The sequence below is a fragment of the Arachis stenosperma genome, chromosome 3 (assembly GCF_014773155.1).
Source record: "Arachis stenosperma cultivar V10309 chromosome 3, arast.V10309.gnm1.PFL2, whole genome shotgun sequence".
In the NCBI taxonomy this organism is placed as follows: domain Eukaryota; kingdom Viridiplantae; phylum Streptophyta; class Magnoliopsida; order Fabales; family Fabaceae; genus Arachis; species Arachis stenosperma.
Genome location: NC_080379.1, coordinates 48,709,256 through 48,781,344, shown reverse-complemented (window position 1 = coordinate 48,781,344; position 72,089 = coordinate 48,709,256). Strand labels below are relative to the sequence as shown.

At 34.7% G+C, this 72,089-nt stretch overlaps 4 protein-coding genes and 1 non-coding gene across 5 annotated transcripts; 4 read left to right on the top strand and 1 right to left on the bottom strand.

Annotated features, from left to right (window-relative positions):
• Positions 1–10,401: 10,401 nt before the first annotated feature.
• Positions 10,402–12,913, bottom strand: LOC130965289 (uncharacterized). The gene has a single exon (XM_057890039.1). It carries the CDS (start codon positions 12,727–12,729, stop codon positions 10,897–10,899), a length of 1,833 nt encoding a protein of 610 aa, XP_057746022.1. The 5' UTR covers positions 12,730–12,913; the 3' UTR covers positions 10,402–10,896.
• A 21,090-nt stretch (positions 12,914–34,003) lies between these two features.
• On the top strand, positions 34,004–34,900 carry LOC130966070 (uncharacterized). The gene is made up of 2 exons (XM_057890832.1): positions 34,004–34,071; positions 34,372–34,900. Exons 1-2 carry the CDS (start codon positions 34,004–34,006, stop codon positions 34,898–34,900), a joined length of 597 nt encoding a protein of 198 aa, XP_057746815.1.
• Positions 34,901–41,301: 6,401 nt separating this feature from the next.
• On the top strand, positions 41,302–42,555 carry LOC130966069 (uncharacterized). The gene has a single exon (XM_057890830.1). The coding sequence runs from the start codon at positions 41,302–41,304 to the stop codon at positions 42,553–42,555; it is 1,254 nt and encodes a 417-aa protein (XP_057746813.1).
• A 39-nt stretch (positions 42,556–42,594) lies between these two features.
• LOC130966068 (uncharacterized) lies at positions 42,595–43,143 on the top strand. The gene has a single exon (XM_057890829.1). It carries the CDS (start codon positions 42,595–42,597, stop codon positions 43,141–43,143), a length of 549 nt encoding a protein of 182 aa, XP_057746812.1.
• A 20,795-nt stretch (positions 43,144–63,938) lies between these two features.
• Positions 63,939–64,047, top strand: LOC130971704 (small nucleolar RNA R71). Its single transcript, XR_009082918.1, has one exon. It is a non-coding gene; the product is annotated as a small nucleolar RNA R71 (small nucleolar RNA).
• The last annotated feature ends 8,042 nt before the right edge of the window (positions 64,048–72,089 follow it).

The following is a 72,089-nucleotide window of genomic DNA, read 5'->3' as shown; positions in this document are numbered from 1 at the left end:
GTTTTGTTCACTAAGTTTACTTACACATCAATCAATGTCCACGCACTATCCAATTTCACAATTGCTTGATTAATTGCTTGAATGCTTTCATGCCTCTTCACTACTTGTTTGGTTGACTTAACCTATAAGTCTTTTGAAGTATTTCAACCACACTAGAGTGAGTGAAGTGCATCCTTCCTTTGTGTAATTGTGACATAGCATTCTATGATAATGTGTGTGTTCTAAATGGTGCCTAATTTAGAATTCACATACTTGTTTCATTAATGTCACACGAATTTACTCACTCAATTCTAGTGATTTACCTCATTCCAACAATTTACGCTTCCTTGCTTTTGCATTTACTTTTCTCACTATCCTCTTTTCTATTTCTCTTGGAGGAGTCATTATAAGCAAAAATGGAAGCGGGAAAAAGGACATGCAGCAACCAGTTGACCTACCAGCAGAAGGTAGTAACGCGAAGAGTTGCCGTACCCCCTTCCTCATCTTTGAGTGCACCGAGGACGGTGCCAACTTTTAAGTGTGGGGAGGTCATCCGACCACTCGGCGTTTTTGGGTAACAAATTTCTAATCCCAACACTTTTGCATTTTATTTTAGGATTTTTAGTTGCATTTTCTTGCATTGCATATGTATATCTTAAGCTTAGTCAAAATCATGATATTTTCCAAGGATTTTATCTGTAGGGCACCCCAATTGATTGAAAAAAAAAATTTAGAACTTGCTTGAATTATACAATTGTGTATCATGTTTTTGAGCTAAGAACACAAGCATGTGAGATTTGAACCTAATTGTGTGGTTACATCATATAATCACTTATTTTCATTCTTGTGTGCATTATTCTCTTTCTATAATTGTAATCTTTGATTTGTTTGATTCTATATGTCCATTATTCTATGTATATATGCAATTACATGATTAAGGCCATTGTTTCAAATAGCTCACTTACCCAAATAGGCTACCTTTTGTCTTCCATTGTAACCAATTTTGAGCCTATGCTTAACCCATTTATTCTTAATTTTAGCACATTACAAGCCTAAAGTGAAAAACAATATGTCCTTATTTGGATCTTTGATTGGCTTAGGCTAGTGAAAGTACTCATCATTTAAGTTTGGGAAAGTTGGGAACATTGGTTGGGATGAAAGTGTATTTTTTTATTTTTGTCAAAATTTTCGGAATTGGGTACATACTCATGTGTTAATTAAATATAAAGCCATATGCATTGATACTTTGGTATATACTTTATTGCAAAAAGAAAGAAAAAATAATAAATAATAAAAAATAAAAAATATATATATATATAAAAAATAAATAAATAAATAGAAAAAGAAAGAAAATAAAAGTAATAAGAAGGGGACAAAATTCCCCAAAGCAAAGCTCAATAAAAATCAATGCATATGTGTGGTGATCACAAAAGGGAATGCATGAGTGTGTGAAAAAGTGAAGAATGGGTAGTTAGGCTAGCTTTGAATTGTATAGGTTGTTATATAGGTTAGGTGGGAAGTTTAAGTTAATCAAAGATTCAAATTTAGAGCTCACTTGACCATATATAACCCTACCTTGACCCTAGCCCCGTTACAACCTATGGAAAAGACCTCATGATATTTGTAGGCATGCATGAAATAATTGTTGATTGTTAGATGAAAAACAAATCTTGGAAAGCATGATTAGGGGAGAATTGAGTGAATCAACCCCATACACTTGAGTGACTAGAGCGGATACACATCTGGTGAGGGTTCGATCGCTCAATTACATGTTTCCACCCATGATCATTTATTCTTGTAAGTTTGTAAAATCTTTCAATAATTCAATGCAATTGTGGGTTTGATTTGACTGCTATGACTTTAGCCCTTGTACTTATATATGTATTCTTGGAAGTTGACTTATTTTGGCCAAGTAGTTGCATTCATATAGATAGTTACATTTAGATAGTTTGCATTTAGGTAGTTTACATTAAATAAATGTTGATACCCCTTTGCTTCTTTCTTGAGTTTAGCATGAGGACATGCTTAGTATAAGTGTGGGGAGGTTTGATAAACTCCAATTTTGTAGCTTATCTTGTGCTTATTTTTGGGGATTTTATCAATTTTTCCTACATTTATTCAATGAAATAGCATGGTTTTATAACTCTCCCTGATTTTGTGCTTAAGTGTAAAAACATGCTTTTTAGGCCCTTAAATTGATGATTTTTATTCACCTTAATTCCATTCGATGCCTTGATATGTTTGTTAAGTGATTTCAGATTTAGAAGGCAAAGATTGGATTGAAGGAATGAAGGAAAAGCATGCAAAGTGGGAGAACTCATGAAGAAATGAAGGAATCGTAAAGCTGTCAACCCTGACCTCTTTGCACTCAATTGATAATAACTTGAGCTACAGAGGTCCAAATGAGGCGGTTTCAGTTGCGTTAGAAAGCTAACATTCGGGGCTTCAAAATGATATAAAATTTGCCAAAGTTGTTTGGCATCTAAGAATTCGTACGCGTCGGTTGCTGTACGTGACCCATTAAAAGCAACTCGTGGCCAGCGATTTCTAAAGCATTTTGGGCCCAATCCAACTCATTTCTGATGCTATTTCATGTAGAATTCAAGCTTGGGCAAAGGGGGAGCGATTGTTTGGAGTTTTTGCATCATGTAGCTTAGTTTCTAGAGAGAGAAGCTCACTCTTCTCTCTAGAATTAGGGTTCCTAGGTTAATTGCATCATAGATCCATGTTTAATTCTTTGCTTTCATCTTATTTCTTCTACATTTTCATGCTCTAGTGATGTAATTCTCTTGCTCTCTCTTGTTAATTTTCCTTTTTTTCTCTCTTTTGTGATGATGAACACTTGTTGAATTTGGATTTTCTATTAATGCAATTAATGTTTGATGTTCTTTTTATTGATGATTTGAGTTGTAAATTTTACTTCCCTTGCTATTGATAGTTGTTAGATTTTATTATTCTTGCATATTTACCATTCCATTTATACCCACCAAGTGTTTGACAAAATGCTTGGTTGGGCTTTAGAGTAGATTTTGAGCATTCTTGGCTTGGAAAGAGTAATTAGGTGCTCTTGAGTCATGAAAACCCAACTTATGTTGGTGACATAGAGTTGTTAGCTAATATTGTTTCCATTAACGCTAATCTCTTGCTAATTCAATTAGTAAATTGATTAGGACTTTTGGATTGAGATTAGCTAGTTTTATTAGACTTTATTCGAGTGTAAAGATAATATTATACCTTCTTCCATCGTCGGGGATGACGTAATAAGATAAATTCTTGTCCATTATTGTGATATGATTAACTAGTTTTGTTTGACGTTCTCCCTACGTGAAGATAACATGATACCTTCTTCCATTTGTCGGAGTTGACTAAATAAGATGAATTAATCATTGTATGACTAGGATAGAAAGCCTATATTCTCAACCCTTGCCATGAATGTCTCTCTTTATTACTTGCTTTCTTTAGCTACTTGCTTGATTTACCCTTCTTATCATTTAAATTCTTGCCCCTTTATCAATCAAACCCCATTTGTTCCTTCATAGCCAATAATCATTCACTTCATTACAATTCCTTGTGAGACGACCTGGAGTTTAAATACTTCGGTTAATTTTCATTGGGGTTTGTACTCGTGACAAAACCAAAGTTTATTTTGATGTGAGAGTTGTTTGTTGGTTTGGAGCTATGCTTACAACGAAGTTCTTATTTCTACAAGAGAAATTCTAGACCGACAACAATTCTTCCTATCAGTATCCTACTTAAAGCGAGATGACTACAGGATCATCGAGATTTTTATCCACTACTTTGAAGTCTGAAGGTTTGAATGTTATCTATGGAATTGTTAGTTTGGTGGTTGAGGTAAGCTCAGATTTAGTTATTGACATCATGGACCTATGTGACCTCTTCCTAGCAGATTTACTGTTGCCTCCACTTGCGAAACCACTAGAAATGCAATTAATATACCACGAGGTTGATTAGGGTTTTGGTTACCTTATTTCCTATATCTTTGTGATTGCTATTTGTGTTTAAGGGTTGGCCGAGTTTTGATGTGTTTCTCTGCTGTCCGTCAATGTATTTGTCCTAAAGGCTTTGACGAGTCAACTTTGCTATAACGCTGGTCATGGTAGGTTTTAGCCTTATTTGGAGGTTTGATCAATTTAAAGTGCAGGATGTCTTTGATGATGTCTTCCTTTTTGTGTTGAAGGGTGTGTACTGTAACACCCCAATTACCCTAAGCTTTACCTCTTGCCGTAAAGCAAAAATTAATCAGAGGTTATGACAGTTCTAAGGCTTATACATATTTATATAGAATGAAGTAATATATTCTAGAAGCATAATGAAGGATTAAGCTCAAAAATAGAATTTGAAAAGCGTATAACGTACTAGCGAGGCTATCAACTTAATGCACAGAAATATATACAGTATAACAAAATATCATAGCATAATATCATAAGAATCTAGTCACAGCTCGCGGAGTTTAAGCCGGCTAGCCATATGTCCAGACAACCAGAAGACTGTAGTTTAAAAGGGCTTATACAAATTTTGTTCTCTCAAATAAAAGCCTCTAGGAAAAACAAAATACAAAAGTGAGAGATGTTTAAAAAAATAAATCAAAAGGTCTCCAAAGGGAATCAGAGATCCTCTGCTTCTGCCACCATCCAAGCAACTCACTAAAGTGGATTTGTAGCCTGCATCTGAAAAATAACAACAAAGTATGGAATGAGAACTGGAGGTTCTCAGTATGATAACAGTGCCCAATGATGTAAGATGTAAGGCCCCGGGACGCCGAAGGCAATCCTAGAACTTCACATCACATACGAATATTCAAGCTTAGGACAGAATAAATAAATACATAAAGACTTAAACCATAAACCGGGTTATCTAAACTTAGGGACATTCTAACTAATACTAATCACACCGATGTACCCCACAGTTTTCGCCAACCTAACCTCCGTGCGATCCCATCGTCACCGTCTACATAACCTCCTCAGCACCAGACAATCACAATTAATGCAAACAAGTAAAACACATATAATATTCATTTACAACAAGTAATTCAAGAAGAAAGTAAGCATGTTATACAATTAGGCAAACTCAAGTAAACAAAGCAAGCAAGCATATAGAAGATGCATATGATGAATGTCTGTCCTATTGGCTATGATATCACATGTCGGTTATTGTGCCAAACCTGACAACAAATCCGGTCGACAACTCTCGGATTAGTCTCTCTATTGCGCATAAGGAGGAAAATTCCGAGGGAGCGTGCCATACCACCTTCCTCTGGTTGTCGCATGATTCCATGGGTTAGTGCCCTACCACCTTGAAATAAGAGAGAAACCCATTCTCAGGAGGAAAATTCCGAAGGAGAGTGCCCTACCACCTTCTCCTTTCAGAGGGAAATATTCCGAGGAATGCGTGCCCTACCACCTTCCTCTGGAGCAATCAAAATGAGTAAAAAGCTCAACGCCAAGCCTCACATCCGAATGTAGGTGGGATACTACCACAGCCCCTATGACGGAACACAATGCATATCATACTCACATATTCAATCTCAGAGGCTAGTGCTCATAGCACCCTTCCACTCATACTCATTCTATTAACCATAATCATTCCTTTCCAAGTTCTCAACTCATCACAACCATCACCAATATCATAAATATTCCATTCTGAACTCATTGGTTCCTCAGTTTCTTAATTCATTGCCAGAATCATCCGATTCACTACTCTTCCTTCTCCCTCAACCAAACTCATCGTCAATACACCAGAAACCTAAACCTCCGTTCTCTAACTTTTCAGAATAAAACCAAACCAAACCTCCTAGGACCTTTCTCATGTTTTAATGCCCAAAACTAAGCCCAAGAATCATAAAATGGTGTCACGGAAGCTTACAACCTTGTTGGGAAGGTGAAAAAGTTGAAAACAAAGTTTAAGTTGCAAAACAGGGCATGTGCGTCCGCATAGGGATGTGCTTGCGCACACCCAGGAAGATTTTGAAAGTGTGCGTACGCATAGGGGTGTATGTACGCACAGATACTAAAATTTATAAAGTCTGTTCACTCGCACAAGTTGTGTGAGCTCCCCTAACAGACGTCCCTTCCCGACTTGTGCGTGCGCACAGAGCTGTGCGTCCGCACAGGTCGTAATTCCTCATTGATGTGTGCGCGCACAACCTATGCTAGCGCTGCTACCAGAGCCCTTTCCCCTTCATGTGCGTATGCACAGGTCTGTGCATCCGCACAGAATAATATTTTTGCAGGGTTGTGCGTGCGCGCATATCAGAAATCCTGAAATTCTACAACTTTGCAGAATTTCAAATTTTTTAACACCAAATTTGAATGATCATAACTTCCTCTACAAAATGCCAAATTTCACAAACTTTATATCAATTTAAAGGATTTTCAAGGATCTTTAATTCTAGGCAAGTTTCATCAGATTTTGAAAACCGAGGCAAAAGTTATGATCAGACAAAGTTCATCAAAAACTAACTTTTACCCAAAAGCTCAGCTTTTAACCAAACCTCAATCCAATACCAATTCAATCACATTTCAACCATTTTCTCAATCACACAACTTTCTAAACCATTCAACAACTCTAAATCCTCCTTAATTCACATTTTACTATCCTCAATCACCAACATCCAATACATATAACATTAAAATCAATCCTCCACCAATACATTCACCAATCATCAATTTATTACTATCATTAATAAACCACATCAATCATTAACAACCCTCAAAATCCTTATTACCCAATTTCCACATCATACACCAACACCATCATTTACTAATCAACACAACTCATCAATAATCCTCAACTATATCAACAAATCCTCATCAATAACAATAAATTTCACATTCGTTATTAACCTTCATAATCCTTAGAATATCAACAATCATCATTAAATCATATACTCATTATCATTATTATTCTAATTCCTTCCACACAACACCACTACAACACCAATCTATCCACATCAACAACACCAATCATAAATACTCATTAACAACAACAATTCCCAATAACCATCCTCAACCACAATAATCCAATACTACCTACAATTAACATAAATTCATATATAATCATTCATACACCAACAACATTCAATCCTATCTTATGGTTAAATAGTCTAAGTGTCCATGAACATTACATATTACAAAAAAAAAACCAAAACCATACCTTGGCTGATTCCCAAACGCTCCAAACACCAAAACGAAACTACCAAACTTGATCCAAAGCCTTAACCAACTCCAACAAATACCAAGGCTCAAACTAACAACACATATATCACCAAAATGAAAACCTAAGATACATAAAATAACTAAACACAATGGTTTAGTGAAACCTTACCTTATCCAACGTGAGTAGGGGTAAAATTTATCAATTACCCGCTATTAGAGATCACCTAAACAAGCAAAACCACAAAATCTACTAAAAAACTAGACCAAAAAACGTGCAGAACTTAGGGCACAAAACTGGAGCGTGAAGAGAGAGAGATCTTACCATATTTCTTTATATAGAAAGGAAGAGCTCGTCAAGAGCTTTGCGTGGCCGCAAACGACTCATCAATCGGAGCTCCAGATCAAAAGTTATGGAGCTTTGAAGGAGTAGGTAAATAGTATTCTTCTTTCTCCTCTCCTCTCTCAACACCAGCGCCCCTCTCCTTGTGGGTGTGCTGAAATGAGCTCAAAGCTCATTAAAGGGTACTTTTATATGTTGGGTTTGGGCCCAACTTAGACTCGGTCCAATCCATTAGCGTTTTTAGCCCGTTTGGCTCAACTTTGGGCCAAACCTTTAACGCTAACGTCCGGTTTTCCATTTCTAATATGTTTCTAGAATTTTTTGCTGTTTTCACTTTTTTTTTTCCCACAGAACTGGGCAGACTTAAACCGGTTCGACCGGTTCAATTGCCGGTTTGCGATTTTTCACGATTTTTCGTAGAAAACACATTTTCTGATTCGAAAAGACCTACTGAGTCCAAAAATTATATTTAAATCCCCAAATCCTCATTTTAAGTTTTCAGAATCTAATTTGCGCATTTAAATGATTTTATTCATAAAAACCCCGGTTCTTACATGTACATGTCGAACTTAGGAGTTAATTTGAATGGCTTCATTTCATCATTATTGTTTTCATGTTTGTTTCATTTATCTTCTTTTCGGCTAGGGTTTGGTTTCTCTTCTCTCCATATTTGTCAGAGCTCTTCTATCTTTATTTGACTTGCTACTTTTTCACAGAATTTAGTTAGTATTTTTGGCTTTGTCACGGCTATAGTTTTCTAAAACTTTTCAAGGTGTAGTCCACTTTTTAGTGCATGAAAGTAGACCTCTGGGTTGAGGTTTGGCATCTCCATGGCCACCTTGGCGAACCTCAACATGTAGTCTTTAAGACTTTTATGTGTTGTCATTGCTTTATGATGCTGAGATAGTTCGAGTCATGCACATAGATTTTTGAAGCTGCAAAATTGTTGACGAATAGGTCTGCAAACTCATCAAAGCTAGATATAGACCTGCAAGTAAGCTAAAAGACCAAATCAAAGCAGCACCATCTAAAAAAGTAAAAAATGTACAATAAAGTATTAGATCAGATGCACCGTTCATGAACATCATTGAGTAAAATTTTGTGACATGGATATTAGGATCGACGATTCCTTCATAAGGCTTCAGCGTTGTTGGCAGAGTGAAGTTCTTAGGTATTTGGAAACTCATAATTTCTTTTGAAAAAGGACTGATTCTTTTTACTGATAACTTCGGAGTGACTATCACCGCGGCTTTGATTTCTGAGGTGTGATCGTCATCATCGTTGCCATTGTCAATATTCTTCTGTTCCTTCTCATTACTTCGGCCATTCTATTTCTAGTTTAGTAATTTCGGCCATCTGCTGAATTTCTGCTCATAATGACTCATTGATATCAGCAGCTCAACCTCAGTAGGGGGAGGAGGAGGTGGATTGCTTTATTCTTTCCTCATTGATTATAATATTAAAAAAAGGATAAAAGCAAGCAGAAAAGATAATGGTGGGATTAGGTAAACTCGGTCCCACTGTAAGTGTCAAATGTTCCTGCGTAATAAGCCTGACAGTAGGTATAACTTAGCAAATTAGTGTCAGCTATTTTTATTGTTTAGGGATTGAACTCTCCTTCGCTTGAAGTAAAAGATGTATACGCTGGCTTCTAGAAACACGACAACGATGCATACTTGTAAAGGCATTGCGACACTTAAATAAATAAGAGTGAGAGATAATTATAGTGTTATTCAAAATGAATAACGTACCTCTCTTTATTTTGAACTGCTGTTTATATAGAATGAATTAAATTTTAGTTATACCATGGTGTAATTAATTTATTTGACCTAATCTTTTGGTCACGTAGTATAGTGCGGATGTTACTGCTCTTTTGGTAGAATTCTGGTTTTTAGTTCTTATCGGATTTTTTGCTAATAGAATAATAAACACATTTATTATCAAAATAACCGATTTGTAGAGAGTGTGTAACCGTGTTCTACCTAATAGATGACCCCCTTTTTGCCTTTATTATGTCTTAATGAAATCAAACTAGTGAATAGATAACTTTCTCATCATCATCGTCAACACAAGCCAATACTTTTTCGTTCAGCTCCCATGTAAACCTTGCTTCCTCTTACATCTGCTTACCAAAATAAAGAACTTGAACGACATCGGAGGAAGAAAGGCATCATCTACGAATATGTCGTGGATTTTATAGAAAGCAACAGAAAGAGAGTGTACTTGGCGTGTGCGTTTAGCTTTTACATGCTTTTACCGGAGGTTTTGAATTGTAGTAATGTAGTTGACTCAAATTTACTTACAAGTCTAATTGGCCTTTATTTGCTTCGAAACTTAGTTGGGCACTTGAGCTTAAATTAGTTACTACTATGAACAGTTCTATTCACCTATACTCGATTAGTGTAGTGGCTGTGCTCATTCATTCAGCTACATAAATAAACAGATTTATGGTTTGATAAATTAGAATATCCCCCTTATACTACGATGATTAGTTCTTTGTTGCCTTTGAGAATCGCAACTGGTAAGATAGTTGGCTCAGAATTTTAAAAGTTTTCAATATCCAAAACAAGAACCAAACCTCAAAACCTGATCAAAGAAAATAAACCTCTTCCACCCAACCACAAGCCAGAATATGGTTAGGTTAATTTAAATAAAGCTTTTCTTTCTTTCTTTCTTTCTTATAATGTGTTTGTGATTTGGGTTTTGTTTGCATGAATTGGGATATTGACAGTTCTTATTATGGTACCACCACACTGAAAATTAAAACCACTTTTCTTACCTTTGTGATCCTTTATTATTCTTTATGTAAACGTCACAAAGAAAGAAAGGTCCCCTGAAAATATCTACAAAGCAAAACAGATAAGTCTTTGTAGTATGTAGATAAATCCATCCAGCTCAGTTTCAATGTAATAAAAATATAAAAACATATACTATTCACTAAAAAACCATACTTTATTATATTCAGCAAAAATACAATACTTTTACTCCCAAGACCAAAACAATGGGAGACAATGACAAAAATAGACCAAAAAAGGTATTTGAAAGAAAAAAAATATTACAATCAGCGGTTGGGTGCATAATATCACATCATAGAAACGTACAAACTTCTACCAGTGGCTCCAATAGGACGTCAAAAAAAATACAATCAGAGCCCAGTTCATCTGATCTTCTTCCTATACAAATCTGTTATGCAAACACTAATGCATTTTCAGTACCATAATAACGAAAATGTTATCTCAATCAACCATAGCAGTCTCTCCCATATGAAAGCAGCAAGCTAGTGAAACAGTGCAAACAGCCAAACAGCCAAACATTCTTCTTTTTTATAGGCTCTAATAACTGAACTAAAAATACCATAAATAGAGCCTAATTTAATTTCATTTATTTATCTTTTTACAAGTTTTAACCTCTAAAAGGCAATGAGCCATTGCCTTTCTCCTTCAAGGAATTGAGCTTCTCAAGCTTCCATTCTCCTCTTAGCCTAGCAATGAACGTTGAAGCCTTTACGTTAACGTCGGGGCTGGGACAGAAAACGGACCCACTCACCTCGCCGTTACGATCTGTAACGGGGTTAGTAACGGAATCAGTTGTTTCAATCGTTTCTGATTCTTCGACCCCGTACCGTTCCGGCGAGCTACACCTTGAGCTGGATCTCGAGCTCTGGTTGCTACGTATTTTAACAAAATCGCCACGGACCAGGAACTTCATTGCCGGCATTTTGAACGGAGGAAGCGGTGGCGGAACCGGAATCAGCGGCGACTGGTTCCCGGCGTTTACTGCCTCGTCGTTATAGGTGCTGGCTCTGTTCGGCAATGGCGGCCTCCCAGCGTTTCTGCGCCGAAGAGATTCTTCCGGTGGATCTGCCGCACTAGGCGGAGGTGGCGGAGGAGGGATCGGTTTCTTCCATTTTGACCATCTCCGTGAAGATGTCAACGGAGGAGGAGGTGGTGGCGGCGGTGGCGCAGATACTGAATGGATTTTCTTGCTCTTGCCGAGTCCTTTTCGGAATAAACTCTGGAAAACCGAAGATGGCGGCGGAGGCGGGGGTGGGGGTGGCGGAGGCGCAGGTGCAGGCGACAGTGGTGGTCTCATATTGCTATTTGTTAACTCATTAATAACGTTATCGTAATTGTGATTGAAATTTTGATTGTGTTCGTTCTTGGTTTTCTGCTTTGTCTTCCTCTTTCTCTGGTTGGAGAGTACCGAAGCCCAAACTGTTGCTATGTCTCTCTTCACGGTGCTCTTCCTTTGTTCGCTCTTACCGCGCTTGTGATCCGATCGCGTCTTCACCGGAGCCAGCGGTGGAGGAGGGGCCGGCGTCGAAGGAGCTAGCTGCGGAGACCGTACACTCGTGAACTTGCGATCATTGTCGAGCTCGGTTATCTCGGTAGCACTGTCTTCTTTCTCATATGTTCGTGTTCGTCTTGGCTTCCGACGAGTATCCGCCGGCGGAGGAGGAGGTGGTGGTGGCGGCGGCGGCGGCGGGGGAGGAGGAGGCGCCGGGGGCGCGGATGATCTCGGTGGCGGTTCCGGAGGTGGAGGAGATGAGCTAGCCAGGAAGGTATCAACTGGAATTTCTTTAATGTGAAGTTCGTGAACTTCTCCATCTTCTGGTCCCGGCCACCGCGTGCGTCGGTCCACGGTGGCAAACTGATGCCTGGCGGGGGAGCGAAACTGCTTGTCGATTTCAAAGTCGTCATAGAATCGAAACCTGAACCGGTCATCGCTGGTTTCCCAGCTCCTTAGATCTGGATATGAGCTGCTGTTCCTTCTCAACCGTGTAACGCCGGTTGCCGGTGACTGAACCTGGATCGGAGGGGTCTCATAACCCTTCCTCTCCCCAGCAAACCCAAACCACTGCTGCGAAACATAACCACTTCCTTCTCCCTCTCCCTCTCCCTCTCTTTCTCTTTCTCCCGAAGAAGGCATTTTACGAAATGCAGCGTTTTGATCCGAAACGACGTGGTCGTATGGAGGTGGCGATTCGTCGTCGTTTCGCCTGGCGAAAACGCCGCAGAGGATAGCGAACACAACGAGGAGGATGTTGAGTGAGTCCCAGCTCTTTTTGACGACGGAAGATGGCCGGAGAACGTTGGTGGTGGCGGAGAGGAGTGGCGGCACGACTAGAAAGAGCAGAGCTATGGCGATTATAGGCACAAGAATGATTAGAAGTGGAGGGCTCATGAAGGGCGGTGAGGAGTTCCACGGGCGACGGTGGTAGTGATTGTAAGGCATGGTGGTGGCGGCGACGGTGGAGGTGGTGATGCCACTGGCAGAGGTGAGAAAAGGTTATTGCTGTGTGTGTTTTTTTGTGTGGTGGTGGTGGTTGTGGCTATGTTTTGTGTTTATTTGTTCTGATTTATTTTTGGTTGTTTGATAGGTACAGGGGCATAAGGTGAAGTTTATGTGGCAATTTAAAAATTGTATGGCTGTGACAACCAGCTTTATACGACGGGACAGGTAATTAAGTGATATCATATGATTTATACTTAGAGTGACAATTATACATGCCCTTTTTATTAAACTTTCCTAAACTCGAATCCTTGCATCTAGAATTTCTCTAAGTATTTATCTTTTCTAACTCTTTGAGAAAATAGGTTTGAACATTTTTTTGGCAGGGAAAATTGATTATTTTTATTCCTAGAGTCCAATTACAAAATTCACAAAAGTTAAATTCTTACCAGTATTTGTGCTATAATTTTTAGTATTTTTTAAATTATTTAGATTCTTAGTTCAAGTAGTTTAGTAAAAGAGTAACAATTTAAAGTTTTTTTTATGAATTAAATCTAATTAATTTAAATAATAAGACTTGAAATAATATTAGTCATAACTAATTTTTATTATGTTAAACTAATTTAATTGAACTTAGTTAATAAAAAGATTTAATTTAAATGTGTAGCAATATTCTTAATAAAATTTTGACTTTATAAAAATCATTTATTAGAGCTAACTTTATGAAGATAGTTATTTACAAATTATAATATGTAACATCCTAATATTCAAATCCTTACGTTCGAGTCATAAGTCAATAAATTACGGTGGTATGATTTTCAGGTGGATTTTTTACTACATAATTATAAGTATAATTGAAAGGAGTATTAGTCGAGAAGCCTGAAAAGAGTAAAAATAAGATCGCAAAGTCGTATCACTCACGCATCGACAACTAAAAGATAAAGCGTGAAGTCGAGAGTGATATACAGATAAAGGCATAAAGGAGATTAAGAGAAGGACAATATATAGATATATAACATAAGTAAATAGCTACTAGTCGCGACCCACGAAGTTTAGATCGGCTAGGGTACAGTATAACAATAGTTGACAACGGAATCTCCTAATCTCTCTCAAAAGAAACATAAGAGCCTCTATAGGCAAGTTCAAAAGAGTTCAATACATAATATAAGATTTTCAAAATAAAGGTGGAGAGATTCTAAGCAAAATATAAAGCGGAGAATATAAAGATCTTCGCCATCTCTCAAATGAACCACAGCTCACTTCTGAGCACTTGGACCTGTATCTAAAAAATAAGAGATATATACGGAATGAGAACCCCCGATCCATGGGTTCCAGTACGGTAAAAGTGCCAAATAAATACAATGCATTGTAATAAAAACTCACTAAACATCTAAACTTCTTTTCACCAAGTATCCATCCTAGGTTCTCGCTAATCCATGAATAGGCAACTGTCATAAGGGAACGCTAAATCTAATTCATATTTCTCATGCTTCCCGACTTTCTAACTCTCAACAAACCAGGATCAAAATTATAAACAAAACCATCCCCAACTATTCTTTCTTAGCAATATTATATCATTACTTCATATCCCCACCTGGAGCAAGTGAAATTACTTCACTGCGTCTATCTAGGGAGCTCAATTTATCTCATTCAGTAATAATCATTTCACATTAATCGTATCATTATTCCATTTCAACAAGAACAACCCTCAGCGTTAACTGACACCAGTACGAGGGACTTCTCTGTTATACAAACACAATCAATACAGACAAGTAATACACAATTAAGGCACAAGTAAAACAGATATCATATAGTCAGGTAACATAGCATATATGATAAAACAAATAGGCAAACCCAAACAATTCAAACATATGCAAATGATGTATGCCTGTCCTATGGCTGATAGTATCATCTGTCGGTTATCAAACCAACCCGACGTGTCCGGCAGCTAACCCGGGCACAGTCTCTCTGTTGCGCATTAATATCATTAGAGGGAGTACGTGTCCTGTCACCATTAGAGGGTATATGTGCCCTGTCACCATTAGAGGGTATCTATACCCTATCACCATTAGAGGGTATATGTGCCATGTCACCATTACAACCAGAGAGAAAATATAAGCATACTCACATTCAACATTTTTCATCATTATTCATTTACCATATTCATTCATAATCACTCTTCATTATTACCAATTCTCAAATAATGACCCGGAGCAAGCGGGACGAACCACGATCCTTGCTACTACCCAGGTATCACAGACATACATTCATTCAAAACTTCATAATTAAACTCATTTATCATAATTCTCCTTTCCCATTTCATACCCGGAGCAAGTGGACAACGCCACTGCCTACTACCCGGGGGGGAGGGGGGGTCACACGTCACATTCATTTTTAAACCACCATCTCTACACTTCCTCAATTAATCATAATCTTTTCATAATTAATCATATACATATACATACTCTGCCATATCTCAATGCTTATCACAGCCATCCGACTCATAACATACACAGCATTCTCACCATCATCCTCAGCAACTCATATAATCATCATTACTCATCATTCATCATTGCTTCTCACTTTACTTCATCCACAAGTTACTATATGTCCTAACTTCTTTTCATTACTAGGCATATTATAAGAATTTAGGACTTAAAGGGTGAGAATGGAGGCTTAAAGTTCTGAAATTTGGCTTTAAAAACTCAAAATCAACTTTTGCTGAAAACAGGGTCATGCGTGCGTGTCGCCCACGCATACGCATGGGAGTCAGGAAAGCAAAGTGACGCGTGCACGTCGCCCATGCGCACGCGTGGTAGTAAAAAACATGATGTGATATATGCGCGTCGCCCATGCGCACGCGTGGGTGCATTTTGTGCTCCTCACACAAAACCAGCATAGTACTTGCGCAACTATCGGAATTTTCTACTGGGCATTCGCATCAGTGCAGCGACGCGTACGCGTCGACCAGGCGCACGCGTGGGGGAGTAAAACCTGAGAGTGACGCGTGCGTGTCGACCACGCGTGCACGTGGAAGCACGATTTGCCAAAAATTTTACTAAGTTAATAAGCTGCAGAATTTTATTTTTAAACATCAAACTTCCAACACACATCTTATACAAAATTCCTTTTCCAACCATTTTTGAACCGTTGGAAAGATTGTTGAATAAACTTTCATAAAAATCCAATTTTGAAGAATTCTGAACTTCGTGGACCGAGTTACAGACCGCCAAAGTTGGTCAAAAAAATCAATTTTTACCCAAAAATAGAAATCACCAATTTTTCCAATGTTCACAAGCCAAATTCATTTTCACTCATCCAAATGACCACAACCCAACCACATTCACATAATTACAGTCAACCAAAACCAAACCTATCTCATCTACACAATTTCACCCAAAACTATCAAATTCTACACTTCAATTCCTCAAACCTTATTATTCAATAACCAAACCAATTATTCACATATTCAATATCTAAAATCCATTCAATCTCTTATATCATCACACAATACACACATCAACTTACCTTCCTTACTTCTTTCCGGCCTCCAGCCCAAGATTCGCGGCTTCCGGCCCAAATTCACAATTTAAATGCATATTTCACAAACCAATACTCATTATCCAATTCATCAAATTCTCAATACACCAAACATAAAATTCACACAATTCTCAACCCAATTATTAATTTGCATTACATATCAACTATGCATATTAGTACCAACCATTTACACAATCTAAACTTAATTCTAGAGGCATCTAGCTTGGGAATTCTCATCACACCACACGGTACTTAAATGAAACTTAAATCGTACCTCTTGTAACCAAAATAATTGAGCTTCTTCTTGAGAGCCTCCACCAACCCTTAGCTCCAAGCCTCACCAAGGCCCCACAAGCAATATCAATCTTCCAATTGTGCACAAAAATCACCCAATACTCTAATATAATTAATTTTCACACTTATAATCAACCTAGGGTTCATAAAATTGATAAATCACAAAGGTTAGAGGGTTTCTTATCTTAACCCACAAAATTGGTTGATGGAACTCACTAATAGCTCATACTAGAGTACTCCTAAATAACCAAAATCACAAGATTTCCTCAAAACTCAAACCAAATTCGAATTTAAAAGGAAAAATAAAAACTGGGCAGAGGACAGTGGGTTACTCACTACAAAACTTAGATAAAATTATAGAGGATAAGAAGAGCGATGCGTGGCCACAAACGACTCGTCAATCGGAGTTCTGGAGAGAAAGTTATGATGATTTGAAGTTTGATGAAGTCAGGATTTTCTCTCTTCTTCCTCTCTTCTCTATTTCAGCGCCTTTACCCTCTTCCTTTAGTGTGTGTGTGGTTAGAGGAATTATAAATAATTCCTAGGAATTTTAAGATAGGAATATCATATTCCCATGTTTGGTTCAAAGTTTGAAAAGCTATTCCTAAGTAAATTTGATTTCAGGGAATCAGAATACCATCATTTCAATTCCCACCTTCCCCTTGGGTATCTTTGATTCCCATGGGAATGGAATCTTTGTAACAAAGTAATACTTGAACCACACACACCCTTAGAGTAAATGAGCTTAAATACTTATAACTAATGTTTATATATGTTGGGTCTTGGGCCTTATTTTTGTCCGTTGGTCCAATTTTGGGCCAAAACCTTTAAGATTGGAGTTTTAAATCGCATTTTAAATATTTCTACCTTCCCTAATTATAAATCCTAATTTCTTAGCCTTATTCACTTATATTAATTTTCTCAGCTGCAGTCTCAGACAGATTTCAGCCGGTACTACCGGTCAAAATTGCAGTGCGCGTTTTTACGCAAAAAACTATGTTTTCCGACCCAGAAAAATTAACTTAGTCCAAATATCATATTTAAATTATCAAATTTTGATTGTTAAATTTTCTAACCATATTCGCTCCTATTTAATTTATTAATTAATTAATTACGATTTGACCGAATTTTATATAATAACTGTATTTGATAAATAAAAATAAAAATAAAAATAATTTTTAATAAGTGCAAATTACAAATATTTTGTCTAGTAAAATTGCTTTAACATTTAACATGACTTTATTATATAAGGCTAAATTAGGTCTTTTAAACTTAAAAAGTATAAGTTAATTTTAAAAATTATTTCTAACTTTTCAAAATTTAAAATATAAATATATAATTTTTTATTTATCAAATACAAAAGCACAAGCATAATTTTAAAATTTTTACAAATACACAAAGCACAATGAAAACCGAAAAGACTTTCTAGACAAGGAGGGTTTAAATTAAATTTCAAAAGAACAATGTGGTAATTTGTTGTGTCAATAGTGAAAAATTTTCATTTAAAGTAGTAAGTTAATTTATTGCGTATTAGCAACTGGTGCTTGTCTAGTTGATTTTTCTAATTTTTTTAATTTGAATTATTTTTAAAGTCAAAAATAAAAAATAACATAAATTAGTTTAGTTCTGTTTTTTATTTCTTATTTTTAAAGTCAAAAATAAAAAACATAAATTAGTTTTGTTCTGCTTTTTATTTCTTTCTTTTTTCTCTGTATAACAAGAAAAAATTGATCAATGTTTACGCTTCATGAAATATATTATGCACAGAGAAAAAAAATCCAATCCAATAAAAGAAAAAGTTGGGCATATGAAAAGGAAAATAAAACAAAAATCTGGATACCATAGCAAATTGCTTGTAGAAAAATTAAACAACATATATTAAAAAGAAGGGAAAGAAACATTGGTGGGATCAAATGCGGCGATTTGCATTGATGAGAAAATACATATAACGTGAAAATAAGATAATTGTGTTGTGCAGGAATGCGAGGAAAAGCAATTATATTGATATGATCATTTTATTTATAGGTATTTTTAATTAGAGTCCATGATATAAATTTAAGAAGTTATTATATAATAATATAATTACGAAAATTGGGGAAAAATGAGAACCACAGTAAAAAAAAAAAATTCTTATTATTAATAGGTATGAATTATTAATAAGTATAGATTATAAGTTATAAGCAGAATAATATATTGTGTGTTGCTTTGTCATATTCAAATGCTTGGTTGAGCAAGTAAGATTGTGCCCATTATCGGTTTACATGACATCAATGAAATTAAGGGTACAATTGTGTTAGATCAGATTTGATAATCTTTTATCGGATATATCTTAAAAAATTGAGTATAAATTAATTTGAAATAAATCGAATTGAATGGGATGATTTTATGTATAATTAATTAGGGTATATAGTTTTATAAATTTTATATAACAAATTAATAAATTTTATTTTTAAAAATTAATATAATAAATATTATATAATATTTATACATATCAAATAAATTATTTTAAAATAAAAATAATACTATATAATAATATTAATTAAAATATAATATTTTATTATTAATTATGTTTTAAAATATGCATCTTATTTATAGAACATGGCTTCAAATTAAGTCAAGCCTACTTGAAGCGTGGTTTAAAAATTACATTAGATAAAAATAATAAATTTAAATTCGACAAAATAAGCTTTGTGTTCTGGGCGAATTGGACCCCCTAAATGAAATATACCAAGGTTTAAAATGTATTTTTTAGTGTTTAGTTTTATTTATCAATTTTTTATATTTGATTACCTATAAAAATTGTTACAGGTTTAATTTACTAGTCTTTTTTTTAATTTGTTTAACTAGTTTTTACCATTTCTTATAGTTAATTTTTAGGTTACAACCAGATTTGACAAGTGGTTAAATCTTGATTAATCCGTTGGATTCAATTGGTTGAATTTGGTTCTTGTTACAAGAGAGTTATCATGATTCTAGTATGTTTATATAGTGATTATAATAACTATATAAATATCATTAAAATTAAAATTAAAATTTTCATGTTTTGATAATATTTTTTAAGAATTAAAAAAATACTATTAAATAATAAATAAATATTATAAGGACAGTAATGATTGTAACATAGATATATTAAAATGTACCATAATTTAATATAGGATACTATGGCCCATGGCCGACAAGTAGCTAGCTCGATCACTTAATCAGGAATCAGCCACTCACCCCATGGGTACTCTGCCAATGATCTATATGTATATACCACTAATTTTGGACCATTTAATTTGCTACAATGAGTATTTTTAACTGCGGCCAATGCCCATTATTGAAATTAAAATGATGTTCTCCGGCAATATTTCTTATTTAAGTCTACATAGTACATATATATAATATGTATAATATTTCTAAGATTTACTTTTTATGCACCTTAAAAAGTATATATTAAGACTATTATTAGTAAAAATTTTAAAAAATTTTATTTTAATAAATACGTTAAAATTTAAATTTTATATTTTTAATTTTTAATTAATAAGTTTAACATATATTGTTAGAATACGTATTAATTAAATACTTATTTATATATTAGCTTAACAGTAGTTCTTATTTTCACATAAATAAAAATTAGAGACCTATTTCAGAACCCAAAAGTAAAACGAGTTTAAAATAAAAAATTTTAACATAAAAGTAGAACGAGTTTAAAACAAACAACATGACACAATTATTATTATTCTTATTATTACAGAAAATTCAAGAATTGAGAAACTTAATAAGAATCAAATCAAAGTTGAAAGATGCATACATAAGTTAGTTCATTTTTCAGCCGTTTAACAGAAAGGGAAAATAAAAAAAAAAATGTTTTTCATATGCATTTTAAAATTCCAGTGCTTGTTAATTAAGGACACGAAGTGTGTTTATGTATTTTGACTAAGGGACACTACTGGGTGCAGTCTAGGACACGAGAGTTTTAAATCCTAACTTATGTTCTAAGTGATCTCTATATTTTATTATTTTCTCCTTTTTTTTTAACTTAATTACCTGAACTTTTCAAACGCTTGATTGCATCTTTTCTTTGCCTTTGGGTGAAATATACTGAAATGTACCTGAAAAGTATTGGAAAAAAAAAAAGAAACACTCACCAATCAGCCGCTCTCTTCTTACATTAGCCAACGAAAATCGTATTTTTTAATTTAAAGAATTTTGCCAAAGTGTATCTTAGAACAATTTTAATTTTTTCAATATATTTGATATATAAAAAGAATTAAAAATTAACCTGCATTTTTTATCAAAACTATTTTAGCATAATATTGTTAATTAATGTTTTTAGGACACTTATTAGCAATAGACTTTTTTAGAAAAAAAAAAAAACATAAACTAATACATCTTTTCGTACATTAATGACAGATGTGTTGACGAATTGATCATTAATAAATATTAACATACATAATATTGAAATTTAAGTTCCTTTTTCAACATTTTTGAAAGAGTGTTGTCAATTAAAATCTATTTGACGCCAATTGTTATCTATACGGATGAATATTATATTAGCCCCATAAAATATTGGTTCAATCATGGACCATATGATTCATGTGTGTGCCGTATATTATCAAACAGCAAATTAAACTGCGTATATAAGAACAGAAACTATTTATGTGAACGAATCTGGGAGAGCTAGTGCACAATTCTAAATTTTTTATTTAGACATGTTTTGTATTAAGTTAATTTTGGTGCACGGAAATTATTTTTGCAGTCACTTAATTACATATATTTTTTTAATGATTATTCACGTTGTGGTTCTGAAAATAACTATTTTTGTTGATATAATAATATATAATGATTGAGCGTATTTGGAAAACACTTTATATTGTTGATACACATTAAAATTAAATTTATTTCTATCAATATATTTTTTTTCAGGTGTACCCACCAAATATGAATTACTATTAGGATTATACTGATTTAAGTTTTTTTTGTTCCTCATCTCAACCCTATAGCAATGTCGACACTTAACAATTCTAGATTGTTCAACAAGTAGTTAACGTCAATGCATGTCTTTGTCATCTTCTCAAATAATTGATCTTTATTTAGATATTGTTTTTGAAAGAGAGAAATATATACACTAGACGTAGACACTTGTTTAATTGTAAAGATGGATAAAGATATAATTTTTTCAAATTCTAAAAATAGAATTTTTCTAAAAATAAAAATAAAAACATTTGTTTCCATTTATGTATTTTTACTTCAAACACAGAATCTAAACAAAATTGAACAAAGAATGATTATCTCACTATTTAAAAAGACAATCTCTTAGTTTGTCTTCATATGTGTGTGTGTAAGCTAAGCTAATCCTAATCTAATCCAAGTTGTTCTTGCTCTTTCTCCGTTTTCATTATTTTAATTTTCTCAACTACCGGTAGGAACAAAACTTAAAGGGAATAAAGGGGCACGTGTTGATACGACAAATTAAACAAGTACTATAGATTATAGAATTTAGAAACTCGTATTCGTACAAGACTACAAGTTATAGTTACCCTGAATCATTGGAGCAGCGTGGATGCAATGATTGAAACTCGCAATCCTTTCCAACAAAACAACACTAATCCATGCTTTACGGGGCGGGGTGCACTTTGTCAAAACATCAAAACCCAACCCAACGAAACTTTTCTTTTTTCTTTTTCAAAATTTTCACCATTTGACTATTTGTTGCAAAAAGCGTTGGGTGTTGCTATGTATAACTACCCCAGACATGCCACTTAAATTTCAATCAATTGTTTTAGGCTCTATTTGTATACTTTGATGTTTAATTTAACCTTTCTTGTATTTTAGGGTAAAATATTAAATTGGTTCTTATGTTGGTTTTTAAGGTTTAAAGTGTCTTATTTGAATTCAAAAAAATTTTATTTAGGTTTAATGTAGTCCTACTGTGAGCTCAAAGTTAAATAATTAATAAAATATCCTAAATGATCTCAGTTTAAAAAAAATATCGATAATTTGAAAAATAAGTACAAGCTCCAAAGGCACAAAATCAACCATAGATGAATCAATACATTTATTTATCATTCTCCTTAGTTCTATAGAAAGTATTTCATTTAAATTGTAAGAAAAATAATAAATAAATATATTGATACATTTACGGTTGATTTTGTGTCTCTGGAGCTTGTACTTATTCTCCATATTATCGACTTTATTTTTGTACTGCTGTCATGTAGGAAATTCCGTTAATTATTTAATTTTGACTTTATGATAGGACTATATTGAAACTAAATGAAACTTTTTTGGATTCAAATATGACACTTTAAATCTTAAGGACCAAAATAAAATTATGCCCGAACGTAGGAACCAATTTAGTACTTTACCCTATATTTTATTAATATCTATTTTTTTTTTAATTTTGGCATATATAGATGATAGATGTAGAAAAAAAAACATACTTCTATATATATAAAAGCAAATTTGAAAATATGTATTCATTAGGTGATAACTCATCAATTTATATATATACATGTTATATATTATTAGGATATGCAACATGTTTATTATTTTTTTAATATGTGTTTCTTGTTTTGACTTTTGAGATAAATATTCAAAATGGAAAGAATAACTTATTATAAATAGTCTAACATATCCCAGCTTATATATAATTATAAAAGATGTGATTTATAGCAAATGAGGAACTTTGTTTTGTCTTCCAATCATACGTTGCCCGAAGATAATTAATACACTTTTAATTACTTTTTAGTTTAATTACTTTAATAACCAAGGTAGATGTGAAGCAAATGGATAAAAAAGTTAAACAAGTCGGAAAGGGTACTTTTTCATTAGCATGGAATTATGCCAAAACGAGGCATGCATGCAAGCACTTTATTATAATTATAATCTTTTTTCTTGTTGAACGAGGATTGAGGAGCGATGTGATGATAAGGTGTCTTTTCTGGCACAAGTGGTGGGGTTTCTTTCTCAAATTTGTGATTTCTTTGGTATTATTAGGGAAAAAGAAATTTAAATATGGATATGAAAAGGAGATTTCATTAAATTGGTTTATATAAGTAGATTTTCTAGAATTCCAAGCTCAGATTGCTTGAATTAGAAGAAAACGAAGAACAATATATAACAGATGCAAAATTTATGAATTCTACAGAAGAAGTACAACTAGAGTAGTTAGTTGAACAGAAAGCTATTCAAGTATCAGCTCTTATTGAATATAGAATGACGTTGATACAAAAGAAGTAATTACAACTCTAAGTGATTGAGAGTGAGGATAGAGAGCTATTTATACACATATATGCTACTGACTTATCCAACTCTAAAGCACCTACTAACATAACTACTTCAATAATTAACTAATTGCTAACCAACTTTTTATCTTGACCTTGATCTTGGCTTTTAATGATTATTACATCATCCTTAATACCCCAGTTCAAGCTCAAGTTGGGTCTTGGCATAACTCTGAGCTTAAATTTTAATCTCTCAAAGAAAATGGTGTTAGACAAAGGCTTAGTGAGTATATCTACAATTTGTTCTATTTCAGGAATATGAATCACTTGCTGATTATTATTTTTCACCTTTTTTCTAATTATTTGAATGTGTAATTAAAAGTGTTTTATTTTATCATGAAGAACAGGATTGGCTGTAAGAAGAACTGTGCTCAAATTGTCACAATAAATTGATGGAGCCTTGATATCCAACTCAGCAAGCAGATTCTTAATCCAAACAATCTCAGCATTACAAGCAGTTAAATTTCAAAATTCTGCTTCTGTAGGAGACCTTGAGATAGTAATTTATTTTCTACAAGACCAAAAGATTAAGTTAATGTCTAAATAAACACAAAAGGCCAAAACTGACCTCCTATCTTCAAGATCGGATGCCCAATCTGCATCAGCAAAGTCATATAATCTGAAATCTGAGCATTATACATGATGTGACTATGATCTTTCATTCATTGGAGATACCCCAAGATTCTCTTCCTAGCTTTCCAACGAGAAAGAAGAGGATCATATATGAATTAGCTAACCTTTCTCACTATAAAACTTAAATCCGGTCTAGTGATAGTAACATATTGAAGGGTTCCAACAACTAATCAAAAGAACTTAGGATCATCAAATTTCTTTGACCCAGTAGAGAGTAATTTGCAGTGAAGATATCATAGAAGTAGGCATAGGACTAGCCTTACTCATGCCAAGCTTGGACAACAAATCCTTAATATACTTTGTTTTTGTGAGAGATGATCCTTTGCACCTCTATTCCAAGAAATAAGACAAAACACTATGATCTTTCAAAGTAAAGGTATTATTAAGTTTCTAAATCATTTCTGCCAATCTAGCTTTATGTTCTTGTATAGAACCATCAACTAGTCTTTTGATTATAAAAACCCATTTCCACCATATTATTTTAGCATTTCCATGTCTAGGAACCAAGGTCCAGGTGTAATAAGTTCTCATCAAGGTTTTGAACTCTTCTTGCATTGCTTGTTTCCAATGAAGAATAAGCAACGCAACAACGATAAATTTTGGTACTTCTTCTAAATTATTAGTAGTGTTAACAACGGTATTTAGAACTCTAGTATTGATATCGTCAGTCTTGGACCTACTTAACATAGGGTGCCTATTACCTTCTAGAGAGGCATTAGTTTGATTATTAGTAATAGAGTCAGCAAAGGGCGGAGGATCTAAATTAGATGATTTGTAAAAAAGAGGCATATTTTAATCCTAGTGATAGGAACAACACCATTAGGATGATCCTTATTATTAAAGTGATGTATTTGAGGATTAGTATTCTTGTCATTATGAGTGAAATTCTCAGCTTAAGGTCTAAGTTATTAGATTTAGTAGTAACACTCTCAGAAAAGTTTTGCTGATGGGATTTCTTACATAGTAAAAAACCTATAGTAGGTATATCAGGTTGTGTGTGATTGTTGTTAGTAGACTTGGATTTAAGAAATAACTCTTTATAAAGAAAAGAATATTCTTCAAACACAACATAAACTTTACTACAAGGAGAAAGACATTTATAACCCTTAGAACTAGTAGCATAGCCCATAAAATACACTTTTTAGACCTAACATCTAGTTTATTATCACTATAAGGTCTAAGTAAGGGATACCAAGTACTACCAAATACTCTAAAAGAGGTGTAGTTAGGTTTGATGCTAAATAAAACCTCACATGGAAATTTATTACTAAGAACAGGAGTAGAAATTCTATTTTTTAAAAAAGTAGTTGTTAAAACAGATTCATCTCAAAAAGTAAGAGGCATGGAGGCAATAGATAACATGGATAACATGGCAATACTCATTTCTATGAGGTGCCTATGTTTTCGTTTTACTACTCCATTCTGTTATAGAGTATAGAGACAAAAAAATCTTTACACAATACCTACTTGAGCAAGACAAGACTTAAATTGATTTGATATGTACTCCCTTCCATTATCAGATTGAAATTCTTTAATCTTATGGTTGGCAAGGTTTTCCTTGTATAATTTGAACTATTGAAAAACTAAGAAAACTTAAGATTTAGTATGTAACAAGCAAAGATGAGTGTATCTAGAGTATGCAAATAAAAGTTACATAGTATTTAAAATCAAGATGTGAAATAAAAGGAGATGGTCGCCAAACATCAGAGAAAACTAACTGTAAAAAAGCATTGTAGGTAGTAGAGGATAAAGAATGTAATAGTCTAATTTTCAGTACCTCTAGATCATATCGAAAACTGAGTGTTATCAACCTGTCTTCTTATTTATTATCTATTATTTATTAAATGAGTCTAATCATGATTAATACGTCGTTGTTTTACGGTTAATTTTTAATTATTTTGAAAGCGTTAAATCATTAGTACAAAAATATACATTACAAAGTTATAGAAGTCTAGCAAGTAAAGCATATAACGTCAGTAATATAGTCAACCATCTCAATATATCAGATTTAAGACTATAGTCATGTGTTGTTAACCTCGTATGCATCCAATCAGAACACTCCTAGCATAGCTAGATAGTATTTATATACATATAGATACATATGACATTCCATGTCCTGGCCTATTTAAAAAATTCTTAAACTGGAACCCCAACTAACCTAATTCTCTTTATAACCATAATCCCCTCTAAAGTATGAGGGAAAGACACTATAGATCTTCAGATGTAACTAAATGGGATGTCGTCAAGCAATAGCAACCATATGGTCCTTCTTTTGGTCCTTCTTTCTGGAGGGATGTGGAGTATATACATGCGGATAAGTTCAAAGTACTCGTAAGCGAAAACCTCTAGTAGATCATGAAAAGGTTCTCCCATCTCCATCTATAGGGTAGAAAGAGGGAGTAAGAATTGGAGAATTCTTAGTAGGGTTGGGGTTAGAAGTTAAGTTTATTGATTGTTTATTACTTAACGTGCCACGACAGAAGTCTAGCAAACAGTATATAAATAGAGAATACATAGAAAATATCACATAGCAAGAAAATTTAAGAACACACACAAACAAGCAAACAAAGATGCAGCAACCAATAATGATGAATGTCTAGTCCTATGCAGGCCATGAGCTCATGTGTCGATTGCCTACCCATTCTCGACAAATTATCTGGGCATGAATCCCAGATATGGCTTTTCAGATATTCAATTACACAAGTCCTATGACCGAAGATAATCAATTGACTCTCAAATTGCATAAGACTTATGGTTGTAGCCATTTAGTTGACTTTTTATTACATTAATTGGCCTATGTCTGAAAAATAGGATATTAGCATGCAGACGTCTCCACATACAATTTGGCACTTAAGGCCCCAGACAAATACTCAGTCTTTAATTATGTAAATCTTATGGCCATAACCACTCAATTGACTCTCAGTTCTTAATCTCCACTTTCCTTAATCATTTCACAGTCATTACTTCTCTTTTCTTTTCTTTCGCATCATTCTTTTAATTCTTTACTTTTAGCATCACAATTTATCTTTGCACTCTTTCCTCACATTTTTTCATATATTTTATGAAAGAGAAATCATACAATTCTGAGCTTAGATTTGTCTTTCTAAAGCTTTTAGAAAAATTTGTCTTTTTACCATTTTTTAGTTATATTTTTATTCATAAGATCACTATTTAAATAAAATAATAATAATATTATAATATTTTAGAGCTGAAATTCAATTAATAATATTTAGTTTTTGAACTTTTAAAAATTTATTTTGACCCCAAACTTTCTTGAAATTGTACTTTAACAACTTAACTTTTGAAAATTTTGCTTTAACCCCCCAAACTTTTACTTAATTAACTTTCAACTCTAAAATTTTTATTATTTATATTTTGACATCAGAATAATCAAAGTTGCTAGAGTTTCTTGTTCTTCAAGAACCGAATTAACATCGTCAAAGTTCATCCATTTTCACTTGATTTTTAACTAGTTTTTCAATTTTTTCGGTAACCGATTTTTCTCAATTGTTAATTCAACTTCCCAGCCACTAAACCATTAACCACTAATTTTGGATGGAACCAGAATGTCTGTCATGATGATTAGAATTAGAGACCCAAACTATACTTTTTGTGAACAATCGTGTTCTCTCCATCAAAGAGCAAACTAATTGCCAATAGAGTTAATTGATAAAATTTTTTAATAATTACAATACCACTAGATGATATCTATATTAATAAATTAGACCACAAATAGAATAAAATTCTAGTATTCTTTCACTTGGTCTAATATTTGTTATATCTAGTCAGTAATTACATACTATGCTCAAAATTAAGACAAATTACACAAATCATAGCGGTAGGTCCTCATTAATCAAGTATTATCTTGTACGTATTACAATGTAACATCTCCTAATTGACTAAACTCTTTATGTGATATTTCTGTATGAATAAGTCCAATGCTTATTCTAGATCCTTCACTAAATTTTATTTGTCATTCTCAATCATATATGTGCATATATACTAACCAAATGAAAAATAAATAATAATAATAAGAATTTCATATCCAAATATGTCATATAATACAACATAAGCTAAGTCATATAAGTGACGTTGCTGAATATAAACTCATACTACTAACATGATCCTTAAATAATCCTGGTGATATGCCTTTTGTTAAAGGATCAGCTATTATCTATTTAGTAATAATATGCGCTATCTGCACTGTATTAAACCTAATTCGGTCTTTAATGGCTAAATACTTAATGTCGATGTGCTTACTTCGACTACTACTTCTATTATTCTTAGCTATAAATATAGCAGCTGAATTCTCACAATATATCTCAATGTCCTTGAGATACAATCCATAATCTTAAGCACAGAGATGAAATTCTTCAACCAAACACATTATGATGTAGCATCAAAACAAGCAATAAATTCGACTTCTATGGTAGAAGTGGCTACAAGTAATTGTTTTGCATACTTCTAAGAAACTGCTCTATCAGCAAGTATAAAGATATATCCTGAAGTTGATTTCTTAGAATCAACACATCCGCCAAGTATGAATTTGAGTATCCAACAATTTTTAAATTGTCGGTTCTTCTATATGTAAGCATGAAGTCCTTGGTCCCTTGAAGATACCTTAAAACCTTCTTTGCAGCTCTCCAATGGATAATACTTGAATTATTTTGATATCTTTTTAACATACCAATAGCAAAAGTAATGTCAAATTTTGTATAGACCTGGCATACATTAGGCTTCAAGCGACTGAAACATAAGGAATATTTTGCATCTGTTCCTTTTCAAGTTATTTTTAGAGACATTGATCTAAGCAAAACTTGTCACATTTCACAACAGGTGCAACACTTGGTGAACAATTTTGTATTTTAAACTTCTCAAGAACTTTATTGATATAGTTTTCCTGAAATAACCCTAAATTTTCTTTAAGTTTATCTCTATGAATCTTTATGCAAATGAATAAGATGCATTATCCATGACTTTCATATCAAAATGTCTAGAAAAAAATTATTTCACCTCATGTAACAATCCTAAGTCATTTGTTGCAAGTATAATGTCATCCATATATACTTTGATCAGAAATATTTTCAATGAATCCAGATGAAGAAGTCACGTCATGAAACTTCAAATACCATTGTCAGAAAGCCTGCTTAAGATCATACATTACTCTCTTAAGCTTGCAAACCAACTACTTACCAACACTTGAGATAAATCCTATGGGTTGTCTCATATAGACATCTTCTTCCAAATCTCCATTAAAAAAAAGCAATTTTTACATCCATTTGATGCAATTTCATGTGCGCTACCAATATCATAATGATGCAGAAAGAGTCTTTCTTTAAAACAGGAGGAAAGATATTCCTGTAGTTAATTCCTTCCTTTTGAGTAAATTCTTTGACAACAAGTCGAGCCTTGAATAGTTTAATATTGTTTGATGAATCGTTCTTGATCTTAAAGACCCATTTATAGTCAATAGCCTTTTCTCCATCAGGCAATTCTACAAGATCTCAAACTTAGTTATTTGCCATAGAATGCATTTCATCCTTCATAGTATCTAGCCATAAATTAAAATTACGACTTTCAATTGCTTGTGAAAATGTCGTTGAGTCTTTTTCATCACAAACATCATAGTCAAACTTAGCAAGATACATTACATAGTCACTAAAAATTGTAGGTTTTCTTATTCTAGTTGATCTTCTTAATATTGCATCATTGACCTTTTGTAAAAGTAGTGGCATAACAGGTTCTCCCTCTTCTTGATATTTCTCTTGAACAATATTTCTTAAACAATACTTTTATTATGAAGAGTTTGATCCTCCACCATATGATATATTAGAATATTATCTTCATGATGTGAAACATTATAATAAGTTGTTCTATATTATCTTCATGATGTGGAATATCAATAATAGGTTATTCTACATTGACCCTATCTGTATGGGCATTATATTGAATAATCACTCTTGTACATAGAGAAGTTTTATCAACAACATTAAGAAAGCGATTTCTCCCACTTTCCACATCATGCACTAAAAATATTGTATTTTTAGATTTAATTATTTTACTTGAGTGGGAGGGACAATAAAACCTGTAACCCTTAGAATTTTCTGCATAACCTATAAAATAGGCACTTATCGTCCTTGGGTCCAACTTCTTTTCTTGTAGATTATAAATCCAAACTTCAGCAAGACAACCCCAAATGCGTATATGATTCAAACTAGATTTTCAACATATCCATAGTTCAAATGGCGTTTTAGCAACTGCCTTGGTTGGAACTCTATTTAATATATATGCAGCTATCTTAAGGGCTTGATTCTATAAGGATAAAGGAAGATTGGAGTTGTTAATCACCATATCGAGCAAAGTTTGATATCTTCTTTCAACTACACCATTTTGATTTAGTGTGCCAGGCATGATGTATTGTGTCACAATACCATGTTCTTGAAAATACTTTGCAAATGGACTAGATACTTGTCCATTTTCAGTATATCTCCCGTAGAATTCTTCATCTCTATCTGATCTCATGATCTTAATTTGTTTTTCACATTATTTATTTACTTCAGCTTTATAAATTTCAAAAGTGTCTAATGCCTCATATTTATTATGAAGCATATAGAGATACATATATAGTCAATAACCATCAACAAAGGAGATGAAGTATTTTTGACCACTTGAGGACATATCAGGACAACATATGTCAGTGTGAATTATTTCTAATATATCAGAACTCCTCTTAGTACCTTTTGACACTTTTTGGTTTGCTTGCCCTTAATACAATCTACACAAATATCAACATCAGTAAAGTTTAGAGGTTTAAGAACTCCGTTACTTACTAATTTCTTTATTCTTTCAATGAAGATGTGTCCTAACCTACAGTATCATAACATGGATGATTTTTCATTCATAACATTGCCATATATAATTATTAAACCTGATGGAATATTATTAGCTAAATGGACTTTAACTAAATCACCAATTAGAGTACTACATTCAATAATATTAGAATTTTTAATAATATCATCAGTATCATCATAAAAAATTATATAGAATTCTTGTTTTACAAGTTTAGATAAAGAAATAAAATTCTTAGAGAAATCTGGAATATAAAAAATTCTTTCTAAATCTAAAATACAACCATCACTTACTATAAGCCGAAATATTCCAACAGCTTCCACACGTGAATGTATTCGATTGTTCATATAGATGCTCAATTTACTTTCTATCGGTTTTCTTTTCCTTATGGAACTTGCATGGTATTTAAAATTTAGATTTCAACACCAGAATCAATCCACCAAGTGTCATGACATATTTTTACAAAATTAGATTCAAAACACACTGAAAGAATAAGATTACAAAAGTTAGTATCTTTCTTCTCAAGGCAAGCCTTAAACTTTGGGTACTCCTTTTTCACGCGTCCTTTCTTTTTTCAAAAGAAACATCATGCATCTTCTTTCTTTATAGGATAGGATGCAATACCCTTTCCTTTTTTATTATGAGCTTGCTTCTTACCATTCTTATTGTTACTAATAGTGCACATTCACCAAGTTCTTGAACTAGCCTTCCTTTCTCTTGTACACACATTATCATTAATTCATTGATGGACTACTTTTCTTTATGTGTGTTGTAAGAAATCTTAAAAAGTGAGTATTGGACAAGAAGAGAATTCAGAATAAGATGCACTAGAAATGAGTCAAAGATCTCAACCTATAAAGTCTTTAGTTGTGTTGCTATGTTTCTCAACATCATGATATGCTCACGCACACCCCATACGTCGGTAAACTTCATGGATGACAATTGTGCCATTAAGGTGCTTGAAAGTGCCTTACTAAAAGAATCAAATTGTTCATCAATAGCCTTTGTATAATTCTTGACATTCTCGCAATCAGGAATTGAACCATAGATACTAGCTGAGATACGAAATATAATGAACATGATACTTAAATGGTTAGATTTGTTCCACCGTTCATATAATGCCACATCGGTTTGAGTACTAGCATCAGTAGTTGTCGGAGGCTCTTCCCTACAAAAAACATAGTCAAGATCTGCATACCTTAAGTGACAGAAATCTTATCTTTCCACTCATTATAGTTGTCACCACTTAACAAATGAACTTCAGATACAATTTCAGATATCATTACTGCTAAAAATAATAAATTATGCTAACATTACTCAACTTTAAATAAGCACATCAAAATTTATAACATATGATAATACATGCCAATGCAAGTCATATCAACATAAATATGAACCATAGTGTCATTAAAATCTACCTGTGAAAAAAGATTTTAACACATAATATTCACTATATTGACTAAAATGTTGAAACTAGAAAATAAAATTATACTTAATACTTGTGGGTTAATTAAAAAGTAAAAGTTATTTTTTATTTTGGCCTAATTATATGTGAATAACATAATAAATTTTCGTGGGTAAATTCACTATATCATTCACAACAATTATAAATATATCATATTAATTTTTATGTGATTTTTTTAAATATAATTATTATCAAGAATGTTGTAGCTACTCCTTAATAAATTATATATTAATTACAATATGATAAACAACGAAAGAATTTATATTACATGCAAATATAATCATTATTATCATATTAATAGATATAGAAACAAATAATGTATTTAGATTGAATATGTTTCAATGGCTAAACTTATATATTAAAAAATAGAATATCCAAGTTCAACACTCACTCAAAACAAAATTTGTAATTTTATAGTAATTTTGAATTCAAACAAATGAATAACAATATTTAAAACAGAAATCCAGTTAAAAAAAAAAAAAGAGAAACCGGCCAAACATAATACAACTTTATTGTTCTTTTTCTTTTTTTGAATTAATGCAAAATGGAAGCCAAGGCTATGGCTAGCGCTTCACTACCAATGAAATAAATCGAGACATTCAACTGATAGTAGTTCGAGAAAGTCTTTCAGGGATATTTACCATTATTCTCTCTTCTCTTTATTTGATTTTTTTTAATTAAATTTTAAAATTATTTTTGCATTAGAAATATTAAATACTCACAATTCTAAAATAAGTATAAATTCTCTGAATGATCTTAACTAATTTTAAAATTTAGTAACAAATTTAAATTTTATTTTGGAACTCAAAAACTGTTCGTGCTTCTTCAGATAATAATGAGTAGGCAGAAGAAATTTTTCACTTATACTATATGTTAGTTATTTTATAAATTTACTAACTATACGTATTCCTATCTATTATCATATATATTCTTAATTCGATTTTGAATTTTTGATTCTTGAACCACTAATTTTGGATGGAACTAGAATATCTGTCATGATAATTAGATAATAACATATATAAAGAAAGAATAACTAACCACATTAGTTACTTTTGAAACTAGAGTTAGTAGCTTCTAGAGTCTTAATATTTATGTATAAATAAGACTCTTTAATTTTACTGTAGGTGACACATAGTAATAGTTAACATTCATTTTCTTCTTCTTTCTGTGATTGTTCTCTGCTTTGTATAGACTTTATTTCTCACATGGTATCAGATAGCGTCCAAGATCCATGGAGCCAGAAATTATCAACAATAATCCATCATCTGCTGCTGCTGCTACTCAAGCATCACCATCTGCGTAAATTCTAAAGCCCCTTTCTGTTCCTTTACCAGAAAAACTCAACGATGATAATTTTCTCACCTGGTGCCATTCAGCTATTCTTACAATTTCAGGTCAAGAACTTCAAGATTACCTGGACCAACAGAAGATTCCAACAAGATATGCATCAGCTGCTGATGAAAAGGCACAAAATGAAATAACGACATATAAAGAATGGAGGCTTGATGACTACAATGTCTCTTCCTGACTTTACTCATCACTGGATCCCTCGTTCAAATATCGAGTTCTTGGTTGTATTTTTGCTCATGACATTTGGAGCTGCCTTCACACCAACTTTGCATCACAAACAAAAACTCGTGTTAGGCAACTTCAACTGCAATTGAAATCGATCAAGAAGACTGGTCCAGCATCTGATTATCTTCTTCAAATAAAAAAAGTGGTGGGTGCACTCGCCACTGTTGGAGCTCCTCTAACTGATGCAGAATACACCAATGTCATTTTAGATGGATTAAATGAAGATTATCAATTATTCTTGACATATGTCACTGCAAAAGATCCACCCTATTCCATTCCAGACCTTGAAGCTCTCTTGATGGCTCAAGAAGACATTGTGGAGAGGTTCAAGAAACCAGAACTCTCAATGGTACAGGTCAATTTCACTCAATCCCAACCTTCTACTCAGACTAATTTTGATTTTGGCTATGCAAGAAACACACCGCCTACACCTAATAGAGGCACTTATGGTCGAAGAGGGCGTGGAGGAAGAACAAATCATGGAGGTAGAGGTTCTTGGAACTCAAATCGGCCACAATGTCAAATTTGTGGCAAGCTAGGGGCATATTGCTAGTTACTGTTATTTTAGATTTGACCAACAATTTCAACATGCACAACAAAATTCACCCAACTCTTCTATGCACAATGCACTCCCTCCACCTCCCTCATTCCATAATCCCAAAGCAATGCTTGCTACACCTGCTACAATTGCTGATCCATCTTGGTATGCTGATTCTGGCGCTTCCCATCACTGTACTCCTGATCCGTCAAACCTACAACAAGCACAAGAGTATCATGGACAAGATCAAGTTTATGTTGGTAATGGTTTAGGTATTAAAATTCAGCATATTGGTAATTCATATTTGCATCATAAACCAACAGAAAAAGGATATTATTTGTATGATTTACTGCATGTTCCCTCAATTGCACATAATCTTGTTAGTGTATCCAAATTTGCTAGAGATAACAATGTGTATTTTTCGTTTTGGCCTGATATTTGTTTTGTGAAATCTCAGGCTACCAAAGAAGTGCTTTTCTAAGGCACATCAATTAATGGAATGTATCATTTTGAAAAAGTGTCTCTTCCTAAATAAGACTTTAGACAATTTAATACATAAAGTTTTGTTGCTCAAACTTTGACATTGGATGTTTACCACAAAAGATTTGGTCATCCAGCCTTACCAATTGTAAAGTCTATTGTAACTAATTATTCGTTACCTTTGAATAATACAAATGCTTCTGGTTCTAGTGTATGTGAACATTGCTGCTTAGCAAAATCTCATAAGTTACCTTACTCTCCATCTAATACTACTTATGATTGCCCTTTATCATTGATTGTTTCTGATATTTGGGGGCCATCCCCAATCACTGCTCATACAAGTGTTAGATATTATGCTTCATTCATTAATGTGTATTCAAGACACACTATGGTGCACGAAATTGTGATTCACACTTTTCACAACTCTGGAACAACTAACCAGCAAGTGCACTGGGTCGTCCAAGTAATAAAACCTTGCGCGAGTAAGGGTCGATCCCACAGAGATTGCCGGCTTGAAGCAAGCTATGGTTATCCTGTAAATCTTAGTCAGGCGGATTCAATTGGTTATGAGTTTTGATAATTGAAAGATAAATAGAACGTAAATTAAAATAAAGGTACTTATGTAATTCATTGGTGGAAATTTCAGATAAGTGTTTGGAGATGCTTTGTTGCTTCTGAACCTCTTCTTTTCTATTGTCTTCATCCAATCATGCGTGCTCCCTTCCATGGCAAGCTGTATGTTGGTGGATCACCGTTGTCAATGGCTACCATCCGTCCTCTCAGTGAAAATGGTCCAGCTACGGTTTCTGTACGGCTAATCAACTGTCGGATTTCTCGTCTCGGATGAAAAATACCAGGCACAGCTATCGCACGGCTAATCATCTGTCAGTTCTCACTTATGTCAGAATAGGATCTCTCTATCCTTTTGCACACTGTCACTGCGTCCAACATTCGTGAGTTTAAAGCTCATCACAGTCATCCCGTCCCAGATCCTACTCAGAATACCACAGACAAGGTTTAGACTTTCCGGATCTCAGGAATGCTACCAATTGGTTCTAGCCTATACCACGAAGGTTCTAATCTCACGGATTCGAATGCTCTGTTGTCAGGAGAGGCAAGTCAAAACCGTGGATCAGAAACCCAAGAGACTATACTCCGGTTGTCATCCAATGACTACGTTGAACATCATGTAGACCGCTTGTGATTGTCAGGCACGCGGATCTTGGCTAAGCGAGTAACGAAGATAGTGGGTGATTGTCACGGGTCACCCCTTCATTCTGACTTAACTGAATTAAGTACGAGAGTATATTTTGGAGAAGATGTAAGCGTGAATTGAAAGAGAAACAATAGTACTTGCATTAATCCATGAAGAACAGCAGAGCTCCGCACCTTAATCTATGAGGTGTAGAAACTCCACTTTGGAAAATACATAAGAGAAAAAGGTCTAGGCATGGCCGAATGGGCAGCCTCCCCAAATGTGAAAAATCACATAAAAGGATCAAATACAATAGTAAAAAGTGCTATTTATACTAAACTAGTTACTAAGAATTACAGAAAATAAGTAACTAAGTGCAGATAGTGCAGAAATCCACTTTCGGGGACTACTTGGTGTGTACTTAGGCTGATCATTAAGCTTTACACGTGCACAGGCTTTTTCTAGAATTAAACGCCAGCTTGGATGCCAGTTTGGGTGTTTAACTCCTGTTTTGGTGCTAGTTCTGGCGTTTTACACCAGAAAAGGATCTCTAGTGGGCGTTTTAACGCCAGTTTGGGCCATCAAATATCAGGCAAAGTATGGACTATTATACTTTTCTGGAAAGCCCAAGATGTTAGCTTTCCAGCTCAATTGAGAGCGCGCCAATTAGACTTTTGTAACTCCAGAAAAACATGTTTGAGTACAGGGAGGTCAGAATCTAACAGCATCTGCAGTCATTTCTTAGCCTCTGAATCAGATTTTTGCTCAGGTCCCTCAACTTTAGCCAAAAATACCTGAAATTACTGAAAAATACCTGTAATTTTTGCATAAAAACTAAAAAATATAATAAAAAGTAACTAAAACATACTAAAAACTACCTAAAAACAATGCCAAAAAGCGTATAAATTATTCGCTCATCACAACACCAAACTTAAATTGTTACTTGTCCCTAAGCAACTAAAAACTAAATAGGATAAAAAGAAGAGAAAATACAATAAATTTCAAAATATCAATGAAGCTTAGTTCCAATTAGATGAGCGGGACTAGTAGCTTTTTGCTTCTGAACAGTTTTGGCATCTCACTTTATCCTTTGAAGTTCAGAATGATTGGCATCCATAGGAACTCAGAATTCAGATAGTGTTATTAATTCTCCTAGTTTAGTATGTTGATTCTTGAACACAACTACTTTATGAGTCTTGGCCGTGACCCTTAGCATTTTGTTTTCCAGTATTACCACTGGATACATAAATGCCACGGACACATAACTTGGTGAACCTTTTCAGATTATGACTCAGCTTTGCTAGAGTCCCCAGTTAGAGGTGCCCAGAGTTCTTAAGCACACTCTTTTTGCTTTGGATCATGACTTTTACCACTCAATCTCAAGCTTTTCACTTGGACCTTCATGACACAAGCACATGGTTAGGGACAACTTGATTTAGCCGCTTAGGTCAGGATTTTATTCCTTTGGGCCCTCCTATCCACTGATGCTCAAAGCCTTGGATCCTATTTACCCTTGCCTTTTAGTTTAAAGGGTTAATGGCTTTTTCTGCTTGCTTTTTCTTTTTCTTTATTTTTCGCCATTTTTTTCGCAAGCCTTGTGTTTTTCACTGCTTTTTCTTGCTTCAAGAATCAATTTTATATTTTTTCAAATTATCAATAACATTTCTCTTTTTTCATTGCCAACAATTTTAACATTCATAAACTTCACTATAAAAAATATGCACTATTCAAGCATTCATTCAGAAAACAAAAAGTATTGCCACCACATCAAAATAATTAAACTATTTTCAAGATAGAATTCAAAATTCATGTACTTCTTGTTCTTTTGCAAATAGAAAAATTTTTCATTTAAGAAAGGTGAAAGATTTATGGAACATTCATAGCTTTAAGACATAGACACTAAACACTGATGATCAGGGGCGCAGGTACATATAAGCAAAGGAGGGCAATTGGCCCCCCCCCCCCAAAATTTTAGTTTTTATTTGAAAAAAAATAGTCTAGTCCCCCTTTCTTTATTTCCCAGCCCCTCCTCTCTTTTTGTTCCATAACTTTCCCAGCCCCCTTTTAATTCCTACAAAAAACCCATCCCAATAGCCTATTCCCCATCCCCTTTTTTTATTTCCCAGCATACAACCAGTCTCCTCATCCCCTTTTTTTATTTCCCAGCGTACAACCAGTCTCCCCCTCTCCCCCTTCCCGCCTTCACTTTCCAAAATTTCAGGTAATAACTTTTCCTATTCTTCTTCTTCTTTATCTCTTTAATCTTCTTATCTTTTACGGTTTTACCTCTTTGACTCTTATTTTCTTTTGCTTTTTGCAGATTAAAAAAAGATAGTAGTTCAATGGTGCACAAAATTGTGATCTCAATGGCGCCAACAACTTGGTACGCACAATTGTAATCTCAACTCTTTTTCACAACTTCGCACAACTAACCAACAAGTGCACTGGGTCTTCCAAGTAATAAACCTTACGTGAGTAAGGGTCGATCCCACGGAGATTGTCGGCTTGAAGCAAGCTATGGTCATCTTATAAATCTCAGTCAGGCGAATTCAAATGGTTATGAAGTTTTGATAATTAAAAGATAAATAAAACATAAAATAAGATAGAGATACTTATGTAATTCATTGGTGGAAATTTCAGATAAGGGTATGGAGATGCTGTATCCCTTTTGAATCTCTACTTTCCTACTGCCTTCATCCAATCCTTCATACTCCTTTCTATGGCAAGCTGTATGTAGGGGCATCACCGTTGTCAATGGCTGCCGTCCATCCTCTCAGTGAAAATGGTCCAGCTATGGGTTACGTAGGGCTAATCATCTGTCGGTTCTCACTTGTGTCGGAATAAGATCCAATGATCCTTTTACGTCTATCACTACGCCCAACAATCATAAGTTTGAAGCTCGTCACAATCATCCCATCCCAGATCCTACTCGAAATATCACAGACAAGGTTTAGACTTTTTGGATCTCAAGAATGTTGCCAATTAGTTCTAGCTTATATCACGAAGACTCTGATCTCACGGAATGGAAGGCTCTGTTGTCAGGAGAGGCAACCATGTGTCATGGACCAGGAATCCAAGAGATACACACTCTAGCTTTTACAGGTAGAACGGAAGTGTTTGTCAGGCACGCATTCATAAGTGAGAATGGTGATGAGTGTCACAGATCATCACATTCATCAAGTTGAAGTGCGAGTGAACATCTTAGAAAAAGAATAAGCTTGAATTGAATAGAAGAACAATAGTACTTTGCATTAATACTCGAGGAACATCAGAGCTCCACACCTTAATCTATGGTGTGTAGAAACTCCACCGTTGAAAATACATAAGTGATAATGGTGTTCATTGGCTTCGGCCCCAGAGAAGGAACCAGAATAACCAAGACTACGGTCTAAGGACTAAACATCCAAAGATGATCTAAGGATACTCCCAAGATGTGAGTACAATAGTAAAAAGTTCTATTTATACTAAACTAGTTACTAGGGTTATAGAAATAAGTAAATGATGCAGAAATCCACTTCCAGGCCCACTTGGTGTGTACTTAGGCTGAGCATTGAAGCTTTCATGTGTAGATACTTTTCTTGGAGTTAAACGCCAGCTTTTATGCCAGTTTGGGCGTTTAACTGCAGCTTCTATCCTGTTTCTTGCGTTTAACACTAGAATAGGGCAGGAACTTGGCGTTTGAACGCCAATTTGCGTCGTCAAAACTCGAGCAAAGTATGGACTGTTGCTGGAAAGCCCTGGATGTCTACTTTCCAACGCAATTGAGAGTGCGCCAATTGGGCTTTTGTAGCTCCAGAAAATCCATTTCGAGTGCAAGGAGGTCAGAATCCAACAGCATCAGCAGTCCTTTTTTAGCCTCTGAATCATATTTTTGCTCAGGTCCCTCAATTTCAGCCAGAAAATACCTAAAATCACAGAAAAATACACAAACTCATAGTAAAGTCCAGAAATATGAATTTTGCTTAAAAACTAATAAAAATATACTAAAAAGTAGTTATATCCTACTAAAAACTATCTAAAAACAATGCCAAAAAGCGTATAAATTATCCGCTCATCATTCAACAAGTGATTTTTCACTCCTCTTTCTCAAAAAAGGTTCTATTTTTATTCTATTTTATATATTTAGTTATTTACTTAATTAATTAATTTATTATTATTTGTTAATTAAGTTTATGTTATTATATGTTAGTTTTTATATTTAGTTTTTTTATTAGTTAACTATTTAATTACAATTTTATATTATTTATACTAGGATGTTAGTATTATTGTTCTGAATTTTAATATTTTATTTTAAATTGAAATATAATTTTTATATTTTATAAAGATTTAGACTGTAATTTACACTTTTTGCTAAATATATTTTTAATTATAGGAACTTATTTGACCATTTGAATTATGAGTAAGTTCAAAATTATTGATACATTTTAAAAAAAAAAGATCAAGAGAATGAAGATGCTTCTTCTATTACTACTCCAATACTTGAGGGGTCATCAAATTTCATTACTTCAAGTTCTTCATTGAATAGCTCAAAACGTCCACGACTTCTTCCAAATCAACTGGATGTTTTTCGTTTGGAAAGAGATCCTGGAATGCAAAATACTTCTACTATTACTACTCCAATACTTGAGGGGTCATCAAATTTCATTACTTCAAGTTCTCCATTGAATAGCTCAAAGTGTCTACGACTTCTTCCAAATCAACTGGATGTTTTTCGTTTGGAAGAGATCCTGGAATGCGACCAATGATTTGGAAGTTTCTTCCAAATAAAAGAGATGAAATCCGTCGGGCTTATATTAAAGTTGGGCCAAATCAACCAATTCTTGATAATTATCCATTTTCTGGTGATAAAAGTCATCATCGCTTTCAAGCTTCATGGTTTAAATTGTTCCCATCTTGGTTAGAATATTCTATAGAAGATGATGCTATATATTATTTTCCGTACTTTCTTTTTGCTAAGGAACTTTCAATCAATACGGGTTCAAATGCTTTTATTGAGAATGGTTTCAGAAATTGGAAGAAAGTAAATAGTGGAAAAGAATGTGCTTTTTTGAATCACATTGGCAAATGTCCCAACTCATTCCATCATAAGGTGCTGAAATCATGTGATGATTTGATGAAACAATCACAACATATTGACAGACTTCTTCATAAGCAAACATTAGAAGAGATTGAAAAGAATCGAATTCGACTAGGAGCATCTATAGATTGCATTAGATGGTTAACATTTCAAGGTTGTGCATACAGAGGGCATGATGAAAGCCAAAGTTCAAGCAACAGAGGTAACTTTTTGGAAATGTTGAAATTTTTGGGATCTTACAATGAAAGAGTGAAAAAGAATATTTTGAAAAATGCTCCAAAAAATGCTAAGTATACTTCAAATGATGTCCAAAAAGAAATTCTACATATTCTTGCTACTAAGGTGAGAAATTCAATTAGAGAAGAGATTGGAGATGCCAAATTTTGTATTATTGTTGATGAAGCTAGAGATGAATCTAAAAAGGAGCAAATGGCCATTGTTTTGAGATTTGTTACTCTAGATGGTTTTGTTAAAGAGAGATTCTTTAATCTTGTACATGTCACTGATACTTGTGCAACAACTTTAAAGAAAGAATTGATTTCTGTCCTTTCTCATTATAATCTCCAAGTTGAAAATATTAGGGGTCAAGGGTATGATGGTGCTAGCAACATGCGGGGTGAGTGGAATGGTTTGCAAGCTTTGTTTCTTAAAGATTCTCCACAAGCATACTATGTACATTATTTTTCTCTTAGGTTACAATTAGCATTGGTGGCAGCTTCAAGAGAGGTACTTCAAATTCATGAATTTTTTACTCAATTAAACTCTATTGTCACTATTGTTAGTGTTTCTTCAAAAAGACATGATCAATTACAAGAAGATCAAGCAATTGAAAATGCATACTTGGTTGCTCAATATGAATTAGAAATAGGCAAAGGTGCGAATCAAATAAACACTTTACAAAGAGCTGGGGATACTTGATGGAGCTCTCACTTTAATTCTATTTACAGTTTGGTAAAAATGTTTACTACTACCAACATTGTTCTCAATAATATCATTGAAGACGGGACAACTTATGCACAAAGAGGTGAGGCTTATGGTGTTAGTAAAATATTATTGTCATTTGAATTTGTTTTCACTTTGCACTTGATGAAAGAGATTATGGGAATCACTAATGTTCTTTGCCAAGCACTGCAACAACAATCTCAAGATATTCTTAATGCAATGCATATTGTTTCTACATCAAAGTTACTTCTTCAACAATTAAGAGATGGTGGATGGTGCAATTTTCTTGCAAATGTTAAAGATTTTTGTGAAAAGCATGAAATTGAAATCCCTAATATGAGTGCACAATATGTTTTTGGAAGAGGTCGATCTCGTCAACCAAGTGTGACAGTTGAGCATCATTATCGAATAGATGTATTCTTGGCAACAATTGACTCTCAAATACAAGAGTTGAATAGTAGATTTAATGAGCAAATAATAGAGCTTTTGACTTTGAGTTGTGCTTTGGATCCTAAGGATAATTTCAAATCATTTAATATTGAAGAAATTAGCAAGTTAGCATAGAAGTTTTATCCCCTTGACTTTCCTTCTAATGAGCTAAATATTTTGAAATCTCAGTTGCAATATTATCAGCATGATATACCAAATCATTTGAAAGGCATTGGTACACTTTCTGAATTGTGTAACAAGTTGCAAGAAACGAAAAAATCAAGAACTTATCACATGGTTGATAGATTAATACGTCTTGTTTTGACTCTACCAGTGTCAACAGCAACAACAGAAAGAGCTTTTTCATCAATGAAAATTGTTAAAACAAGACTCCGAAGTAAGATGGCTGATGAATTTCTTGCAGACAATTTGGTCATCTATATAGAAAAAGAATTAGCAGCTATTTTCGACACAAATTCAATTATAGATGATTTTGAAAATAGAAAAAAATGTCGAATAGCCTTTTCATGATACAAAACTGTAAGTGGTAATTTTTATATATTATTGTCTTACTTTGATTGAGATTATATATTTATTTTTTTTAATTTTATCAATAGAAATAGTAATATAAAATATTGGTAGTAAATTATTAAATACCGCCCTCCTAAATAGTTAGCCTAGCTCCGCCCCTGCTAATGATCATGTAATGAAGACACAAACATAGTCAAAACATAAAGCATAAAAACCGAAAACAGAAAAGAAAATAAATAAGGAGATTAAAGAACGGGTCCACCTTAGTGATTGTGGCTTCTTCTTCCTCTTGAAGAACCAATGGAGTTCTTGAGCTCCTTAATATCTCTTCCTTGCTTTTGTTGCTCCTCCCTCATGGCTCTTTGGTGCTCTCTGATTTCATGGAGAATAATGGAGTGCTCTTGGTGCTCCATTCTCAGTTGCTCCATGTTGGAACTCAATTCTCCTAAAGAGGTGTTGAGTTACTCCCAATAGTTGTGTGGAGGGAGATGCATCCCTTAAGGAATCTCAGGAATTTCTTGATGAGGGGCTTCCTCATGCTCTTGTTGAGGTCCATGAGTGGGCTCTATTGTTTACTCCATCCTCTTTCTAGTGATGGGCTTTTGAGATGAATCTCTCCATCTCCCATGACTCGGAGTTGGAAGCACTGCCTTCCCTTTTCTCTTCCTAGAGGTTTCTCTGGCCTTAGGTGCCATTAATGGTTATAAAAAAATAAAAAGCAGAGCTTTTTTCTACACCAAACTTAAAAGGTTTGTGATGAGCGGATAATTTATACGCTTTTTGGCATTGTTTTTAGGTAGTTTTTAGTAAGTTCAAGCTACTTTTAGGGATGTTTTCATTAGTTTTTATGTTAAATTCACATTTCTAGACTTTACTATGAATTTGTGTGTTTTTCTGTAATTTCAGGTAATTTCTGGCTGAAATTGAGGGACTTGAGCAAAACTCTGAAAAAGGCTGACAAAAGGACTGCTGATGTTGTTGGAATCTGACCTCCCTGCACTCAAAATGGATTTACTGGAGCTACAGAACTCCAAATGGCGCGCTCTCAACGGCGTTGGAAAGTAGACATCCAGAGCTTTCCAGCAATATATAATAGTCCATACTTTATTCGGAAATTGACGACGTAACTTGGCGTTGAACGCCAAGTACATGCTGCTGTCTGGAGTTAAACGCCAGAAACACGTCATGATCCGGAGTTGAACGCCCAAAACACGTTATAACTTGGAGTTCAACTCCAAGAGAAGCCTCAGCTCGTGGATAGATCAAGCTCAGCCCAAGCATACACCAAGTGGGCCCCGGAAGTGGATTTATGCATCAATTACTTACTCATGTAAACCCTAGTAGCTAGTCTATTATAAATAGGATAATTTACTATTGTATTAGACATCTTTTGACAGTTTAATCTTTAGACTGTTTAGTCTTTGATCATTCGGCCTTTTGATCATTCAGGGGGCTGGCCATTCGGCCATGCCTGAACCTTTCACTTATGTATTTTCAACGGTGGAGTTTCTGCACACCATAGATTAAGGGTGTGGAGCTCTGCTGTACCTCAAGTTTCAATACAATTACCATTACTTTCTATTCAATTCTCTTTTATTCTTATTCCAAGATATACGTTGCACAACACTTTGATGAATGTGATGATCCGTGACACTCATCATCATTCTCACCTATGAATGCGCGTGACTGACAACCACTTCCGTTCTACCTTAGGCCGGGCGCATATCTCTTAGATTCCCCAACAGAATCTTCGTGGTATAAGCTAGATAGATGGCGGCATTCATGGGGATCTGGAAAGTCTAACCTTGTCTGTGGTATTCCGAGTAGGATCCTGGGAATCCGGAAAGTCTAACCTTGTCTGTGGTATTCCGAGTAGGATTCCGGTATTGAATGACTGTGACGAGCTTCAAACTCCTGAAGGCTGGGCGTTAGTGACAAACGCAAAAGAATCAATGGATTCTACTCCAACCTGATTGAGAACCGACAGATGATTAGCCGTGCTGTGACAGAGCATTTGGACCATTTTCATTGAGAGGATGGGATGTAGCTATCAACAAGGGTGATGCCTCCAGACGATTAGCCGTGCAGTGACAGTGCATAGGACCATTTTTCCGAGAGGATTAAAAGTAGCCATTGATGATGGTGATGCCCGACATACAGCTTGACATGGAAAGGAGTAAGAAGGATTGGATGAAAGCAATAAGAAAGTAGAGATTCGAAAGGATTCTAGCATCTCCACACGCCCATATGAAATTCCCACTATTGATTTACATAAGTATTTCTATCCCTTTTTATTTTCTATTTATTATTAATTTTCAAAACCCATAACCATTTAATCTGCCTAACTGAGATTTACAAGGTGACCATAGCTTGCTTCATACCAATAATCTCTGTGGGATCGACCCTTACTCACGTAAGGTATTACTTGGATGACCCAGTACACTTGCTGGTTAAGTTGAACGGAGTTGTGTCCACACATAAGTGCCATAATAATGATTCCATACAACAACAAAGAATACTACATTGATGTGATCACAATTTCATCCACCAAATTTTTGGCGCCGTTGCCGGGGATTGTTCGAGTGTGGACAACTGACGGTTCATCTTGTTGCTCAGATTAGGTAATTTTCTTTTCAAAAATCTTTTTCAAAATTTTTCTTTTCTTTTTCGTTTTTCCTAACTTTATTTTCGAAAAAAAAATCCAAAAAAAAAAATGAGAAAATCATAAAAATAAAAAATATTTTGTGTTTCTTGTTTGAGTCTTGAGTCAACTTTTAAGTTTGGTGTCAATTGCATGCTTTTAAAATTTTTTCTTGTATTTTTCGAAAATTCATGCATTCATGGTGTTCTTCATGATCTTCAAGTTGTTCTTGACAAGTCTTCTTGTTTGATCTTGATGTTTTCTTATTTTGTGTTGTTGTTGTTTTTCATATGCATTTTTCGTTTGTTAGAGTCCATGCATTAAAGATTTCTAAGTTTGGTGTCTTGCATGTTTTCTTTGATTCAAAAATTTTTCAAAATTATGTTCTTGATGTTTATCATGATCTTCAAAGTGTTCTTGGTGTTCATCTTGACATTCATAGCATTCTTGCATGCATTCATTGTTTTGATCTAAAAATTTCATGCATTGAGTATTTTTGTTGTTTTTCTCTCTCATAATTAAAAATTCAAAAATCAAAAAATATCTTTTCCTTATTTCCCTCCAAATTTTCGAAATTTTGGGTTGACTTGGTCAAAAATTTTTAAAATTAGTTGTTTCTTACAAGTCAAGTCAAAATTTCAATTTTAAAAATCTTATCTTTTCAAAATCTTTTTCAAAAATCATATCTTTTTCATTTTTTTCTATTTTTCGAAAATTTCAAAAATCTTTTTCAAAATATTTTCAAAATCTTTTTCTTATCTTTATATCATATTTTCGAAAATTCACTAACAATTAATGTGATTGATTCAAAAATTTGAAGTTTGTTACTTTCTTGTTAAGAAAGGTTCAATCTTTAAGTTCTAGAAACTTATCTTGTAATTTCTTGTTAGTAAAGTAAGTAATTTCAAATTTTTGAATTAAATCTTTTTATCTTTCATCATATCTTTTTCAAAAATTTTATCTTTTTCAAAATTTGATTTCAAAATATCTTATCTAACTTCTTATCTTCTTATCTTTTTAAAATTTGATTTTAATATCTTTTTCAACTAACTATTTGACTTTTTGTTTGTTTCTTATCTTTTTCAAAACCACCTAACTACTTTTCCCTCTTTAATTTTCGAAAATATCTCACCCTTTTTTTCAAAAATTCTTTTTAATTAACTAATTATTTCATGTTTTAATTTTAATTACATCTTATCTCTAATTTTCGAAAATCACTAACCCTCTTTTTTAAATTATTTTTGAATTCTCTTCCTCTTCTCTTCTTCTATTTAATTATTTAATTACTAACATTTCTTTTCACCTCTCTTCATCTAAAAAAATTCGAACCCACTCTTCTTCATTCTTCTTCCCTTTCTTTTTCTACTAACATAAAGGAATCTCTATACTGTGACATAGAGGATTCCTCTTCTTTTCTTGTTTTCTTCTCTTTCATATGAGCAGGAACAGGGAAAAAGGCACTCTTGTTGAAATTGATCCTGAACCTGAAAGGACTCTGAAAAGGAAACTAAGAGAAACTAAATTACAACAATCCAGAAACAACCTTTCAGAAATTTTCGAACAAGAGGAGATGGCAGCCGAAAATAATAATAATGCAAGGAGAATGCTTGGTGACTTCACAAAGCCAACGTCCAAATTTGATAGAAGAAGCATCTCCATTCCTGCCATTGGAGCCAATAATTTTGAGCTGAAACCTCAGCTAGTTGCATTAATGCAACAAAACTGCAAGTTTTATGGACTTCCATCTGAAGATCCTTATCAGTTTTTAACTGAGTTCTTGCAGATCTGTGAGACTGTAAAGACGAATAGAGTTGATCCTGAAATCTACAGACTCATGCTTTTCCCTTTTGCTGTAAGAGACAGAGCTAGAATATGGTTGGATTCACAACCCAAGGATAGCCTGGACTCCTGGGATAAGCTGGTCACAGCCTTCTTGGATAAATTCTTTCCTCCTCAAAAGCTGAGCAAGCTGAGAGTGGATGTTCAAACCTTCAAACAAAAAGATGGTGAATCCCTCTATGAAGCTTGGGAAAGATACAAGCAGCTGACCAAAAGATGTCCATCTGACATGTTTTCAGAATGGACCATATTAGATATATTCTATTATGGTCTATCTGAATTTTTGAAAATGTCATTGGACCATTCTGCAGGTGGATCTATTCACCTGAAAAAAACGCCTGAAGAGGCTCAAGAACTCATTGATATGGTTGCAAATAACCAATTCATGTACACTTCTGAGAGAAATTCCGTGAATAATGGGATACCTCAGAAGAAAGGAGTTCTTGAAATTGATACTCTGAATGCCATATTGGCTCAGAACAAAGTGTTGACTCAACAGGTCAACATGATCTCTCAAAATCTGAATGGATGGCAACATGCATCCAACAGTACTAAAGAGGCAGCTTCTGAAGAAGCTTATGATCCTGAGAACCCTGCCATGGCAGAAGTTAATTACATGGGTGAACCTTATGGAAACACCTATAACTCATCATGGAGAAATCATCCAAATTTCTCATGGAAGGATCAACAAAAGCCTCAACAAGGCTTTAACAATGGTGGACGCAATAGGCTGAGCAATAGCAAGCCTTTTCCATCATCTTCTCAGCAACAGACAGAGAATTCTGAACAAAATACTTCTAATTTAGCCAATCTAGTCTCTGATCTGTCAAAGGCCACTTTCAGTTTCATGAGTGAAACAAGATCCTCCATCAGAAATCTGGAGGCACAAGTGGGCCAGCTGAGTAAGAAAGTCATTGAAACTCCTCCCAGTATTCTCCCAAGCAATACAGAAGAGAATCCAAAAGGAGAGTGCAAGGCCATTGATATAATCAATATGGCCGAATGCACAAGGGAGGAGGAGGACAAAAATCCTAGTGAGGAAGACCTCCTGGGACGTCCCTCAAGCAAGAATGAGTTTCCTATTAAGGATCCAAAGGAATCTGGGGCTCATATAGAGACCATAGAGATTTCATTAAATCTCCTTCTGTCATTCATGAGCTCTGAAGACTATTCTTCCTCTGAAGAGGATGAAGATGTGACTGGAGAGCAAGTTGCTCAATATTTAGGAGCTATCATGAAGCTGAATGCCAAGTTGTTTGGTAATGAGACTTGGGAAAGTGAACCTCCCTTGCTCATTAGTGAACTGGATACTTGGATTCAACAAATTTTACCTCAAAAGAAACAAGATCCTGGCAAGTTTTTGATACCTTGTACCATAGGCACCATGACCTTTGCAAAAGCTCTGTGTGATCTGGGGTCAGGGATAAATCTTATGCCACCCTCTGTAATGGAGAAGCTGGGGATCATTGAGGTACAACCTGCCTTGTTCTCATTACAATTGGCAGACAAGTCATTGAGACAAGCTTATGGAATAGTGGAGGACGTGTTAGTAAAGGTTGAAGGCCTTTACATCCCTGCTGATTTCATAATCTTAGACACTAGGAAGGAAGAGGATGAATGCATCATCCTTGGAAGACCTTTCCTAGCTACAGCAGGAGCTGTGATAGATGTCAACAGAGGTGAATTAGTCCTTCAATTAAATGGGGACTACCTTGTGTTTAAGGCACATGGCCATCCCTCTGTGACAAAAGAGAGTAAGCATGAAGAGCTTCTCTCAGTTCAGAATCAAGAAGAGCCCCCACAGTCAAACTCTAAGTTTGGTGTTGGGAGGCCACAACCAAACTCTAAGTTTGGTGTTAAGACCCCATATCCAAACTCTAAGTTTGGTGTTGGGACTATACAACATTGACCTCATCACCTTGTGGCTCCATGAGAGCCCACTGTCAAGCTATTGACATTAAAGAAGCGCTTGTTGGGAGGCAACCCAATTTTATTTATCTAATTTTTATTTTATTTTATTCTATTATTATTTTGTGTTTTATTAGGTACATGATCATGTGGAGTCACGAAAAAAATATAAAAATTAAAAACAGAATCAAAAACAGCAGAAGAAAAATCACACCCTGGAGGAAGCACAGACTGGCGTTCAACGCCAGTAAGAAGCATCTGGCTGGCGTTCAACGCCAGAACAGAGCATGAATTTGGCGCTGAATGCCAGAAACAAGCAACATTCTGGCGTTTGAACAAAGGTACTTATGTAATTCATTGGTGGAAATTTCAGATAAGCGTTTGGAGATGCTTTGTTGTTTCTGAAACTCTACTTTCCTATTGTCTTCATCCAATCATGCGTGCTCCCTTCCATGGCAAGTTGTATGTTGGTGGATCACCGTTGTCAATGGCTACTATCGTCCTCTCAGTGAAAATGGTCCAGCTACGGTTTCTGTACGGCTAATCAATTATCGGATTTCTCGTCTCGGATGAAAAATACCAGGCATAGCTACCACATGGCTAATCATCTGTTGGTTCTCACTTGTGTCGGAATAGGATCTCTCTATCCTTTTGCACACTGTCGCTGCGCCCAACATTCGTGAGTTTGAAGCTCGTCACAATCATCCCGTCCCAGATCCTACTCGGAATACCACAGACAAGGTTTAGACTTTCCGGATCTCAAGAATGCTACCAATTGGTTCTAGCCTATACCACGAAGGTTCTAATCTCACGGATTTGAATGCTCTGTTGTCAGGAGAGGCAAGTCAAAATCGTGGATCAGAGACCCAAGAGACTATACTCCGGCTGTCGTCTAATGACTACGTTGAACATCATGTAAACCGCTTGTGGTTGTCAGGAACGCAGATCTTGGCTAAGCGAGTAACAAAGATAGTGGGTGATTGTCACGGGTCACCCCTTCTTTCTGACTTAACTAAATTAAGTACGAGAGTATATATTGGAGAAGAAGTAAGCGTGAATTGAAAGAGAAACAATAGTACTTGCATTAATTCATGAAGAACAGCAGAGCTCCGCACCTTAATCTATGAGGTGTAGAAACTCCACCGTTGGAAGATACATAAGAGAAAAGGTCTAGGCATGGCCGAATGGCCAGCCTCCCCAAATGTGAAAAATTGCATAAAATTCTGAAAAAAGGATCAAATATAATAGTAAAAAGTGCTATTTATACTAAACTAGTTATTAAGGATTACAGAAAATAAGTAACTAAGTGCAGATAGTGTAGAAATCCACTTTCGGGGCCCACTTGGTGTGTACTTGGGCTGAGCATTGAGCTTTACACGTGTATAGGCTTTTTCTGGAGTTAAACGCCAGCTTGGATGCCAATCTGGGCGTTTAACTCCCGTTCTGGTGCCAGTTCCGACGTTTTATGCCAGAAAAGGGTCTTTGGTGGGCGTTTTAACGCCAGTTTGGGCCATCAAATCTCGGACAAAGTGTAAACTATTATACATTGCTGGAAAGACCAAGATGTTAGCTTTCCATCCCAATTAAGAGCGCGCCGATTGGAATTTTGTAGCTCCAGAAAAACGCGTTTGAGTGCAGGAAGGTCAGAATCCAACAGCATCTGCAGTCCTTTCTCGGCCTCTGAATCATATTTTTGCTCAGGTCCCTCAACTTCAGCCAGAAAATACCTGAAATTACAGAAAAATACACAAACTCATAGTAAAGTCCAGAATTGTGATTTTTGCATAAAAACTAATAAAAATATAATAAAAATTAACTAAAACATATTAAAAACTACCTAAAAACAATGCCAAAAAGCGTATAAATTATCCGCTCATCCCACTACAATAAACAGTTAGGATAGCTTATTAAAGCACTTCAAACTGATAATGCTAGAGAATATCTATCTCACACATTTATTGAATTTTTACAACGAGATGGAATTATTCATAGACTCACTTGTCCCCATATCCCTCAACAGAATGGATTAGCGGAAAGAAAAAATAGGCATATAGTCGAAACTGCTTTAGCTTTATTATCTACTGCTACACTGATGTGCGGAAAACGATCCGACACAAAACTCACCGGCAAGTGCACCGGGTCGCATCAAGTAATAATAACTCACGGGAGTGAGGTCGATCCCACAGGGATTGAAGGATTGAGCAATTTTAGTTTAGTGGTTGATTTAGTCAAGCGAATCAAGATTTGGTTGAGAGATTTGTGATTAACAGAATTTAAATTGCATGGAAGGTAAAGGGAATGGGTAAAGTGCATGAAATTAAAGAGAACTGAAATTTAAAGTGCTGAATCTTAAAGTGCAAGAAATTAAATGGCAGAAACTTAGAACGCAAGAAATGTAAATTGCAGAATCTTAAATTGCAAGAAATGTAAATGGCTTGAATTATAAAGGGAATTGGGAATTGGATTTGCAGACAAGGAAAAGTAAAATTCAACAAACAGAGGAGTAGAAAATGACTTGGATTGAATCGGATCTAAAAATAGAAATGTAAACGAGATTGAAAAGCATTAAACAGAGAATGTAAAATTGGAATTCAGATCTCAGGACCCAAGAGACTAGATAACCAAGTCTAGATCTCAATGCCTTCCTAGATCCAACAAGAACAATTGCAAAAGAGATGAAGAATTGTAAATTGCAAAGAAAATAGATGACAAAAGCAATTAACCGAAACTGAATTCAATTATGCAGTAAAATGAAACAGAGAGATCTGAGGATGAGATTGAAACAGAATTCCTTCAATTCTCCAACCCAAGATCCAAGCAAATGTAATTGAAATTTAAAGCAAGAAAACTAAGAGGAAGGGAATTCAATTCTCCTTCCCCGAGACTTAGAAACTCAAAATCACTCAACACCAAAAGCTCTCCGAAAACTCTCAATGAAAACTAAAAGGGAAAGCTCCCCGAAAAACTTAAATCCTATGCTATTTATACACTTTCTTCAAATGGTCTTCAAGCCTTGAATTGGGCCTTTGCTCTTGATGGAATTGGGTTGAAAAAGGCCTTGGTTGATTGCTCTTGGAGTTGGAGAAAGAACCAATGTGAACCGGGTTGCAAATTATAAAAGCTTGAGTAAAAGTTTGAGTAAAAGTTTGAGGCAAACTTTTACTCAAACTTTTTACATCAGATGGCTTATCTTGCTGCTACCAACGTTTGGGCTAAAGTTTGGGGTCAAACTTTTGCTCAAACGTTGGCTCCCCCTTGCATGCTCATGGCGCCAACGTTTGCCAAAAAGTTTGAGGCAAACGTTGGCGCAAACTTTTGCTTCCCAGGGTGTGTTGTTCATGCGCCAACGTTTGCCAAAAAGTTTGAGGCAAACGTTGGCGCAAACTTTTGCTCTTGGGGCGTTGATTTTGTGATGCCAACGTTTGCCCAAAAGTTTGAGGCAAACGTTGGCTCAAACTTTTCTCCCAAAAGTTTGCGCAAAAGTTTGAGGCAAACTTTTGGTCAAGCTTTTTGTTCCCTGGTTCATTTTCACTTATTCCAAAAGTTTGAGCTAAAGTTTGAGGCAAACTTTTGCTCAAACTTTTTGTCCTCTCTTCCTCCTAGCCATTCCTTCTTGCTTCAACCTCTCTCCAAGCTTTCTTCACCTATCATTAATCAACAAAACACATCAAAGCTATGCTCAAAATCATGAGATATTCATTCTTTCATAATATATGACAATTATAGCATAAAACCTCATGAAATTGCATTAATTCATCTATGGTTGATTAAATCAAAGGAAACATGAAAATCTACCCAATCGGCTTGCTTATGGCTCAAGAAAGTGCATAATTCAATTGAAAACAAAAGAAAAAGGCTAGTGAAACTAGGCTAAGATGACATGTCATCATACACTTCCTTTAACTCTATGGAATGAGGCTTTTGCAACCTCGGTATATTTGATAAATCGCATGCCTTCATATGTTACAGGTTATAAGTCACCTTTTGAACTATTATATCATCAATAACCTGATTATACTTTCTTGAAAATCTTTGGATGTTTATGTTTTCCTCACACGAGACCATATACTGCTCATAAATTGGAATACAGATCTGAACCCTGCTTATTTTTAGGTTATGCTTTAAATAAAAAAGGATATAGGTGTCTCACTAAAAGTGGAAAAATAATTTTCTCTAGAGATGTAGCTTTTCATGAACATTAATTTCTATCTCACTCTTTTTTTTTCTACTACTATTAATGAAACTTGCACTAGCAATGCTACTGCTTTAGATTTTTTACCTCAGATTGCATCCATTCATTCCTCTTCTGTTGATCCTTCATCTTCAATGTCCAAACTCAATTCTGGTGATACACATCATAGTGAGGAACATGAACAAATACATCCAATGCAGACAGCTTCACAGGCTAATGGGACAACAACTTCTACTCGCATTGATTTGCCTTTTTCCTCAAACCCCCCATCTACAACCACTCTTTTAGAAAATATCCATCCAATGCAGACAAGGTCCAAGACAGATAATAGAACTCCAAAATCTCTTAAGGTAGCAAAATCTTTAGTCTCTTCTAATTTTGATTTATTGCCTAAAACTATTTAAAGTGCTCTCCACAATCCCTTATGGAGAGATGCTATGCTCACAGAATATAAAGCACTATTATATCACGATACATGGTCCTTAGTTGAATTACCTGAAAATAAAAAAGTAGTTGGTTGTAAGTGGATATTTGCTGTTAAAAAGAATGCAAAAGGTGAGATCATAAGACATAAAGCTAGGTTGGTTGCAAAAGGTTTTCTTCAAACTACTAGAATTGATTTTGATCAAATTTTTCACCTATTATTAAACCAGTTACAATTAGGATGATTTTAACCATTGCTTTATCAAAAGGTTGGAAAATTCAACAATATGATTTTCACAATGCATTTTTAAATGGAACTCTTCATGAAACTGTGTTTATGTCCCAACCTCCAGATTTCTGTCACTCTAATCCTAAACTTGTATGCAAATTAAATAAAGCCATATATGGCCTTAAACAAGCCCCAATGGCCTAGTACTTAACAATTACTTTCACTCTTCAATCTTTTAGCTTTACAGTAACAAAATCTGATCCCTCCTTGTTTACTAGATATATTTCTACTTCTACTATTTATGTTCTTATTTATGTTGATGATATGCTTGTCATTGGAGATAACGAATTTGAAATAAAAACTGTTCTTAGCAAATTTCATTCTACCTTTTTATTGAAGGATTTAGGTGAGCTCAACTTTTTCTTAGGTATAGAAGTTATAACACATTCCACTTTCTTAATTTCTTTGAACCAAACTAAATATATACATAACCTTCTAACACGTGCTGGCATGAATGAATCCAAACCAAGCATGACTCCAATGATAAGCTCTCTTAGATTGATTGCCAATGCTGGAACTCCTTTTGAAAATCCAACTTTATATCGCTCCATAGTAGGTGGGTTGCAATATGCAATAATTACAAGACCTGATATCAGTTTTTCAGTGAACAAATTGAGTCAATTTATGACCCCCTGCCAAGAACATTGGATTGCAGTTAAACGAGTCTTGAGATACTTGGCAGGTACTGCTGAGTTCAAATTGCAATTTCATAGATGCACTGATTTACGTTTTTCTGCTTTTTCAGACTCAGATTAGACGAGTGATCTTGATGATAGAAAATCTACAACTGGATTTTGTGTGTACTATGGTTCAAATCTGGTGTCTTGGAAAAGCAGCAAACAACCTACGGTCAGTCGAAGCTCAACTGAGGCTGAATATAGAGCCCTGGCAGCAGTGTTCATGGAACTCATTTGGATTCAGAATCTTCTGGCTGAATTACATCAGCCTTGCCCAGCTTCCCCCACTATATTTTGTGACAATATTTCAGCTGTGCTGTTTGCATATAATCCAATCCTACATAATCGGACTAAACACTTTGAGTTAGATTCCTACTTTGTTCGGGACAAGGTGATCAAAGGCTCTATTGCTGTCACACATATTCCATCAACTGAACAAGTGGCAGATGTGTTAACAAAACCTCTGTCATTAGCCAGCTTTGACAAATTTAAAAGTAAACTCAGGTTGGCATCCAAATCACCATGAGTTTGTGGGGGGATAATAACATATATAAAGAAAGAATAACTAATCACATTAGTTACTTTTGAAATTAGAGTTAGTAGCTTCTAGAGTCTTAATATTTATGTATAAATAAAACTCTTCAATTTTACTGTAGGAACACATAATAATAGTTAACATTCATTTTCTTTTTTTCTCTGCGATTGTTCTTTGCTTTGTATAGACTTTATTTCTCACATTAAAATTGGAATTTAAATTATATTTTTTGTGAACAGTTATATTCTTTCTATTAAAGAACAAACTAACTGTCAATACAGTTAATAAATAAATTTTTTTAATAATTATAATACCATTTGAATTAATATCTATATTAATAAATTAGACTATAAATAGAATAAAATTCTAACACATGGCAGACACCAGCAAATATCATAATAAAATTAGACTATAAATAAATAGTGTATTTTCGGCCAACCTTAGCTTTGAGGTTTGATTGAAGCAAAAGCCTTTATCCATGTCGTTGTTGGGGCCTTGAGAGCAAAAATAAAAAATCAGTATTCCTATGTGCGCGATATATATACAGGGGATTGGGGAAGACCACATGAGCTCATCATGTATGCAACTACTACTGTAGGCAGCACCAGCAAGTCATCCTCAAATTATTAAAGCATTCTTTGAATCCATTAAGAAAAGTGTGCATCCGCTCTCTTGCGAATTTTTCATATTGCTTGATTAGGAATAAAAGAATGCTACCTGTAGAAAAGAAAAATCAGACATTAAACTAAGTATTTATATTTATATTATTTAATTTATTTTTAATATATATTATATATTTTAATTATATTTTATACAAATCACTAATAGAATGATTGACTTTTAGTATATATATAATATGATTATTATGAATAATATGTATTATTTAACACTAGATTTTCTTTTTTTGTTTCAATTGAACTATCAATATATATTCAAATCATATCATAAAAAAATGAATTAACTCAATTTAATTCAAATGAAAGAATTGTATTTTTAGGATTCAAATCCATAATCAAATTTCAGCAATATTTTTTGACATAAAATCATCCATTTTCAAGTTTTCTGGTACAAGCTAAATTAGTGATTCATTGGTTCAATTGAGTACGTGGAAAAATCAACCAAAGATGAGTGGAACAAATCTACATCTATATATATACACACACATCTAGTTTTGTGCTTCTAAGAAAGCGCTCTGGTGGGGCATTCTGATCTATCTTTTTAGGTGGGATTTCAAATTGCAGAGAGAAAGGGACAGGTTAGGGAATATAGAAGAAGGGAAAGCATGGCTACACCTACAGGCAAAGTACCAACAAAGTGATTAAGTGACCCCTCTCAAATACTTGCCAGTCCAAGTCTTCCACACCACACAGCCTGTCTTCTTCATATGGAAAACTATATTGCTAGCTAATAGCTTTTACTAGCTTAATTATTGATCTCATTATAATTACTTGCAAGAATCTCAACCTATATATATATATATTGAAAATTAATTTTTAATTAGTTAATACTTAATATTAGTCAATTTATTTTATTATTGTAAAATTGCTTTTTTCTTAATTCATTTCTTTTGAAAGAATTTAAAATTTAAAAAATAATTTTAAAAAAATTAGGTGATATTAATTGAAAAATATTGACATATAATTAAGTGTGTATATATATTCAGTTACACCAATTTTTAGCTGAACTAAGAAGCTATAGTAAATATGTGTCACATTGTGGCCACCGGAACAAAGAATATAGATTTTTGAAACTTTCCTACATAGACATAAATTCCTTAGAGGAGATTCCAAGATTAAGGAACTGGCTTGTATTTTCATCAAAGATAAGGAAAGAACATCATTGCATTGGTTTAGTTTTTATTTCGGAGTAATAATCTACTACCTATCCTTCAATACCATAGATAAAGTCAAATCTAGTCTAAATACAATGAAAATTAAATATGGTAGGACAAGGAAAAATATTAATCATATACTCTAATTTCATAAAGTTGATTCTTTTATCTCCGATTCTTAAGTATTTAATTGGCATTTATTTTTTAAGTTTCTATCACGGTTGATTTGTAACAGTTATCTTTGTTATTATGTGAGTATTTGTATGTTAGCGAATTTGGGAAATAATATAGAGACTAATTATCCAAAATCAATTTTTAAAATTTTAAAGGTAGATATTTTAGTCTTTAAAAATTTAATATACAATATAATTTTTAATATTTATTTTTGTTAGCCAATGTAGTTATTAATAAGATTCTTTGTTACTTACTATTGTCAATTACTCATATGAGATATTAACTTTCACAAGTAGTTGTTATCATTCAAGTCGTTGTGAATGTGGTTGTAGACAAAAATGGATTTTCAAAATTCAGAAATGCCATAAAAAGAGATGTTAAAATTGCAAACTCAAAAATTTTAAAAAGTGATTAGTATCCTAGTTGTGCAGTTCACAGTAGATGATTTTCAATATACCACATCAGATGATGAACTTTTGGTGCGCACTGCAAGATTGGAGAATGGGATTGTGAAGAAATCTTAATTGATACCGGAGAATATTCAAATTTGCTTTTCAAGAATGCTTTTGATGCATTGGGGCTAAAGGATCAACACCTAAAATCACATCTTTCTGGAGTAGTCAGTCGGGGGTTACTACATCAAGCTTGATGGGGCTGTTGATCTCCTATTTCAAGTTTGTTATCCTAAAGGATTCAACAGTTTATAATGTGATCCTTGGAAGGAAGACAATCAATGACCTCTGTGCATTCATATGAACTAAATTCTCAATTATGAAATTCTTGACCTCTGAAGGTGGATAGCTACTATCGGTGGAGATATGGTAGCTTCTCTAAAGTGCAACAACGCAAGTTTGACTTTGAGGGATAAAGCCAAAGATTCTACTGGAGTGTTTTTGGTAGACTTGGATTCCCGAGTTCAAGAGAAACTAAGACCAGAGCCCAATGAAAATTTGAAAAGATTCTAAATTGGCGATGTTGCAAAAATATACTATGAACAACAAGGATCTACCTTACCCCCTAAAGTCAGAACTTCTGGACTTCTTAAGAGATAATGTAGATTTATTTGCTTGGAAACCTTCTGATATGCATGGAATTGACCCTATGTTCGTATCTCACTAACTTGCTATTGACCCCACCTTTAAACCGGTTGCGCAGCGACGTCAAAAGATGTCACCCGATCGAACTATCGAGGTCAAAAAGAAAGTTCAAGGATTATTGGATGCTGGGTTCATTAGAGAGCTAACATATTTGACATGGCTCTCTAATATTGTAATGGTGAAAAAATCTAATGGGAAGTGACGTATATGTGTGGATTACACAAATTTGAATAAAAGCCAGCCCGAAAAATTGCTTTTCTTTACCCAACATTGATAACATGATTCATTCTGCCTCAAGATATCAGGTTTCGAGTTTCTTAGAACTTATAGTGGGTATAATCAAATACCTATGCATAAGCTCGATGAAGATAAAACTGCTTTTACTACCCCTGAAGCGATTTATTGTTATACTGTAATGCCTTTTGGTTTGAAAAATACAGGGGCCACTTCTCCAGGTTGATGGCCAAATTATTTAAGCAGCAAATAAAAAAAATATGGAAGTCTACATTGATGATATGTCGATAAAAACTAAAGAGGATTCCGACTTGATTGCTGATCTGTAGGAGATTTTCAACTACCTCCGACTTCATCAAATGAGGTTGAATCCAGTAAAAATGTGCTTTTAGAGTTTGGGGAAGTAAATTTTAGACTTTGTAGTAACCCAAACGGGAATAGAAGCTAATCCCGAGAAATGTCAAGCTATACCAGACATGATGAGTCCTCAGAAGCTTAAAAAGGTGCAAAGGCTCATAGGTCGGTTAGCTGCATTGTTAAGATTTTTAGGATCTTCAGCTGAAAAAGCGAGGTCATTTTTTAATTTAATGAGAAAAGGTGTGGATTTTGCATAGACAGAGAAGTGTGAGATAGCTTTCAAACACTTTAAAAATTTATTATCATCTCCCCCTATCCTAGCAAAATCAGAACCTAAAAATCCTCTATATTTGTACTTATTCGTAATTGTGGAAACTATGACTTCAGCCTTAGTACTAGAGTATGAGAGTAAACGACAATGACTTGTATTTTGTTAGTAAGGTTCTTTAAGGTCCTGAACTAAGATACTCGAAATTAGAAAAGCTGGATTTTGCATTACTAACATCGGCACATCAATTGTGTCAGTACTTTCAAAGTTACCTAATCATAGTACAAATTGACCGATCGATTAAATTTTTTTTGCAAAACCCAACTTGGCAAATTGGATGATAAGTTGGTTTATAGAGCTATCTAAATTTGATATACAATACGAGTCGTGCTTTGCATTAAGGCTTAGGCGATGGTTGATTTTTTTAGCTGAGATGACTCACCTAGTTTCTGAGGTACCGAAATGGGATGTTCATGTGGATGGAGTTTCTAATGTAAAAAATAGAGGTACCGATCTTATCCTAACTAAAGAGGATGACATGGTGATTAAGGCCTCCATAAAATTTGAATTTCCTATTTCTAACAATCAAGCTGAGTCTAAAGCTTTGCTTGTAGGTTTATTGTTAGCTAGGGATGTTGGAGCAACGAAATCACTATTTAGTGATTCATAGATTGTAACATCCCATGTTAATGGTGAATATCAAGTAAGAGATCTGCTGTTACAACAGTACTTGAAAAGGGTACAAAAGGAGGTACAATTCTTTGATTCCTTTTCCATTAAAAATGTGCCAAGGGAACAAAACACATGAGCTGGTGTATTATCCAAATTAGCAAGTACTAAACCTAGAGGTGGGAATCGAAGCTTAATACAAGAAGTTCTCACAGAGCCTTTTGTTAATATTTCTAAAGTTATAATCTCACATTCTACTGACTTTAGTAGTTGGATGGACCCTATATACATGTATTTGGAATAGGGAATTTTGCCTAGTGATGTTAAGCAAGCTAAAAGTTGCGATTAAAATCAATTAAATACACCATAATAAATAGACAGTTATATAAAAAGGGGGTGTCACATCCCTTACTGAATTGTTTGAATCCTCAACGAACAATGTATGTATTGTGTAACACCCTACCAACAGAGCTTTACGCTTAAGTTGTAAAACATAGGTGATGTGGTATTACGATATATATATATATATATATATATATATATATATATATATATATATATATATATATATATATATATATATATACATAATTGAAAGAACTAGAATACTAGGAGCCTTGAAAAGTAGGTGGAACGCGGAATTTAACTTTGCACAACTAAACCAGCAAGTGCACTGGGTTGTCCAAGTAATACCTGAGGTGTGTCAGGATCGATCCCAGGAGGATTGTCGGCTTAGATCAATCAGTGATTATCTTGTAAATCTTAGTTAGGCGGATAGAAAAGTTGTGTAGTTGTTTAAGTGCATAAAAGTAAAATAAAGATAACGTTACTCAATGGTTGTGAATTTAATGATAAGAAGATGGTTAAGACTTCGGAGATGCTTTGTTCTTATGTATCAATACATTCTTACTGTCTACTCCAACTATGAATGATTTCTTCTATAGCAGGCTCTATGTGATCAACGCCGGTTGAGAGGCCGTCAATCTTCCTCTAGGCTAAACACCAGGTTTAGTGCGCATCCAGTCTGAATGATGGTGAAGCTCCTGCAGTTCATTCACTTGGTGATCCTACTCAAAACGCCACAGATAAGGTCTAATCTTCTGGATTAGAGAATGTTGCGCCTTGGTTCTAGCCTTTACCACAAAGACCCTAATCTCCCCATACCTCGGCTGAACTGATGTCTCGAGAAGTTTCCAACAAAGTCGTGGATTAGCCGTCTAAGAGATGTATAATCAAGCTAATGGTTCATTGATATCCGATGAAAGACGTTCGCTGAACCCATGTAGAATAGAGATAACTTGTGACGGTTCAACTTATTCATAAGGTTGAAGAATGAAGATACTTCTTAGGAGAGAATCAAACACGAATTGAAATAGAACATTAGTACTTTTATTAATCCATAAAACTCAGCAGAGCTCCTAACCTTAACCTAGGAGGTTTAGTGGCTCATACTGTACAATGAAACTCGAAAATATGAAAAATTTTATATGGTTGTCGAAGATCTAAAACAAGGGTGATCTTCTCCTATATATACTAATCTAATAACTAAAGATTATAGAAATATGATAGGCTTAGGCTTGTAGTGCGAAAATTCACTTCCGGGGCCCACTTGGTGAGTGTTTGGGCTAAGCTAAGGGTGTCTCCACGTGCTGATAGGCTTCTTGGACGTTGAACGCCTGCTTGGGACACCTTTTTGGGTGTTGGACGCCAGCTGCTCCCTTTTGGGCGTCCAACAGGGATGTAAAGGTCTTCAACCTTCACCAAGACATCCTCTACTAGGCCATATGCTCTTTTCATTGACTTGTCTGCCATCTATAGTGAGATATTTGCAGCTTGTACCTCAAAGATTTCCAACTTCTCCAATACAGAGAGTGGAATGAGGTTTATACTTGACCCTAGGTCACACAGAGCCTTCTCAAAGGTCATAGTGCCTATGGTGCAAGGAATTAGGGAGCGTCCAGGATCCGGAAGCTTTTGAGGCAGCTTCTTCTGAACCAAAGCATTGAGTTCTTTGGTAAGTACTGGAGGTTTTTCCTCCAATGTCTTTACTCCAAATAACTTTGTGTTTAGTTTCATGAGAGCTCCTAGGTACCGAGCAACTTGCTCTTCCCTAGTTTCCTCATCCTCATCAGAGGATGAGTATTCATCAGAACTCATGCATTGCAAGAGTGCATGCAAGTTGGCTTCCTTTAATTCTTGGATAGGGAATTCATCAGTGGGTGCTGAATACTCAGTAGGAGCACCCTTACTGGTGTTCAACGCTATCTCTTGTGCCTTTTTGGGCGTTGAACGCTCAGTGGGGATATATTCACTGGCATTCAACACCAACTTCTCTGCCAATTTGAGCATTGAACGCCAAGTAAGGTCTTCCTTACTGGCGTTCAACGCCATTAAAGGTGTAGCATTGGGCGTTGAACGCCCAGTAAGGACTTTCTTACTGGCGTTCAATGCCAAGAATGGCATATCATTGGGTGTTGAACGCCCATTAGGGATCTCATTATTGGCATTCAATGCCAATTACTCCCTTTAGATTCAGCCTCAGCTTCAGTAGTGATGGCCTTGCACTCTTCTCTTGGGTTTACTTAAGTGTTACTAGGAAGAGTGTTAGGAGGAGTCTCAGAGATTCTCTTGCTCAGTTGACCAACTTGTACCTCCAGATTTCTAATGGAGGATCTTGTTTCAGTTATGAAACTATGAGTGGTCTTAGAGAGGTTGGAGACTATTGTGACTAAGTCAGAAAGGCTCTGCTTAGGAGTCTCCACATGTTCCTTAGAAGATGGGAATGGTGGCCTGTTGTTGAACCTATTCTATTGATCCTTCCATGAAAGGTTAGGATGATTCCTCCATGAGAGATTGTAGGTGTTTTCATAGGATTCTCCCATGTAATTCATCTCCTCCATCATGTATTGGTCAGGATCATAAGCTTCTATTTCAGAGGAAGCTTCTTGGGTGCTGCTAGCTGCAGCTTGCATTCCAGTCAAATGCTGAGAGATCATATTGACCTATTGGGTCAAGATCTTGTTCTGAACCAATATGACATTCAGAGTGTCTACTTCAAGAACTCCTTTCTTCTGAGCTGCCCCATTGTTCACAGGGTTTCTCTCAGAGGTGTATATGAATTGGTTGTTTGCAACCATCTCAATGAGTTCTTTTGCCTCTTCAGGCATTTTCTTCAAGTGGTGTGATCCACTTGCAGAGCTGTCCAATGATCTTTTGGACATCTTAGACAAACCATCATAGAATATACCTAGGATAGACCATTCTGAGAGCATGTTAGGAGGATATCTCCTGATCAGTTGCTTGTATCTTTCCCAGGCTTCATAAAGGGATTCACCTTCTTTTTGTCTAAAGTTTTGAACTTCCACTCTAATTTTGCTCATCTTTTGAGCTGGAAAGAACTTGTCCAAGAAAGCATTGACCAACTTTTCCCAAGAGTCTAGCCTCTCTTTAGGTTGAGAGCCCAACCATATCCTAGATCTGTCTCTAACCGCAAAGGGAAAGAGCATAAGTCTGTAGACCTCAGGATCCACTCCATTGGTCTTAACAGTGTCGCAAATTTACAAGAATTCAGATAAGAATTGATGTGGATCTTCTAGTGAAAGTCCATGAAACTTGCAATTCTATTGTATAAGAGAGACTAACTGAGGCTTAAGCTCAAAGTTATTTGCTTTAGTGGCAGGTATGGAGATACTTCTTCCATAGAAATCAGAAGTTGGTATGGTGTAGTCACCAAGAACCTTTCTTGCATCTCCTTCATTGTTAGGCTCGGCTGCCATGCTTTCAGCTTCTTGTTCAAAAATCTTTGTGAGATTTCCTTTAGAGTGTTGTGCTTTAGCTTGTTGCAGACGCTTTTTTAAGGTCCCCTCAAGTTCAGAATCAAGATTAAAGAGAGGTTCTTTATCTCTGTTCCTGCTTATAAACAAGAAAAGAAAGCAAAAAAAAAGAAAGAAAAGAAGTCTCTATGTCACAATATAGAGAATTCCTTGTGAGATGTGAAGAAGAAAGAAGAATGATAATAGAAGAAGGAGAAGAAGAATTCGGCTATGAGGAATAGAGATTTCGAAAATTAAGAAGTAGAAAGAGAAATAGGAAACAAAGATAATTCTAGTTTATCTTTTTGTTTATTACTTAAAACTTGAAAAAAGAAACAAATTAAGAGTTAAGATAACTAACTAATTAAAAAAATTAAAAAATTAAAGTGTGATTTTTGAAAAAGATGAGAGAGAAATAGAAGGGAAGTTTTCAAAAATAGAAGAGAAAGGAATTAGTTAAGAAGTTTTGAAAAAAAAAGAAAGAGAAAATAAGTAACTAATTAAGAAAGATTTGAAATTAAGATAAGTTAAAAGATTAGAAAAAGATTTGAATTTAAAATTTAAAATTAAAAAAGATAAGATAGAAGTTGAAAAGAGTTGAAAAAGATTTTATTTTAAAATTTAAAATTAAAAAAGATAAGATAAGAATTTGAAAAGATTTGGAAAGGATTTGAAAGAGATAAGATTTGAAATTTGATTTTCGAAAAAGATTTGATTTTGAAATTTGAAATTTGAAATTTAAAATTTGAAATTTGAAATTTGAAATTTAAAATTTGAAATTTGAAATTTGAAATTTAAAATTTGAAATTTTGAAATTGAGTTTTAAAAATTGAATTTGAAATAAGATAAGATAAGATTTTTGAAATTTAAAGAAAGATAAAAAGATAAGATAGTAATTTGAAAAATATATGATTTTTGAAAAGATTTGATTTTTAAGATAAGATAAGATAATGCTTTTGAAATTAAAATTTGAAATCTTTTTGAAATTTTCGAAAATTAAGATAAAATAAAAGATATATATATTTTTTTGAATTAATGAAGAAAAAGAAAAACAACTAAATGACACCAAACTTAAAATTTTTAGATCTAAAAACTCTAAGTTTTGAAAATTTTAAAGAAAAACACCTAAAGACACCAAACTTAAAAATTTTTAAAGATCAAAACAAGAAGAAAAAAAGAACAACTTGAAGACCAAGAAGAACACCAAAAACAAACTCGAAAAATTCAAATCAATTAAAGAAGATACAATGGACACCAAACTTAAGATTTGACACTAGACTTAAACAAAAGATACTATTTTTGAAATTTTTTTTGAAAAATACTTAAGAAAGTTCAAAATCTAACAAGAACAAGAACAAAAGACTCAAACAAAAAATAAAGATTAATAAAGAAAAGAAAATGTTTTGAAAAATTTTTTATTTTTTTTGAAAAAGAAAATAAAAGACTCAAACAAAATTAAAAACAATACCTAATCTAAGCAACAAGATAATCTATTAGTTTGTTCAAATTCGAACAATCCCCGACAATGTCGCCAAAAACTTGGTGCGCAGAATTTAACATCGTACAACTGAACCAGCAAGTGCACTGGGTCGTCCAAGTAATACCTGAGGTGAGTCAGGGTCGACCCCACGAGGATTGTCGGCTTGGATCAAACAGTAGTTATGTTGTAAATCTTAGTCAGGCATATAGAAAAGTTGTGTAGTTGTTTAAGCGCATATAAGTAAAATAAAGTTAACGTTACTCAGTGGTTGTGAATTAAATGATAAGACGATGATTAAGCTTCGGAGATACTTTGTTCTTCTAGATCAATACATTCTTACTATCTACTCTAACTGTGAATGATTTCTTCTATAGCAGGCTGTATGTGATCAACGCCGGTTGAGAGGCCGCCAATCTTCCTCTAGGCTGAACACTAAGTTTAGTGCACATCCAGTCTGAATGAGGATGAAGGTTCTGTAGTTCATTCCCTTGGTGATCCTACTCAAAACACCAAAGACAAGGTCGAATCTTCCGGATCAGAGAATGTTGCGCCTTGGTTCTAGCCTTTACCACAAAGACCATAATCTCCCCATACCTCGGTTGAACCAATGTCTCGAGAAGTCCCCAATGATGTCGTGGATTAGCCGTCTAGGAGATGTATAATCAAGCTAGTGGTTCATTGATATCCGATGAAAGACGCTCGCTGAACCCATGTAGAATAGAGATAACTTGTGATGGTTCAACTCATTCATAAGGTTGAAAAATGAAGATACATCTTAGGAGAGAATCAAACATGAATTGAAATAGAACAGTAGTACTTTTATTAATCCATAAAACTCAGCAGAGCTCCTAACCTTAACATAGGAGGTTTAGGGGCTCATACTGTACAATGAAACTCGAAAATATGAAAAATGTTCTATAGTTGTCGAAGATCTAAAACAAGGGTGATCTTCTCCTATATATACTAATCTAATAACTAAGGATTACAGAAATATGATAGGCTTAGGCTTGTAGTGCGACAATTCACTTCCGGGGCCCACTTGGTGAGTGTTTGGCCTAAGCTAAGGGTGTCTCCACGTGCTGGTAGACTCCTTGGGCATTGAATGCCTGCTTGGGACACCTTTTTGGGCATCCAACGCCAGAAAGGGGGTAGATGGCTGGCGTTGAACGCCAGTTGTGGGCCTTCATCTCCATAGACAAGTATGGACTATTTTAAATTTTTGGAAAGACCTGGATGTGAGCTTTCCATAGCCGTTGAGAAAGCTCCATTCAGATATATGTAGCTCTAGAAATGCTTGCTTGAGTGCACGGAGGTCAGATCCTGACAACATCTGCTACGCTTTCCTTGCCTCTAAATCAGACTTTGTCAAAACTCTCAGATTTCAGCCAGAAAATACCTGAAATTACCATAAATCACAACAACTCATAGTAGAATCCAAAAATGTAAATTTTATACTTAAACCTATGAAAACATAATTAAACTTAAACAAAATATGCTAAAAACTATATGAAAATGATGTCAAAAAGCCTGTAAAATATCCGCTCATCAGTAGGTAAAGCAAAATCGTAAAATTAAAAGCATAACACTCAAGAATAAGGATTAATTGCGTATGAAGAAATCTAAGGTTCATAAACAGAAATGGACAGAAAGCAAGATTAGAGGGTCAAGAGTACAGAATAACAAGCTCCTAACTCAGCCTGCGAAGCTAAGGCTGGCTGGAGAATATTAATATATAACCTGTTCATACCCTGGGTCGAGATGTCCGACCCGGAATGTTCTACAGACAAAGCGACCGACCTCTTCAGGTCAGGACAAACCGACCTCTTCTCAAAGAGCTCGGCCAAGTCACAGGAAAGCCCAATAAAGAGCCCAAATAGAGGAACACGATCCCAATCCAAAAGGCAGCCCAAGCCTATAGAGATAAAGGCGGTTCCCATGAAAGATAAAAGATAAAGATAAAGATAAGATAACTAACTTATCTTATCTGCAAAGGTCACTCTACACCATTATAAATACACTGGAGCACCCATGTATAACTCATACTCTAATTTTACTCAATACCTGCTTAATACCCTTGCTAACTTAAGCATCGGAGTCCCTTGCAGGTACCCCCCACCCACCGGAGACGAAGGATCAGCACCATCACCAAGTCCAACAAGTCGGACACAACAGCTTCGACCCACACAGAAGATCTCGTCCGAGATCGACCTACAGTTTCAGGTAACCCTCGGAACATAACCCATAACCCAGAATATACAAAAGAAATCCTAGTTCTCCATACACCTCTAAGAGGTACAAAAATAAAACAAGTTATTAGGAGAGTTATATACATATGGTCATTGACAAACCCCAATTTGAGGGTTCGTCTTGTATTGAATTTAGAGTATTTTGATAACCTTTTGTCACATTTAGCCTATGAATTAGCATGGTTTTGTTATCTCTCCCATATTTGTGCTTAAATGTAAAAACATGCTTTTTGAGCCTTATTTTGATGAATTCTAATTTCTCTTTGATTCCATAAGATGCCTTGATATGTTTGCTAGTAATTACAGGACTGAAATAGGCTAGGCATGGATCAAAGGAAGCAAGGAAGGAAGCATACAAAAGGAGAGAAGCACTAAAAGCCAAAAGAGCTGATCCAGGCCATGTACGCGTACGCGCACTAGGCGCTCGCGCGCACATTGCGAAATAGGCCAGGGACGCGCACGCGTACCATGCGCGCACGCGCCGATGATGGCACATGACTTCATTTATGTAACACGTGCCTGGCGATTTTGGAAGGTTTTCAGCAACCAACTTTGGCGCCAAAATGCATATAAGAGCCAAGGAATGAAGAGGAAAAGGGGGGTTGACATTCACACACATAGAGATTAGTTTAGTTTTAGTTTCTAGAGAGAGAAGCTCTCACTTCTCTCTAGAATTAGGATTAGGATTAGGGTTAGTTCTTGGATTTAGATTTAGATTCATCTTCCTCTACCTCTATCTTCTCAATTCCTTGTTGTTACATTCATTTCTTCTTCCATTCTTTTATTGCAATTTCCTTTATGATGTTCTTGTGTTTAATTGTAGATCTAGTATTGTTTCTTTTTACTTCCTTCCAATTCAATAAAGGTAATTCATAATAAAAGTGTTCTTTTGATTGTTGTTGTTAATTTCTTTCAATAATTGTTGCTAGATTTCATTCTTGTTGTTGATTTACTATGTTTTCCTTTTATGCCTTCCAAGTGTTTGATGAAATGCTTGAGAGGATGTTAGAGTAGAATTTTATGTTCTTGGCTTGAGAAGGTAACTTAGGATTTCTTGAGTCACTAGTGTCCAATTGATTGCTAGTTGATAGCCATTAACTCTAGCCTTCATTAATCCAATTAGTGGAAAGCTAGGACTTATGGACTAGGATTGATATAACTCACTTGACTTTCCTTTGTTAATTGATTTAAGGATGACTAAGTGGGATTAATCCTTGCAACTACCATACTTGTGGCTAGTGATAATGATGAAGATCCTTGACAATCAAATCTTGCCAAGACTATTTTCTTAATAAAGTTTTCTCACCATTTACTATTCATGTTTCTCCTCTAAAACCCCAAATATAACTCACAACCAATAACAAAACACTTTATTGTAAGTCCTAGGGAGAACGACCCGAGGTTTAAATACTTCGGTTTATAGATTTTAGGGGTTTGTACTTGTGACAAACAAATTTTTGTACGAAAGGGTTAGCGATTGGTTTAGAAACTATACTTGCAACGAGAATTCATTTGTGAATTCTAAACCGTCAAAAATCCAATCGTCAAAATGGCGCCGTTGCCGGGGAGTTGCAATGGTGTTGTGTTATTGGTTATTGTACATATGTGAATAGTGTGAATAGGTTTATCTTTTGTTTGTTTCTTAATTTTTGTTAGTTTTCCTTTGCTCTCTCACTATGAATTCTTACCTTGGCTATGAGTTTGGCTCTAATTGTGTTGTAGGAAATGTGGACTTTAATGGCAACATGTACCATGGATGGACCCATCAAAGATGGGAGGAACCTCAAGGAATTGATCACTCCTATTGGCAACAACCTCCGGATACTTATAGGTATAACTTCCATCCTAATGCATGTCAATTTAATGGCTATGATGACTCTTTTTGTGACACTCAACAACCACCATCATATGCCTATGAATCCTATCCTCAACATGAACCTCAACCATACTCACAAGCCTTTCTATACCAAGCGCCTTCCTATGATCCATATCTACCAAATGACCAACCATCCATACCATACTTTTATGACCATTATGAGCAAGAACCTTTAGAACCACCACAACCCTACCGAGATTACTCCCAAGAACCACCTCAATACACACAATCTCCACAACCTTACCAAGAAGAACCACCTTCCTACCATGAATCCTCTCTCCAAAATAATGAACCTTCTCACCCACCCCAAACCTCAATAGACGATCCTCTCACTTTGTTACTTCAAGGACAAGAAGCTATGAAGCGGGATACACTTGAGTTTGTAACCAACTTGACCAAGGTAGTGTCCACCTTAGCCTACCAATGCTTGAATACTCAAGGTACTTCCGTGACCCCATATGCAAAGTCAAAAGAAGAGCAAAGCATGAAGGAGAAATTGGAAAGTTCGGTGAAAAGGGAGGAATCAAATTTTGTGTTGGAACAATTGGAGGAGCCTATGGTTATTGAAGAAAAGGAAGAAGTGGTCGAAGATTTAGGAGATGTTGAAAGTCCATGGGAATGTAGCATCATGAAGAACTCTTCCAAGAAGCTTGATATTGATGTTGAGGAGGATGCGCAACCTCCAAGGCATATCAACGTTGGAGACTTGGAAGGGACTTATCAAGAGATGGATTCAATCATGGATGAATTTCTCTCTACAATGGAATCCTCTCCCATTGGACATGAAGTTGAAATTATAGAAGAGTGTGCACAACCTCCCAAGGAAGACGAGAATGGCATGGTGTATATTGAAATTGAAGAATATGAAGAGGTTGATCAAGAGATGAACTCATTCATCAATGAATTTCTATCCAAAATTGAAGCGCCTCTCATTAAACAAGATGAAGTTCTCGAAGATAACACCAAGCCACGTAACAAAGAGGATGAGGTTGAAACTAAAGAAAATTTTGAAGAGGTGGAAACAATTCAAGAAGAGCACAAGGAAGTGGACCTTGCATTGTCCAAGTGTGGGGAAGCCTTCCCTCCCAAGTTACCATCCAATATAACATTTAAGTGGGTAAAATCTCTATCCCTAAGCTTTAATTTCTCACTTGAACATGGTTTGATTGAAAATGATGGTCAACTTAGAACTCTTTGTGGAATTAAAAGTAAGAATGAGTTGTGTAGTGGTTGGAAAGTAGGTGTTAAGCTCATCAAGGTCAAGACCTCAAGATATATGGATGATGTTGGGACAAGGATCACTTTGTATGGATCTAGAAGGAAGCATTGGTGGAATAAAGAGAATTCTTTGTGTCAATCACATTTGTGCCATCCAACCATCCGTCAAAATCATGAAATTCAACTAACGGATGGATGCGAAAATAAGATATGGGATCCCGGTTCGCTATGTGAAGACCGAATATGGGGACTCGTATTTTGGGTAGAACTCTGCCCAAGCTTAATAAAAATGGTTGGAAATTCTGTCAACCAATTGAGGAGCGAAGATCCTTGGAGATTCAAGGATGAATACAAACATAAGCCACCATGACAAGGAGCTTCTCAAATGTCCAACTTAAGGACTTAAACTAAAAGTGCTAGGTGGGAGACACCCCACCATGGTAAAATCTTTCCAATATTTTATATTCATTTAATAAGTGATTTGAGTTGCCATTGTAGGTAGATGTTTCATACAAAATTGTTTGTACAATGTAATTGTTAGCTTAGTCATATGCATGTTGTGTTTAGGAGTAGATGCATAATGTCAAAATTGCATTTTTGTGAATTGTATGATAGTTAGTGAATAAGAGTTGTGAACACTAAGGGGAGCACCAGGAATTCCTTTCTGAAAAAAAAAAAAAAAAGTTGAACGCGAGCGCACCATGCATGCGCACGCGTCCTTGTGTGGATGCACCACGAGCCAACACTCCCGAGAGTTGGGCCTCCCTTGGGCGAATATCATGCC

Excerpts from the sequence above, each read along its gene's own strand:
- LOC130966070 (XM_057890832.1), top strand. The coding sequence starts at position 34,004 with ATGGAGCCAGAAATTATCAACAATAATCCATCATCTGCTGCTGCTGCT. Across the intron at positions 34,072-34,371 it reads ACTCAAGCATCACCATCTGC|CTGCCTTCACACCAACTTTG; the intron begins GTAAATTCTAAA and ends TGACATTTGGAG.
- LOC130966069 (XM_057890830.1), top strand. The coding sequence starts at position 41,302 with ATGATTTGGAAGTTTCTTCCAAATAAAAGAGATGAAATCCGTCGGGCT.
- LOC130965289 (XM_057890039.1), bottom strand. The coding sequence starts at position 12,729 with ATGCCTTACAATCACTACCACCGTCGCCCGTGGAACTCCTCACCGCCC.
- LOC130966068 (XM_057890829.1), top strand. The coding sequence starts at position 42,595 with ATGTTTACTACTACCAACATTGTTCTCAATAATATCATTGAAGACGGG.